This window comes from Accipiter gentilis, chromosome 9 (assembly GCF_929443795.1).
Source record: "Accipiter gentilis chromosome 9, bAccGen1.1, whole genome shotgun sequence".
NCBI lineage: Eukaryota > Metazoa > Chordata > Aves > Accipitriformes > Accipitridae > Astur > Astur gentilis.
In genome coordinates this window covers 8,780,021-8,852,109 of record NC_064888.1, presented here as the reverse complement: position 1 = coordinate 8,852,109, position 72,089 = coordinate 8,780,021, and the positions used below count along the sequence as shown (strand labels likewise).

Genomic DNA, 72,089 nt, shown 5'->3' with positions numbered 1-72,089 from the left:
CTGATACTCCTTTCTGTGGAATGGGATAAGAAAGAGCTGTGCCTCTAGAAAGGACTCACTTGATAACACTCTTCTTTCATTTCCAGCTGTTGTAATGAGCTGAACACTCCTAAGGGGACAGCTCTTGAAATCCTCTTGGAGTACTTGTGAAGCATGCATTAATAAGTTGTATCAAATTACTACACTTGTGGTCTTTTTTACTAAGTGCATTTGTTTCCCATAATCACGAACTCAAATAAGTGGAATAATGGCAGTAACACACTGAAGTAGCAAAGGTAACAGTGGAACAATTACTGTTGGCTGCCAACAGCCTCAACCAAGTCAGTGAGCCTACAGCACAAGCCTCTCCTGCCCAGCCACTGACACCATCAGCACCAGTTCCTACAGAGCATCACTTTACGTAGCAGACAACTCTCCCCTCATCTGCCATTTAAATCTGATCTAAGTGAATCACTTAGAAAGAGTAGCCGCATGTGCCATGACCACTAGTTGTCACTTTGATGAGGTTTTCTGTTGGCAAGATTTGCACTGAATTAGGAGTCTGAATATCCCATCACTACATCTCAATGGACTGTTTCCCAGCAGAGAAGAGGATTATTTCTGCTCCAAAGCAGCAGCCAGAAGGCTGGTGGTATAAAAGAAACAATTGTCCAGATAACACTGTAGTAATTCAAATGGTTAACTAATGCACAGGAGAGTAACTCTCCGAGCAGCTCCACCCTTCCCTGCTTTGTCATCACAAATAATCAAAAACACATCCAGGTATTTTTTGCCATTGGTTTCAAGTTAAAAGAGAAATTAAAGACTTTGCTGATCTGAAACTGTTAGCACTTGGCATTTTAAAAGCTCTTCAGAAGGCACCTGACAAACAAATCACTTCATCTTTGAAGAAAACTTCTTTTTGGGGGGAATCAGGGGAATGTTTTTCAGCAAGGCACAGGGCACTTTCATATGGACAAAGGCAGGGATGGCATTTCCATCCTTTCTTTTAATGCCAGTATGCAAAACCCAGCTACCTGTGAGAAGATTAGACTTTATCCAACAGGCCACTTACTACCTCGACAGCTAAGCTTCCGTTGTATGGCCAGCACATTAAATGAGATTTCAGTGTGGGTAAGCAGGAGGCCAGACACAAGTCTAGAAGTATGGGGGCTTATTTCTTACTGACCAGCTTGATAGCAGAAGTGCCATGGTCATTCTTTCTAATTTCAGGGAGCTTTTAAATAAAGTTCCACTCCAGAAGCCAAGCATGAAAGGAGAGGAATGAAAACTCTTTGATAGATAAGATATTACAAGAGACTGTCAGAAGCTTGGTAGGAGAATGAAATAACACTCTGGATACTGTCATTGAAAACAATAATGAAAGAGTACACCATTTTCTTAACTGAAGTACTATCAAATCTATGTTACTGCCACACAACATATTTTTCCTCCAAAGGTGCCAATTTCAAGCTATGACTATTGATCTCTATCTAACACTCAAAATTAACTGCCCTACTAAGGAAAAGTGGCACCAAATCGTTTGAGAACATCAAACAGTAAAAAGTCAATGGGGTCAAATCAAGGTCAGAATTTGATGAGTAGCGTGTCAGAAATTTAATCCATTTTGTCTAAGATAATGTATAGAGCCAGTATTGGGGTTTTTTTTCCTTTCTTTTCTGTAATTTTTTTAAGCCAGCTTCTCTCAAAAATATCACAAAACCAGACCTCAACTTTTTTTATGAACTTTTTTCCATGACTGGAGAGAGAGAAAAGATTAAACGGACTGAAACACAGATGGCAATTATGCCTCTGTTTATTTCCTAATGAGTCACAAGATTATTTTTTGCCTTCTGCCACATCATTTCAGAATACAAGAAAACCTTATCTTGAAGGAGACTTGCAGAGACAAAATAATACTGTTAAAAGTCCCAGTCCGGCAAGATACTTAAGAGCTTTTAAAAAAAAAAAACAACACCAAACCTTTAACCACGAGTGAAGTCCCATTCACTTAAACTCAAATTCAGAAATGATGGGTAAATCTGTTCCACTAACTCATGAATGTGGTGGCTATCGAATTTATTAATGGTGTCATGACAAATATTCAATAGCTCTCACAGTGACATGTTGCATTTACATCTCAGCATTTGGAGAAAATTAAGTCCAGAACTATGGCTAGAAGAGGCTTCCCCTCTACCACCCCACCAGAGCCTGCAATGCCTGTGCCCTCTAACCACCTCCCATTTGAGTCCCTATTCCCCCACTGCCTGCCCAGGATATCCCCCAGCCTCAGAGACTTGACCGAACTTGCATCCAGACCGAAACCCAGATGCAGAAAGCCTGGCTACCTCCCACACTAGAGGCAGTACAGCTACCAGCACACTGATCCAGCACTGGCTGGGCTCCCAAACTCGGCTGTGGCCACTTTTAAAACCCAAGCTGAGTAACTGATTTGATAGTGGCAACACCGTCTGCTTCTCATATCATAGTCTAGTAATTAGCATGCTCTTGAAAGGAAGCATAAGATATGTATTCATCAGTTCAAACCCATGTCTCTCACCTCCTCAGAAGGTGCCTTAACCACAGGGCTTTGGACAGGGGACTCCCCTCTTATCCTACTGAAATCATGCAACAAAAATACAGGCTTTGATCCTAAACGGGATGAATCTTCAGCCCAGTGATTAGGACACATGGCTGGAAGAGATGAATCCTGTATCTGAGGACTTTTCATATGTTTTAGGCAGTAACTGGGGGTGGATAATATGAATTTGGATCTTGTCAGGAAGAGTCTGAGTGTGACCTCCCACCTCCTACCAGAACACACAATATGCAAAAGAGGATCCATTTTAAAGGGAGAGCAAGAGATAAGCTCCTCTCTGAAACAGCACTACCTCAGTGCTGGAACACACTTGCTTTCTGCAGTAGTAGGTAAAGACATCTCTACTCAGGAGATGGCTGGTGCTTCAGAAACACCCATGTCCTCAGGATATTTCTGTTTCCTGGCTCTAGGGGTTCCCTCTTCAGTACCCGGGGATTCCTGCAGGCATGGGGGAGCCTCAGGCTTATCTATCCCAAGGAACTTCAAAGACACGCACAACTGGTGTGGCAAAGATAGGGCACAGTTAGGTTGAATAATTTGTTACCTAAAAATGCTTCTGACAGATGGCAAGGCTGTTCCGGAACACTGTGAACATAACAGATTTTGGGACAGGGTGCTGAAGAGAACTGATTTTAGTGAAAAGTTGGATTTTTATCAAAATGACCTTTTTCACTCCAAGTGTCTGCTTTGCATAGAAAATTGGAAAGAAATTTCCAAAATTTGATAAGAAATTGAACATCCCAGTGACTTACTGGAGTTATGGCTTGGATGTCATTATCCTTCGTGGACCATTTGCTGCAACTGGACTCCAAGGCCAACATGCATCATTGCCAGATGTTCCCATGATGTAACACAACAGCACAAGATGACAGAAAACCATCAGTCACATTAAAAAAGCCCTGAGCTTAAGGAAGAGAATGGGTCATTTGCCCTGAAGACTTGCAAGTTCCTAAATCTGGCGTGGAAAGCAGCTGCTTCTGCCTTGCTTTTTTCCCCTCAAAAACCCTGCAGTTTCCCGCAAGAAATAAAATATTCCAAATCCATTCTAATTACCAAGGCATTTTCAGGCTACATTCCTAAAGAAACAAGGCTTAGTTGTTGGCACTATGTGTCCATTTATCTGTCCAACGGTCAGTTCTGTGTCCCTTCTTGTCTCCTCAACGCCTTCAGAAGCTACCCAACAGACAGGGAAAGGGGAAAGAGCTGTGAGTGCTGGGTGGGAAGAGTAGATATAAAAATCCTGAGTTCTGTTTTGATACTTTGCAACCACAGTACAGATCTACATGGCAGATCAGCAAGTCTCTGAGGTTTGAGAGGAAACACTGCCAAAAGATGGTGTTTCTTTTCCTTTAAAAAAAAAAGTTGAAACAGTTTATTACTAGGTGTTGTATCGCATCTGAAACTTTCAGTTTCAGTACTTACGTGACGTATATACCAAGTGGAGAAGGATCTTACTAAAACCTTCCAGGATGAAAACCTTCATGCTAGCCAGTCTAGACATTTTCTAGCAAATACAAAAGTGGGATTAGACAGTGCTGCTATTCTGACTCAAATGAACAGAAAAATTAATCAAAAGAGAAACAACCTCTTCAACAAAACCAGGTAAACATCAGATAAAACAAGCTTAGTTTGAGAGGGTGAAATGCTACAATATAGCTTATTGAGGTAAATCCATTAAAATTCCAAACACTTTTAAAGGCATATTTAAAGCATGTATTAAAGTATATATTTGTCTTATGATTATGTAGAAACTTTTTTTAAAGTAAGAACCTAATTTAGCTTTCTAAGTTAGAGTGGAAACCAGTCTTATTGGCTTATATGGCCTATACTTGTTACTTAACTTTCTGCATATCTAGCTATTAAGTTACGAGCTTACTGAATTTTTAGTGTCTCCTTAATCCCTTAGCTTACTTTAGACTCCTTTTCTAAAAAGTTTCACTTAAGTGAGATGAAAATCACTGATTTCTGACACTTTACTGCATAGCTAGGAAAAAGGATCATGGGGCATGTGGCACAGCCCTAGGGAGATACTCGAGTTAAATTATGCACATTTGTCTGCCCAAGAAAAGGTTTTCTATTTGTTTTGGAATGGGCTTTTAATATATAGTTCTTTTTTCCCAATTCCTGGTAACTCTCCTGGCTTAGTTTGTACATACACATTCCACAGAAGAGGTAAAGGTTACCAGTGTATTAATATTACTTCTGTACGATGCTGTATGTTTTCAATTAGGCTCACTCCCACAATGATTTCCATATCTAGCCACTTGCTCTTCTTATTTCTTGATAAGTAATAGCCCCTATCAGGAAGTCGGGGGCGAGTCTGTTACTGCTTTGAGTAAACAGCCTAAAGGTCATTTTAGATGTTGGCTTTGACACTCTTGGTTCAATAGCCACCCACCATAGCTGTCACCGGTAAGCTGAAGTTAACCTCATGGAAAAATAGCCTTTCAGTCGGTCCTGTTGTCTCTGCAACAGAACAACCTACCAGTGGGCATTTAAGGGTGGAATAAGGAGAATCCTATCAAATTCCCCTCACTGATGCCTGACAGAGACATTTGGTATGAGGTCAGGAACCAAGTGCTGTAGGTCTTCCCTGAGGTCTGCTAAGGTTACGGGAAAGTCCTTGAGTTAATGGGGTCTCTGAGTCCCATTGTGTCCACATGGGTGCCACAGTTATCTCAGCCAGCGCTCAAGGACCTTTTTAATGAGATTTTGCATAGCAGAAATGAAAGTGGCAGAAGACATCCCAGCTACATGCACACAACTGACTTTTACAGGCATGACTATGTACACTAGAATGTGAAGGGGTAAAACCCATAGCTAACATTGGACCCCCGCTTTGGGTGTCCACCAGCATAGCTGTTACACACACAACACCACCCCCCAACCTAGACTTCTGCAAGTATTGTTTCTTTCCTTCTGCTCCCACAAGATTAATCAGTAGGAGGCACAGCTTTGTCAAAATAGATGCATGTGCTGCTGGAGCATGTTGCCAGTACACACCACTGGTGTGCTCCTGTCAGTAAAAGGTCATTACACTACTGACATGCCTGACCACCTTCTCCCACACACCTCTTCAGCATGAAGGCACAAAGAACCCAGCAGACAGGTCTAAAGATACTATCATCCTGCAAAAGAAGAGTTGCATGACTAGACCTAAGATCCAGAGCAAAGGCCAAAGTACCCACAGAGGTGATACAGCAAATATGCCTTGCATTGACCCCTCTACAGATTGGGCTATGCATATCCCATGAGGGGCACCACCACCCAAGGTAGAATCCAAAGTTCATTAGAGAATGACCACTAAAGTCCTTTCAGGAAACTTTCCGCAAAGAAAGGCCGTTTTATTCTCAAAATTAGGTACTTCAGGCTCCTAGGCTCTCATTTTAGGCATCTGAAGATAAGTATTTCAAAGACGATGGAACAGACAACACTCACTGAAGTGGCATGTAAAAAGTTACTGTGGACTTAGGCCCCAAGGATGCTATTCTGATACCGCCTGGTGCTTCATCTCTCTCCCTTTGCACCAGTGCGCAACTTAGTGGCAAGGCATCTCAGACACTCTTCATCCTCCCCAGCCTGAACACAGTACCTCCAGTAACTGAGGGACTGTTGGGTCTTGCAGTGTCAAATCATACACCCTGGTAGAAGACATGGTCTGTGTGCACTTTACAAAAGTGGAAAAGGCACAGCACAGCCCAACCCTCCTTGTTCAAATCTCTCCTATACATCAGTGTTGACTGTTAGTAGAAAAGGGATTTACCCAAATGAGAAGACAGGTTGTGCTGATAAACTATCTCCACTTTTCTGTTGAAAGGTACATGCTAGTACACGTGTTCTTAAATTTCTACTCAAAGCGCACCTTGTATCATCTTTGTCTCACCTGTGTAGCTAAAAAAACCCTAGAACCCTGAACAGCTAAGGGAAAACAGCAAAAAAATTTATATTCTTCAAAGATGCTGCTGTATTTTCAGAGACAGACACCCAGGCTACTGCATCCACCAGCCCCTTTGCTTCAAGACACACACATGACAGTAGCTACCAGAACATCCTGTTCTTCTTTTCCACCACACTTTGTGGGATCCAGCTGTAGCCATTGTGACCTCTGGTGCTTCCCTCACATCCAGCATGGGCTGTTCTGCTGCCCCTAGGGATGAAATTTCTGGTTTTAGAAGTCACTCCTAGCACAATTCACTCAGAGTGGCATTATCATGCAGGTGCCAATAGATAAAAAATACCGAGGACACATCCCATTATTCTTTCTCCTTCCCTCCACTCCACAGCACAGAGCTCAAGGCTCCAGAGACCTCCGCAAAAGCAGTCAAGCCCAACTTCCACAGATTCCTATATGGTATTGTATAGGTACAGTCATAGCTGTTTTCTCTAGACACAGAGCTTCATTTTCCACTACATAATTTTCACTTTGCACTAAACAGACAACAGAGTGTGAAAACTCTCTTTTTTGGGTTTGACATTATCGTACATACAAGAAAACCATCTGCAGTTTTCAGCTTCAGCTTTTCCTCCAAGTTGGGATCTTTCAGTTACTTCTCCCAATACGTTTGCCAGCCCAGACACTAATTCAGTATACTCCCCGCTCCACCTGTTCTCCCACTCTGTAAGCATCTGCTTTCCAGCGTGATGCAGGAGTCACTAAACAGCACCTGAGTTTATAGGCTCCAGGTTTATAATCCTGAGCAGAGTGCTTATAATCCCAGGAAGCCATAACACAAAGCAGGCTCCTTGAATCCAGTGCTTACCCAAAAAGGGCACATGCATGACAATTGCACAGCCCCAGCACTGCTCACTCATTAAGGGTAGAATAGCACAGGTGGGACTTCACTGCAGTCCGATACCACAACTTGTCATATCTTTCTAGTTAAAGGAATCTGGGTAAAGAAAACACAAGCTGTTTAAGCAATAATACCTTCTGGGAATGTCTAGCAATAGCAAGTGTTCTGAGGAAGGAGCTGTGCCTCTGGCCCTTACCCTCACCAGTGAACAACTCCCAGGCTGACTGAGTTAAAATAGCTGACTTAAAAGTCATAATTGCTATTCTCAGCAGTAAAATAAAAAAAAAATATTTTTTTTAATGTACGTTTTAACATGCTGCAAAGTTAAACATGGCTTGCATGTTACCATGGATATAATTTCATAAGACTGGTCTTTCCTGGCAGCTAAATGCCTGCATGGCAACAAATAGCAGAGCAGAATTTTGTTTGGCATTTTGCTCCATTTATGATAACAGCTAACTACTTTTTCTGTTAACAAGCTTTTGATTTTACTGAAGTTTCTCTCGGAACAGAGTTCATCTCACTGGCATTAAACACATTACAACTGATCCTCCAGTTTCTGTGAGCAGAGCCCTGAACTCAGTGGCACTGCTCATGAAAATCAGGGCCGTAGGATCAAGTCCTAGTGTGTTTACATATCTGCCACAGCTGATATCAGGCAGTATACAGTACATGAAAACATGCTTCATCTCTGCCTGATGAAGAGTCCACTCCAAACCCAGAGTGCAGGGATCATGCTAGAACTAACCTTTATTCAGAGTAAAAACATAAATTCTGACTAACCTCGGGCAGTGAAGTTAGGGTTTCATTTGAGGAAAGGGGCAGTTTTATTCCACAAGGTCCCAGGAAATATCTCCAAAATGGAATTTCTAAGTTCATTCATATCAACTTGAAATCAGCTGCATTCAAGCAGAAAGTCTAATGGAGTAAGAATAAAATCCAGACTAGCAGGAAGGTGTTACCAGTTTAGAACACCAAGTCTAAATGCCTCATTCACATCCATAGCTAATTACCGGTGCCCACATCTATTTCAAAAACTGTGTGTTTATTCCTAGCCCTACTGAATGACTTCTGTGGCAGAAGTCACCTGGTCTTCAGTGGGACAACATTTCATTCCTCAGTGAATAAGCCCAGGAATAGCTTTTGGCTGCCTGTTGGTAACGTGTAGGATTGTAACAACTCAGCTGCTATTGCTAGAAGATCTGAAAATAAGATGTAATTGCACAGACAATCTGGGGATTACACCACATCATGTCCCTCCAAATCACGCAGCCAGAGTGTTTACCTGTGTCTTTGTGTGGCTGTCATGAAAAGTTCAGTACCTATTTCGGTATCAGATATACATATCTGTCAAACTTGACTTCAGCTTTTGAAGTGGGTGGAGAGCAACACCGCCCCTTTCCTGTACTGAAGTCTGCAACAAAATTGCATTTTACTCACAAACATATCTGTAGTTCTGTTGTGTTCTGACTTTTAAAAAAAATAATCTCATTGGACAGACAGCACCAGCAAGTTTCTCCACTCTGTGGAGTGTCTTCACAGCCCTCCCACATAGTGAAAATGACTCAGACAAAACTACTAAATTTAGGGCATTGGTATTCTACGTGTTACGCTGGTGTTCATACAAGTAATGCCTTAAACAGTAAATTTCTGAATTAAGCATTCAGGCATCTTTTCTGTGCTGCATCTGCCACTGAAACAGAACGGCAATGAAGGTGGGCTGAGGAGGAGGTTATTTGGATCGTGATTCGGGTTGTGTTTTGGCTAGAGCTAAATGTGAATTTGAATGAGGTTTGCGTGTACTTTTAGAAATATCTATTGACCCGATATCATGATGTTTGATCTCAAGTGATGAAATCGTGCAAGATTAGCTGCCCTTGGGAGATTCCCTTCATCTCAGGCAAGAGACTGCAGGCTTTGACTCACAAATGGGCATGATTTCTCTCGGGATGACTAGACCCATTCCCATTTGTCAGCATCCAACTCACCCACCTCTCTGAGGTTCCCCTCCTGCAAGGATGGCTCATGAAGCAGCTGCTGAACTGCTGGTTGCAAATCCATGCATCAATTAAATTGGTACTTCTGCAATTCAGTATAAAAGTACATAGAATTATTGCAATTTTATAATTTGCAAATCACCCCCTGCTTCACAAGCAACAGCCATCCCTGTCGCAAGGGCAAGGTACTCTGGAAGAAAGCAGTGGTGGCCAATTAAAGGCAAGAAGTTTTACAGCTATCACTCACAAGGCAGGGCTTTGCAGAAGGATCGGCCATGTGGTCACCGCCCAGAGAAAGGGACAACAAATCCCTGGCCATAAGGGGAGCCGAAGAAGCAATAAGAGGGATGGGACAAGGAGGGGAAAGGGAGAAAGAGGAGTGCTAAAGCACCTTCTTGGTTAAGGCAGTCTTTCCTCTCTCCTTGCCTAAAATCACTGACAAATCCATGTGAGATCGAAGTCAGGCCAGAGCCAGGCCAAGTGACCATGCTCTCCTTCAGGCTGATCACACCACCTGCTGAAGGCAGCAAGAGTTTTGTGTGGGTATCTCAGGGATGGACATAGAAGCAATGACTCATCTATTAATGAACTTTGGCTCTTTATCTGTTTCAGATGTCTCCAGAAGGGCATGGTTTTCTTAAATATTTTTGTTTTTTGAAACTGCTGATTAATCTTTACAAATATAGTTCATGATCTGTTACCCAATTAAAACCATGTAATTGCTAGGAGCAATCTAAGCTGTTTACACTGCACATTTCTATCACATGCCCTTCCTGTATTCCTCATCATTGGAGCATAACTCTTTAATAAAATTAGATTCATGCAAAAACATTTTCAGATAATCTGCTGTAGCCTCCAGAAATGCTTATGCTGGTCTGATGTGCCGTATTTCAACCTGGGAAGCTGGGCATCCTTGTCTAAAGTTCTGCAGAGCAAATAAAGAGTAATTCTTTTCAGTACAACCCAAAAGCCATACTTCTATGTACACCTGCCCTGAGGAAAAATTCCATAGTACAATGTTTATCCTCATCCTGACTCCACCTGAGAAGCAGGAATCTTAAAAGTCCCCAGAGCACCCATTTAACAGAAGTTTAAAAATCCATGCCTAGAGGTGGTCTGGAGGGATTATTTAATCTCTTCCCTTGCTCTAAAGCAGAATAAATAAATTGGACCATCTCTGAAAAATATTTGTCACTCTTGTTCTTGCAAAAATTCAGTCAAGAAGATTCTACTTTCTCCCTAAGTAATCCGTGCCATGATTTTACTACTCCTGCTATTAGAATATTTTTCTTAATGCTTGAGCCTCGTCTCTTTACCTTATCACCTCATTAGGATATTTGTCCAACCAGGTAACTTTGACTGGGTCAATTTACCCAGTTTTATCAGCCAGATTTTGACTGGTAACCTAGTCAGAGAATATAACGAAGGATGATGTTGAAAGCCAAGATCAAAAGATATATCAAGATCAAGACATAAATCAAGATCAAAAGAATATCCGTATGATATCTACTGCGTACTCTTTTTTCCTCAGCTAGCTGCCCTATAAACTGGGACATTACATTAGTGTAACATTAATTACTCTTGGCAATTGTATTTTTTAATAATTTTACAGTCCAGGTTTGTACAGGCTGTCTGATAGTCTGTTCCACTATCTGTCCAGGAATCTAAACCTCTTTCTTAAGAGGATTCATATTTTCAGCTTCATTAACATTCCCTTCTTTAGAATAGTTAAAAGGGGCTTATAAGAAAGATGGTGACAAAATTTTTAGCAGGCCCTGTTGCGATAGGACAAGGGGTAATGGTTTTAAATTAAAAGAGGGTAGATTTAGACTCGATATAAGGAAGACATTTTTTACAGTGAGGGTGGTGAAACACTGGAACAGGTTGCCCAGAGAGGTGGCAGATGCCCCATCCCTGGAAACATTCAAGGTCGGGTTGGATGGGGCCCTGACCAACCTGATCTAGTTGAAGATGCTCCTGCTCATTTGGGGGGGGAGAGATGGACAATGGACAATGAGACACACTAGATGACCTTTAAAGGTCTGTTCCAATGCAAACTATTGATTCTATGCACAGGCAAGTCCTCCTTAGTAAGACTCAGCTAAAATGACTCCCTAGTAAAGTCTACCTTGTGAAACGGAGTTGCCTCAAGATATCCCACAATGGTGATACATTGAGGTTTTTGCCATATTGCCTTTCCAAGCAATATCCAGATAAAGTGTCCATTGGCACTGAGGCTTTGCTACTAAGTGCTTCCAAGAATCGCTCAAAAACACCTTTCCACTCCTCCCAGGGAGGTGGCTTAAACTACACCCACCTGTCAAAGAGGCTCTTTTCTTTCTCTCTAACTTCACCCAGACAACTCTGTCCCTCATTTATCCCAAAACTTTAGAACAAGCATGGATAATGCTTCTCCATTTCTCCAAGACTGCCCTTCTAGAATGAGCTGTACAAATGTTCCAGTCCTGTCGCTTGTCCTGGCTAATTTCTAACATGCCTATATTAAGTATTTAATTTGATTCTACGCTACAATATCAGGCCTTTTCCATTTTTCCCATGTTTGTATTGACATTGCCCTCTTGACCTTCCAAAGGTGCTACTGTAATATTCGCCCTTTTAAACTTTCCAATGTTTTCCTTCCATGTGTTTCTTAATTTTTATTTACCCAGGTAACTTTTGCACTGGCCTTTTTCAAACTGAGCATAAATACCTCTTCTCACTAGGCTGGTGTATGGTGCAATGTGACGGACTCGATTTCTTCATCGCCTAAGTGCCACCTCTCCCTAACAGGCCTGTGTAAGAACATCCACTCTTATGTGGAAGGGAGGATCTCCTGTCAACAACACCTGAGAAATTCATATGCTTACCTTCAAAATCTGACATTAGCAAGTGCCAAATGTTTACTTACACACTTTTGATGAAAAAATGAAGTGGTTTGGTATTCCTGAATTGAAATATTTCATTTCAATGAGTTGAACCAAAGCAAAATATTTTGGTTTGACCCAGTTTGACATCAGTTTGTCTCATCCACCCAGAGCGAGGCTCTCTGACCAAGCTTTTTCCCATATCCACCACTACAGTAGGTAAGAAGGGAGACTGCAATGCACCCTTGGTTAGGTAATGCAGAGGTGGAGGTGACTAAGAAATAATCACGATACAATGCTACCTGTCCCAAAAAATGCCACAGCAGTTCAGGCAGATGGCTCGGACTTAACATTAAGTAACACTCAGCAATCCAGCTCAACAAACTGTTTTGAAATGGATCAATTTGACTCAAAGCAAAATGTTTCAGTTATACTATCCTGGTGAGTCCTTCTTAAATCTCAACTTCACAGAAACTTTGCATAGAAGTCACTTCAACACCAAGTATTTTTTAACATAATATAATTAGTAACTGTAGAAATAGATCAGTCATCATGACTTGCTGCACAGGAAGACCAGAATACTGATTCATACATACTTCATATACATTGAATTGCTTCAGGAACCCAGTACTTTTACATCTTCTTCATACCATGACAGTTCAAAAGGAGGTCTTTGCTCTCCAATGGCTTGCACATGATGGGAAGTGATGCTAATCATGAGAACAACCAGAAAATTCTTTTGAGCCAATTAGATGGCACCAGTCACAATGACATTAGTCATCTACTCCTCAATCTGAGGAGAAGGAACCAAAATTATAAATCATCTACTCCTGAAGCTGCAAAAGACATGAGGGAAGTGTACTATTTCCCATTCTTATTGCAGTCATCATCACACAAAGTGACACAAGCTGCTATTTTCTGCTCCTGTTCTAGAATGGTGGTTACTCTCTGTGCAGGTTTCAAATGAGAGACTTTGATCTCATTTAACTGCTTCGTTCTGCTCCTGTCCTTGCCTGATCAACACATGACCAAGAAAGGAAACCCGATCAGAAAATGCCACGCAGTAGGAATATATGCATCCCGATGCCATTAGCCTCTGCAGCTTATAAGGGCAAGATGACTGAGATGTGACTACCGCTTAACAACGATGGTGGCAGAGGAGAGAGTTGTCATATATGGTGCCATGACTCTGCACACCAGTAAGACTAACAAGAAAAGCATGAGAAATGGTAACTGACATGTGGAAAAGTGCACACACAAGGAAAATCTCCCCAAAAGTTGATAGTGAAGCACCAGAAGTTAACTGCAGAGAGTTCAAAGTGTAGGACTTTAAGAACAGATCCAAGAATATCACCGGAACAGAGAAACAGAGTGCTCTGGAGGAGCCAGTCCAACAAAGCACACACCAAAGTCTTCTGCTGAGATCAATGAGATCTGTACCACTTACCTCAGTGAGCTGAGAGGTGGGGGAAGTCCAGGCAGGAGAGGCTGACCAGACCCTATGTCTTCACAGCAAGATGGTTTGGGCATCTCAGAGATGCTGGTGTAGCAATCTAGCTCACTTCCACCCACAGCGAGACCAGACTACCTAGCAGCCCTGGTGAGCACAGAGACCTTTGTATATGATGTTGTCCCAACGTGAGAGGCACCCTTGAAACACTCAACAGCTGCATACATCTCCAAGGCACAGGCTGGCCAGCTCTAGATGTATCAGCTCTTGAAGTCACTCCAACACTTTGTTATTGGAAGACAAAGCTAGTGAAAAAGAGGATGAAAAATCAGAAACATCAACCCTTCTGACAGAGGGGTAAACAGACCAAGTTAGCGGTGAAGTAATATTCTAGAGAAGCCAAGGAAAAATCTGTGGCTGGGGAAGCCCAGACACCTCCAACACATCTGGGGAAACTTTGCCAAGGTTTTCATGGCAATTGCTCCTCTGGGGAGACATTTGGGTTCACTGCCTAAGTAGAGTTTGCCCTTGAAAGATTTTATGGGATAGATTCTCAGCTAGAGTAAACAGTGCCACTACTTTGTAGAAGCATGTCGATTTTGAGCAAGAGGCAATTATGGCTCAGATCTCAGCCTGGCGGGAAGGTTTTCTCAGGGGAGCTACATTCCGACAGCTTCACAATGAAGGGAAACATTATCCACAGCATGAAACTCCAATTCAACAAACAAATTTGAAAATTACTTTAGAAGTTGGTACCAAATCCAAGTGGTAAAGATCACAATTCTTTACATTTCACATTTTGTCTTCTGTGTGTGTGTGTGTCTTGTGCTTCAGCCCCAGAGAAACAGATTATGACTCAAGATGTGGAGCTAATTAAACTATAATATACTAAAAGAAGATTTGGCTGTGTTGATAAAACTGGAGTGTGGTACAGCAAGATCATCCTCTGTAAACACTGAGATACCTCCCCAGGATTTCTCATAATTATGAAATAATTCAGATTATCTCCAGAAGTAGTTTTAGATTTGAGTGCCAACACTAGAACTAAAGTATGCCTGAGCTAGATAGATCAGATAATCTAAGACCATATTTATATATGCATAAAAAGATGATGAAGAGAGACAACTGCAATCGTAATTGTGTACTGCAGTTGTTGCTAGACCTTACCTTTCTACAGGCAGCTGTACTGAATCCGGTTTCATGCTCTTCAAAAGATGGTATCTAAAACTTCCTGATTTGTCTTTCACACTATGCACTAGAAATAACTCGACCACAGTGGAATAAGACTCACAGCAGCCCTCTTTCCCAGAGAAAGATCTTCCATAAACTTTAAAGATACATTTTTAGTTATGTTCCAGTGCTCATTTATAACAAACGCCTGTTTGCACTATGCTAGTAACATAAAAGGTTTCTGAGGTGGCCCCTGCTTTGCCTGGTATGAATAAGGCAACACTGATCTAAGAAGTGCTGATGTGTCCCACAGGAAGGGAAACAAACTTTCAGTGCAGAGTATCTTCACACCAGTACACTTTTATCTTCCCAATAGGAAAAGCACCTCAGTAAAGAAAACTCCAGCCTCTAACTGACCTAGGTACGCTGCTGGCGTGAGGAAACCAGGAGTGAGGTTTCTGACAGATTAACTCAGTCCACCTTCCACCAGACTTTAAGATATTTCCACTCTAGCTGCCTATGTACACCCTGCCAGAAGTTACAGCTGCCCTTGCAGAGCCAGCAAAAGGGAAACTCTATCTGTGGTCTCATCATGCAAAAGATGCTCACTGAAGATGTGGCAAAGAGGAGCTCTGGGCACATACAGTACGCTCAAAGTATCTGCAGCACATCCATCTGTCTGTGGGCAATAGCTGCCTTTGCAGACATGCAGCACTCCAGGCCCTTTTTATATTCATTTGCATCTAAATACTGCTAATTGGAAATGAAACTCACACTTCCCCAGCTCTGAGCAAGAAAAGCATGCACCTTTAGCCTAAAGTTAATGCCTAGTCCAGGCTAATCATCCAGGCTCTCTCCATCACCAGCAGAGACAGACAGTATTGCTAGATGATTCACTCACATACCTGATGAATCACTCTGGCTACCTTCAGTGATGAGGGAGAAACAGAGAGCACCCATACACATACCCTTTGCTTAGACTAGATACCTAGCCTTCAGACAGCTCAAGTAGTATAAGATATATCCTACCTGAATGGTCTTTTCCTTTGAATGTGTCCAATGGTCAAGACAAATGAAAAAGTAACTCAGACTGTGGCTTCTTGACACAATAACCATATGAAACTATCATGAAAGCAGTAATCAAACAACACTAATATTAATGACAATAACACAAAAGGTAACTCCCGTATAAGTCAATAACTGTTGTGGCACAGGCTACCTGTGTATAGATGTGTATCACACATATGCCCAATATGACAGCCACTGCCAAATCACATGCTATGTTTTCAAACAGAGAAGAAGAAAAGAAGCCATTGGCCCAAGGGCTAGAACACCAGGTCATGAGATTCCTTTGCATGATCTTGGTATCCTGCATGAAACTTTCTGTCCAGACAAACACCTGTAACCCTGCGCTTTCAACATAGCTTTGATTTATTTCCCTGGCTTGGCTTCTGCAGTACTTTTAACACTTCCATAGAGAATCTGCTTGGGCCCAAGCCGCATAGCTGGGGAAGTGGCAGGTAAGAACAAGGCGCTCTCAGTGTGAGAGCAGCTAGACTTTCTCCTGCTGGTTTCAAAGCTCTTGAAGGGATGCACCAGGCAGGGCAGGCTGCCAGGCTTCTCTCAGCAATAGCAGCATTGCCAGGAAGCAGAAATGACCCAAGGGATCCACAACATCATACAGAGGTACAAGATTTGCATGCAGTGACCTTGTGCTCCAGTGAACTTGGAGCAGCTGCCTGTTTTGCAGTGGGTGTTTCTGCCATGCCCATGAGAGTGCAGTTCAAGCCCCAGTGGAATAGGCCCAGGGACTGGAACAAGTCTGACTGGCTCTGAAACACCCAGCTGTGTGGTGTGACATGGCCCTTTATCTCCGGGGTGGGAATGGGATTTTGTGCATTTTCATTCTAAACACATAAAGCAGGTAGCTAGATGAAATACGGCACAGTCAGACTCTGAAAAGGCTTCTTGTAGGTGTGAAGACTGCAAAAGACATACATCATTCTTCATTTAACACTTCATTAATGATTGACTTGTGGATTGTTCTCCCTCTGAAAAATTCTAACTATTCTTTTTAAATGGGAATTTTGACCAGAGTAACTGAGATGTCTTTAAACATAGATTTGGCATAAAGACTGCAATGGCACTGAGATGCCATCCTGGCTGGGCTTGTACCTACCCTGTGGCTGAAGCAGAACAGCAAACGCCTGTGTCAGCTACAGTTGGAAAGAAAAAGGGTTTCTGTTTGAGTCAGCACACAGTGTGAGGCAGCCAGGCAGTGACTGCTCCACTAGGCTTCCCAAGCTTAGGAAAGCATCCCTCATCAACCAGCTTTTAAAAGATCAGTCACATTCAAGCACATGCCACCAGCTGAAATAGGCTTATTATGCAATATGAATACTTTGAGGGCACTACTTACAGCACTTTGTCCTGTACAACTCCTTATAGGAACCTATTTCCAAGGCTTTTAAATTAGCCAGGCTGTCTAGACCAAGTTCTGTACGTCCCGCAGACAGATACACCACAAATGAACAGCAGGAGGAGGACGCTGTCTCTTCCCTGCAAAGATTTCATAAATAATAAAAATCAGTGTACAAAAGATGGGAGAAGAATATCAAGCACACAAAACATTCATGACGTACACCTAGCACAAATGTGTGCAAACACATCAATTGACTTTCTCTTCACTTGGTCCACATTTGACCTTGCGATGTTCAGTCAAGCAATAGAACAGCTTCAACTACAAAGTCATCTTTCAAATAATGTTTTTCAATTGATGATATGCTCCCACATTTAAATTAACCAAACTTTTAACTACCCTTTAACCTAACTCTTCATATAGGTATAATACCAGAATGGCAGGGAAAAGAAAATATTCTATATTTAATATAAACATGTATTTTAATAATAGACAGCACATGTCAAACTCAACAAATCACAGAGCTCAGGCAATGCAATGTAGTACGTTTTCATTCCATGTTATAGGTTTCTTAATTTAGCAAACAGGAGATTTTTGACTGCATTTAAAAAGGAAATCAGCAAATCAATACTAAATTTTATGTAGAAGGCAGAAGCATAAAAGTACTGAAGTTACCACAGAAACAAATTTAAGCAAACTAGTGCTACAAATCAAGAAATTAGGCAGAAAGAAGAATTAAATGTCTTCAAAATTATTGATTTATGATACTATGTCAAGCTTGGGACATAATTACTTATTATCTTGCAGCTCCTATTCCTTCAACACTTAGATTAATTTTATTCATGTCTTTCTAATAAAGGGCAACTCAACTAAGTCCAAGTAGTGAACAGTAAGACAACACTCTGTTACATTTGCCTCTCCCATGAGAAGTAGGGAGCGTATTTTATGTCAAATTATTCCATGCACAGGGAACACTGCAATACTGGGTACATACAACCTCACCACGGATTACAGGATTAGACTCCTATGTATACCCTGGAGCAGTCTAATAAATTTAAATTAAACAGCCATCAAGCAGACAGGGGCAGTGTTTTTAGTCTTGCCCTAGAGTACAGCAAGAAACATATAGCACTCTGTATTTGCCTTATTACTGAGCTCTTCCTGGCAAGAAGCAAGTTTTCCTAAATACCAAAAGCAGACAGAGAACTTTGAAGGTTTAATCTTTATGCGATTTTAGCTGGACATCAGCAATGACCATTTCTTCAATAGTGCACAGTGCAAAGCGTTGGTGCTTTCACTGCAGGACTCTAATCTGATAAGGAGGCAAGACTTGAGCCAAATCTCAGCAAAAAGGGAAAGAAGAAATAGTACGTCTTCCTCTTTTTTTTCTTTTTCTTCCTCTACACAGAACATTACCAAACTGGCCTTTAGTGTAAGTTCAGCTCACAGAAATAATTCTTGAAAGCCCATTGGTGGAGAGTCTGTTTCCTTCTCCTTTCAGGTTGAAAAGGAAACTTTCTGTGAGTTTACTGTAATGGAGTGTTTGTCTGTATCAGAAACAGCCTGACCTCTCCAGCCACAAGACGAAATACCAGCAGCCCACTCTGTCACTAGTTCACTATTAGGAAATTACATGGGAGGAAAGACACAACACAAAATTCACAGGGAAAAAAAAAAAAAAAATACATCAGCAGTGGTGGGAGTGAATGAACAAGCTTAGTAACAAAGCCAGTAAAAAGGAAAATACCCTCTGGCCAACTGATAATAAAAGGTTACTTGAGGCAAAGGGTCAGATCCTGAGCAGTATAAAGTGGCCCAGCTTCTCCAACCTCAGCAACGTGACAGAGATTTATAGCAGCTGCAAAAAGCCCCAGGAAACCAAAAAACCCACCTATAAAAATGGAATTGGAGGCTCACATTTTGAGATGCTTCCACTCACTTTTAGCACCAGACTGAGGTACAGAGGTGACTCTGAGGGTTTGTTTCTGCGGGGGAGTTCCTGCGAAGTAAGCTGAAGTGTGAATTTACACTGCATTTACTGCTGGGTCTTTAAGTAGGCTGTAAATTCATACCCTAGCCTATTTTGCAGGGATTTCCCCAAGTAGATAAGCCCTAAATTGGCCTCCTAATCATGGAGGCAGACAAAATAAATAGATGTTTTCAAAACTGCAGACCCACACAGGAATATCTCTATTGCTTGCAGGGGCGAGTGGGTACCGGATAGTATATATTGTATTGTAGTCCTGCAAGTGCATGCTGCCCTTCTTTCTTCCACTGACTCCCAAAGCCCCCTCCAATCACCTCTCTCAACAACCCCCCACTTCAAGAAACACCTTCGAAACCCCTGGCCCTGTCCCAGCTTCATCCCAGATTTCTATAACTTGGCCCCTGGCTCTTCCATTCCCCATTCCAGTTCTACTTCTGGAGGTCCATGTTCTCCTTACCTACTTTCCCCTGACCCTCAGGGGGAGGAGTAAAACTGTCCTGGCCCAAAGGTGTCTCCTCCTGCCAGTTCCTTGCCTCTGAACCAACCTAACCACGTCCTGTCCATTCACGCCTCACCCATTCCCTAAAGCTTTGGGTTAACGAATGCCCTTCGAAACCTCCTTCAGAAACGTAAGGTTAACTCTATGCTGACAAATGCCAAGAAGCTGGGCAAGATTACTCACGCTTTCTTGGCTGAGAGATGCTTTTACATGCAGCCGAATGGGGGGCCAGAGGCTTTCAGCAGGAGACGGAGGAAGCAGCTAGTATGGTCACAGCTTCATCAGGGTCCTCAGGCCAGGCGGTTTGGTCTTGAGCAGGCATGGGTGAGTGGCTTGGACTGCACAAGACCTGTGCTGTTTCCCTGGGAGCTGCAGTGAGGCTGTAATAGAGCAAAGCATTTAGGCCTTGGCTAATCTGGGACTGTGCACTGCTTTAACAGCTGCCTGTGCTGTTCTGCTGTGCTGGCTCAGGCACTCACTGGATCAGTGTCAACCGAGTCTCACCTGTGGCCATACCTCTCTAACACAGTGACAGCACCATACCCTGAAGGATCCTTTTCAAGAAGTCAGTTTAGTAATACCCTCTGTCACCTGATGCAAACAAAAGCAGCTTTTTTCTCAAAAGCAGCTTGGAACACTCTCCTTCAATGAAATCCCTGTATTTGCAAAGCATGAAAAAGAAAGTCATTTAACAGTTAGAAGTTGGAGCCCTAAGATCAATGAAGCAAGCAAAAGGGCATAAATCATCTTTTGATATCAGCAGAAGGAACCAGCCACAGTGAACAGTCATCCCATACACTACAGTATTCCATACTGTCCTTATCTGGTGGAGCAGGTAACAGCAGCCTGAAGAACAGGAACCACTTGCTAGCAGGTACAAGACTGAAAAAGCTATCTGAGAGACGCAGGTCACAGAGCAGTGATCCTTCCAGCACTTGCCTAAATATAAGTTTCATCTTTGATGCTTATGAAGATTCTGCACAATAAGCATCTCTGAGCACAGAAAGAGATCAGCACTCTTTAAGAGCTAAAGTCTATGCTGCAGACCGTTTCTTCCATTCCATTCCATTCCCTCATGCTTGCTTTGTGCCCCTTTTCTCTGTACCATCTGCAAACGTTTGTGCAATTGAGTTGTACCAGCAAAAGCACTTAAAGAAAGCCAGTGGCTGAGCTTCACAGAACAGTCTTCAGGGAAACTGAAGTTTATATTAGCTCAGAAGTGTTTATTTTGGAAGTATCTGTGCTTTCATCCAAACAGAAAGCACCAACAATACAACAAGAGCACCCAAACCCCACTAGACCAACACCATGATTAACAATAGCTCACAAAACACTGTTTCACATCAATCCACAGAGTTAAAAAAGTAATAGCAATTTTGAAATGTACATAAATAACAGAGAATAGCAATTGCATCATCATGCAGCAACATGCTGCAAGTAGAAGAGAAGTTTGGATACTCTGGAAAAATTCTTCTGTGTGAATTATTCACTTAGCTGAAATAATTTCTCTATCCTTTTCATCTTACCCTGTTCAGGAAGAAAATCATATATTTGAATATGGGATACCATATAGTATCCTCCACATGCAGTACAGCACTTGCTTCCCACTCCAGAACAAGACATTCAAACTGGGCCAGTCATGTTAGAAAATGGAGTGCAAAAAGGTGGTTGTGTTTTACATTCTGAAATGTGAAAATCTGAGGTTTCAGAGATTATTGTGGATGTTATGCTGATCTTGCATCACTGACTTCAGCAATGCAATCTATCATCAACGATTCCAAAGCCACAGCAGCAAGGACACGTACCTGCTTCCCTATGGGCTCCACATGCAATATGTCCACTATGACCAGACTCAATCTCATGCATGGCCAAGATGACACAGTAGTAGTGCCACGTGGAGGTGGACAGAGAGCCACTTGTCAAGTCACAATGCACATACCAATGGCTGCACCAGCTCCCTCCTGACTGCTCTACTCAAAGGCTGTGCTAGAAAGTAAAAAAGCACCTTACGTGATCATGTTATGAAACCTTGTCTCATTGCACATATGCAAAATAAGACTGAACTTCCACTGCAAAGACAACCTTAGTTCAGACACTTTGCAGTTTCTGAACACTTGGTAACCTGAATATTTGTTAATCAACTGTAATGTTATTAGCATACCCATACCTCTGTGTCCTGCATTTTGGATGCCCTGTACCATTTAAAAAGTACTAGTATTTGAAAAGAAGGACGGCCCCATGCAACCTTACCTCAGCCCACTGCCTCAGGCAACCTCTGCAGATTCTGAGATAGACAACAAATTACTGGAGTACAGGGAGAAAATTAGGGACATATAGAGAGTAGTGTAAAAAAGAAACCAGACAATGGGGGTCACTGCATGATGGGGACTCTGAAATAAACCTGTACATACCAGTATTTCTCTCTGCTGGGTGACAAGAAGACACAGGGTGTGAAGGGAGTAATGCTGTGTTTTCACAGAGGTAAACTGTAATAGGTTTCTATCTTAGGTCTCAAACCTATTAGAGAAATATTTTGTTTACTCATATGATGTAGCATTTGGGATAATGTATCTATATAAATGTATGAAGTTTTGAAAGAACATTTTATGGTTTTAATTTTCAGGGTATAATTTCTTTCATTTGTTGCTTTCCCAGGCTATAGATTTCCTGTCCAGCATCTCTCTCTCAGTGTTTAAAACTCCAGAGCCAAGCTACTCTAAGTCCTTACTGAGCCTACCACTTACACAGTAACAGGGATAACCACCAGCATATTCCCTAAAAAGGGCACCCCAGAGAATTCAGTCATCAACAAGCATCCAGCAAGGCAAAGGAACAAGACCCTTCACATTAATTTAACAACATACTATCCCCTGAAATAATTGTCAATACTAATCTATTTATCTAGAAACTAAACAAATGTATATGGGTTTCCTTCGCAATGGCATAGTGATTAACCCTTAGAACATTGCAGGCAGGCCATATTTCTCAAATAAAAATCAGACCTTATTAAACCTCCATGGAAATTCCACACAAACACACAGCACCATAAAGCCAGTTGCATGTAAGAATTCGGTCTTAGTTTTAGTCAAAATTGAGTGATTCCTTTTCAATTGCTTTGGTTGCAATGTTTTCAGGAGCATAGAGAACTGTCCCTTGAGAGTTAACCAGTAGAAAGAGCTCAGCTCTCCTTACACCGTCATGTAGTAGGGAGGCCTTCGTGCCCTGCTAAATGTACAATATTTTAGAAAAACAAAACCAGGAAGCAAACTGGGATTTGGTCAAGAGTTCATGCTGGCTGAATCACTGTGGTGTGGAAACCACCAGCTCTAAAGATGGAAAGTCCGGAGCCATTCATTCCCTCAAAGAAAGGAAAAAGTAAAAAAATAACAATAAAAAAGGCCTATTTGGCTTTCTGGTAAGCTCCCCCAATATCCGAAACACAGGAGAGGCTACCTATAGACAGGTGCCTTGACCTTTTTCTTCCTCATCTCCCTCTGAGCACAGCCAGCAATTTGATCTGCATCATAGTTTTTCCTATTGGGTGCAGTGAGAATTGTTTAAATGTCACTCCCTGACTCAACATGCAGAAATGCTGTAGGGTCATGGCACTGCTTCTTCCCTCCACATCCTGCACCTATTGCCCTCTTCTGCCTTTCCCCAGGAAAACAAAAAGAATTCTACATACTTTGCAGATTGAACATGGCCAGTTTCTAAGCAGAGATTCGTTCAGACTTCTCTGGATTGCCTTTTGTTATCTGAGAGCTTTGAAGGAAATATTGCTCAGAAGCTATTAAGGCCAACTGTTCTTGGACAAAGACACGCAACAATCAGCGTATTTAGCAAGGCAACACAGTCATTTTGAAATCCTAACTTTGTTAAAATTTATCTTCACAACTGCTGACAAGATCTAGTAAAGACATTTGTGTTCTGCTTGTGCGTTTCATCGTCTTTCATAAGCCAAAAGCTGATTAGCAAATAATTTTAGCAAAGTTCAAAAGCCAAACTGTTGTCTATGCCCATTGCTTGTAGCAAGGATAACAGTTCTTGGCAATAACCTATTGTCCATACATTTTTTGCTGTCCTGGTTTTCAAAGTACTGGCATACATAAACATACTATACTTGGGTACTAAACACATTTGTCTCAGCTAATCATCACATTATTTGACATAATCCTGTCACTAAAGCTAAAAATCCTACCAGCTTTCTGATAACATTCAGGCTCACCTGACGGCTGTATCTGCAGCAGCCTTTTTGGCTGTGCTGGATGGGACGACCAAGAGCCACAGCAAGAAAGGAATAGAACTGTGCTGCACAAGAAAAGGAGAGCTAGTCCAGCAGCTTAACATCATAAGCTGAGGAAACCCAAGATCAGTTCTGCAACATATTTCCTTACACAGACGTATCTACATCATTTATTCTCTCCTGCCTCTGCTCTGTAAAGTGGTACTTTTATATAACAGGCTCTGTGAGAATAAATACAGTATGAAGTGGCACACTGACAGGGAATGTGGAAATACCTCTGAATCTATGATAACTCCCCATTAGCAACCAGTCATTTTTAACACTCAAAAGTGAATGATTCCAGAGAATGTTACAGTGGAAATGACTCACAAAAGACTGAAGAATCAACACTGTTTCCTGAACTGAATTCAGTTTTGTGAGTGTAAGTTTTAAAGGGTTCATTTACCACAGTGATTCCATTTGGAAAGCAGTGTTTGAAAACTATAAGCAGCTTTCTACAGAGCAAACCACCAGCTAGCAGCAATGTTATTTCATAGCACTGGACACAACGACCAAGGACGCCTTTCAACACAGCAAAGCATGTTCCAGGATGTCTTGAGAAAAAGACCTATAAAAACTGCGCATCAAAAACCTGGGAAGCTTGTGCATTATTTTTGCACACTTCTTAATGGAGCTGGTGTTACAAAGTGCTTCTAGCCCTATCAAAATTTCACAGGCAATACGTCAGGAGGTAATCCATCCTGAAATACTAAATTACAGTAACCTTAAGATAGACACCAACTTTCCTGAAGTGTTCTTTATCCCGAGGAGAGGGCAGACAATGCAAAGCTTTAGCTAACTTCACTGTCACCTCGCATATATCTAAAAGGCATTTTTGTCCCTTCTGGATAATATTGTTTCATTGGACAAAACCATGCCACAGTCCTCCTTTTAAGATGTATGTTAAGGGAATCGCATATTTTTCTTTTTTTTTTTTTTAAGCACGCCTACACATCCTTGCATCAATCATTCTCCCTTTCTCTTTCCTGGAGGGCTTACCCTGCACCACAGCACCTGCTGACCTCTTCAGGTGCTGTACTCCCTTGGGCTTTCACTGCTCTCAGCTCCACACGCTGCCAGCATCTGCAACATAAACTAGTGCATTCTGAGTATTCCCTCTGCCCTGTCCCATGTCACCACTCCCACCGTAAAGTTTGGCAGGGCACATCTACATCAGCGTTCGAGTTTGGAGCAGCAGTGCGCTTTTGAAGCCAGCCCCTCAAATGCCCCACTTACTGTGCTTTGCTTTGCATCATGGAGCAGTCCCCGAGTGCGCAGGCCACATTCCTTTCAGACAAAACTAAGCTGGAAGAGGTACCCCGACAGCACAGGCAAAGCACACCAGCTGCACGCAGCATGCAGTCCAGGGGACCTCACCAGAGCTGCAGCTCTTCGGGTCCACTCCTGGTTGCTACTATACTTGCTTGTGGAGAAATCGCCTTGGAGAATCAGACATACATTCTCCTTCAGAGAAACTTAACAAACCCTTTCTACTCTCTATGTACAACCACCCAAAACTCACATTGCTCCCCCTCCATCCTCCCCAAAAAGCAGCTTGCTGCCTGTCTTTTCAGGTATTTACCCAACCAGCACCTCCACACCTCCAGCAGGCCATAACATTTGAATTGTTACTATTTTGGACTAGTTTTTGTTAAAAATGTCTGTCATCATTTAGGTCCTTGCTCACCTGCTAGTATTCTGTCACGCAGCTCTTCCCTTTCACCTATTTCTACTCTTCCTTTCTTTCTTTTGGACAATCTTGTTCTGTTTTACGATTTCAGTTAGAAATAAAGCTCGAACTCATCACTAACACCAAATTCATCTGAAATAACTCCTTCATCTTCTGTGATTTCTTTGATTTTATGTGACTGAATTTCTATGCAAGTTTTACCTGTACAACTTTGAATTTCATGCTATCTATAGCGAAATCACCTCCTCTTATTTCTCAGTTAACCACAGCATGGTCTTTTTCTTTGTGGGCAACCCAGCACCTGCGGAACTGAATGGAAGAACCTCAGCTGACTGCAACAGGCAGTCCCCTAAAGGCACTTAATGAAGTCATTCAAAGAACTGATGCTATTTATGTTAAATTTCATGACTATACAGCATTCAGAGATAACCATGTATGTTCTGTGTTTTGTGAATACATTTTTTCCTATTATACAATCTGAAAAAATAATGGTTTTGTTCTAATGTAATTGTGAGAATCAAATTTATATACAAGACCTTTAGAAAACAGAGACCCACCTCTAAATGCAAAGAACAAACATTTGCATTACCTATTTATATTAAAATATGCAGAAATTTCCAAAGTATTCAGTCAACTTATAAATTTTTATAACTTCTTCAAATTGTTAACATTTTTTTAACACACAGCATTATTTCAGCTTTGTGGAAGGCTCAATAACAATCTTTCTGGTCTGAAAAAAGGAAAGAACATTATAATAAAGAATGCAGAATAAATAAAAACAAAACAGTACAAGCCGTACATCCACACATACAAAGACAACTTTCATGGTGAGCTATAAGCAATTATAACAACACAATGTGCTGCATGTTGATTTCACCAGTGAAAAGAATTTCTCCAGTTATTGAAGACTTTCCTGGCAGAATTTCAGAAAAAAAAAATTCTGACATTCTCCCAATCTGACTTCTGTGCAATGCAAGTCATGCACATTTTAAACACCGATGAATAATACTGCCTTTCTTCTGTGAACTGTTAACAGCTGTAGAAACTATTATAGCCCGCTTAAAATCATGTCTCTGTAGTCAATACTCTCCAGACACTTAGCAATACTAAAGCTATTCCTGGGGCTAAACTAGAATTGCTATGTGAGTACAAAGTTTGATTTATGTTGAAATGAAACAACAAACATCTGATCTTTCCTTTTGTTAAATACCCATTCATATAAACACGAGTATCAGCTGCATAACTAGAAAATGATGTACCAAATTTACAGAAATTAGACAAAGGAAGACCACCCACAGTTACCTTCAAGAAATAAAGACTTGTCAGAGGGTGAAAGACTGCTGGTGAAGATACTTTATACAGTTGTGGCTTCCCTAATGTCCTCACGGTGAGGCTGTGGTTTATGAAAGTGATGTTTCATTAATCTAATTTTTCAAGTCTTCTGAAACACACAAAATTGATCAGCAGTCCAGTACCATATCTTCGCAGTGCTTATCATCAGCTGCTCTCAGACTGATCACACAGTGGACTGCCTAATAACATCGTCCAGATGCATCCAAGAGGAAGTCAAGGTCTCTGTGTGCTAATGTTATTCTTTCGCATCCCAAAGCACAGGTGGGAACAGGAGAAATGCTCAGTTGTGGTTCCTCTGACGTTTTTTAAATGCTGATTCGGAAGAGAGAGGAAAAGATGCAAGTTGAACAAAAGCAAACCTTAAAATACATGTAAAAGTTCAGATACATTCTATGAGTTCACGTACATTACTAACATGTGCTGAAAATAGTTTTGATTCCTCACTCCAACAAACTGCCACCAAAGTTCCTTTGTTTTTTTATACATCTTCACCTTTCAAGAAATGAAAACACATGAGTAAATACAATCAGATTTGTGGAGAGTTTGTGATTCCTGACAAATATAGCAATTAATTTGACCAGTAGCAATAATAAAGTGAGGGTTAAGCTAACTTGTAAGAAACTATTCCTCCAGAAGAGTACCATAAATGGAACAGGAAGATTTTAACAGCCTCAAATTAATGCTCCGACTTCTGCTAGATTAATTTTAAGTCTTTAGCTGTTAAAGTATCTAGAAAGGTGAAGGATAAGCTAATTGTTCAGCTCATTACTAGTTTTTCTTCTGTCAGTAAATTACCTTTTTTAAAGCATCACATTTGCATCTTCTAATCAGAGCTCTTAGGGAAGTTTCAGTATGCACCAGTATTTCCCCATGTTACACCGGTACGCCTCCACCTTCTGCAGCAGACATGCAAGCACTAGAATAGCCTGTCTGCCCTTCAGCTGCCCCAGATTTCATCAAACAGAGCCATCCACACACAGTCCCAGTGCTTGGCTGGGGAAAACGCTACCGGGTCATGCCTATGGCAAATTCAGTGTTGCTTTCCAAAAAGCCGCTGTTGTTAGTTTCACCAGCTAATCTTCACTCTGGGAACAGCCTTTACTGAAAATGCACATGCCTGTGCACATGAAAGCGCAGCTGCCCAAGGATAGGAACTTACTCTAACTAAAACCTGCACTCTCACTAGTTCTCTCTACCACTGCTGTAATGGGACTGTGCAAGACTGAGGACTCCAGAGGCAAAACAAAGTTTGAAATTCCAAACACACAGCAGAACTGCTGTAATTCTCTCTACTTTTGGGTCAAATTCAAGTTCTTATGCTGGTCTTGAGACCACTGTTATTTTTGGGAGAACTCCTTTTGACTTTGCTCAAGACCCCAGTTAGCATTTACACAGTCCTATCCCAGGATGCTCCCAATCCTTCTGCTTTTTCTGCTCCCTACTCACTCACTCACTTCTATCTCCTTTTCTTCCCCCTGCTTTGAGTCTCACTCTATGCTGCCTTCTGGGCTAAGATCTCTCTCCCTGGGAAGGCTTTGGATGTTGTATCTCCACAAATCTGGGATAACACTCAGATTCAATAAGAGTAAAGCTGACCCATATCATTGAGTCTCTCTGGCCAAGTATCCTCTGTCCTTCCTCCTGCCTCTTTGAACAATCTCATCCTGTCTTTATTTAGCATCTGGAACTTCACTCCCTTATTCTCCTTAGCTGTTAGCCTACATTTCATATTTGCTAATTTTGCCATACTTAGACTGAGAGCTCCTACAGGCAGAGTACAAAGTTGTTGGATTTTTCCTTTCTTTGTCTATAAAATGGTGTGCTATTTGAATGTTTTCCATAACAATGGAAAGACATGATCAGTTTCCAACACTAAAGCATATGGAAGGAGAAGGTGTGCACACGAGGGGCAAGGGGACCTGCTATTTTCTTAAATTTTAATAGGTACCTAAGAAATAACTTTTTTTCTCCAAAAACACTGACCATATATAATGCAAAAAGATACTGTTTAGGAAAAAAGCATAAAAAAAGGCACCAACGTTACTAGTAGCCATCATATCCTTTGGTCTGGGAATTTCAGCTGGGCTCCGATTCTTAATTCAGCACAGTCACAAGGCAACGCTGCAATTACAATCCTCCAGGGACTGCAAATGAAAAAAAAGTTACGTTCAAATCAACCGATTTCCAAGATCACACACTTGAGATCAAGGCAGCAGGGAACGAAACAGCCTTACAAAACTTACAAAATAAGGACAAATCATGCAACTAGGAAGTTCTCACAGGTATTGTCCTAACAACAACCTGATTTGCTAAATTCAGTGGTCAGTAGTTCCACTGAACAGAGTAAGAAAAATTAGGCTGTGAGTTACAAGTGCAGATAATTTACAATGGGAGGCTGACAGCAGACCACATGGAAAATTAAGAGGCTTGGACTGCAGACAAGCTTAGAAAGAGAGTGAAGCAATGGCTATTTTGAGAATCCCTATTGGGCACAAAACAGCATTCTGCTACGGAGTGCCGATGACATACATGAAACACACTAATGGCTGCGACATAGGCAGAAAAAGTCAAATAACCTTTCGATATAAAAAACACATTTCAAGTTATTTCATCCATCACAAAAGAGAAATGAAACAGAAAAATCTCCAGCATGTAGGCATGCTGTAAATGTGAAAACAGAGCTTCCCACCAATGGATCAGGAAGATCTGAATCTCGGCACTAATTCTGGAAGGAGAAATCTTTTAGACAGGTGACCTCCTTACCTGCCTATGTGTAGAAAAGTCACTGATAACGGAAAAACTCTTAAGCAATCTTCTGTGCCACTCTTCTGTTACAATAATTACACATCAGTGCTCAGAACTGAATGGTATCTGGTCTCATTATCCTAACACATGTAACCATCCATCCCGACATTTACACTGTGCCTGTCATAGTGGGGAGGGACTACGAATAAGAACACACGGGGCAAACAATACCGTTAACGCTTCCCATTTTGGCTGGTATAGCTGTGTTAGTGCAGTCCACAGGCAGGTGCTGTCATTTCTGACAAGCCTGTTGGGTAACAGCGACAGGAATCTGTCAGATGCTGCCCACACGCGGGATGTGTCCTGCACGGCACGCTGACCTCCTCTAAAGAAGTTTCACTTCAAAATTCTACTGAACATGTTACAAATACCAGTTGGCAGCATGCAATGTATCACAGAGAAAGGTAAAAGTGTAACGGTCAAGACAAAACAATAGGGAAATACCCTCGGAGGGCAGCAGTGGGCTTGCCGGAGCATGTGCTGTGCTTGGTCAGAGAAACGGGTTGCATCTTTGCGATGGAGGGACGCTTAGCCCATCGAACAAGGTGAAATGCAAAGGCACCTCTGCGCTTCTTGTGCAATTCCCTGACCCTGCAGTTGCCAGAAGATTAGTGCTGTCATAAAGATGACTTTAAAGCAGCCTCAGGCTTTGCCAAGAATAAACCACGAGTGCCTTTACCCTCACAAGATCGTATCCACACCGTGCGCAACTCCTTCTTCCCCAGGAAAAAGCCCTGTGCCAATGCATAAGGAGATGCACGTCAAAGACCTTTGACATTGCCTTGATACAACCACACAGCCTGCCATCCGCTCTCCCTTTGGACAAGCAAATTCTGAGGGATCTACTTCCTCCTGCTTCCTGCCTTCTTTATATTCCCTGAGGTGCAAAGCTGATGGAGATGAACAACCTGCACTTCCTAGGCAGGCAATAAAATATGGGAGGCTCTCAACTAGCAGAAGAGCTTTTGCACACCTAGCCATGACAGCTCAGAGTGCTTCTGCTCCCGTGCAAGAAGTTATCAGACCCACAGCAGAACTTTAAACTTTAAGTTATCAGACTACCCACCAGAGCCTGTGAGACAAACGCGTGTGCTCCCTCTCCCCACCCTGCTGCAAGCAAGCTCTCCACTGCTGGGGAGGGATGTGTGGCAATACCTTCAGCTACACAAATAGATTTCGGACAGCTCTTCTGCAGCATCCTGGGAGTTTGGGTTCAGTACGGTATGCAACAAGATAATTCCAGTATTGTCTCTTTAACAAAAAGTAAAATGTCTCTGAAATGGTGATTTTTGCTTTTGGAAATGGTATTAAGACCAGTGCAGAAACTGGTAGCAAAGTAGTGATTCATGAACACTAACAAAATGATTCACCAGCCCCTTGCTAGGAAGTGATATCATCGCACCACACATCTCCATGAGAATGGCAGAAGAGAAGCATTGTCCCACAGGACAGGAAAGTGCTGTATTCTCCAAAAGAAAAGTACTAAATCTGCAGGTGTGTATGATAAACAAGATGGGGCAAATTGTCAGTGCTCTGGGCCGGGAGTCAGGTGCCTAGCACGGTGACTATCAGATGCTTGTAAGCACTACTGAAGAATACCAGAACATTTCCAATCTGGTCTGGGATAAATTGCAAGCTCTGGGTATATTGTACAATTACCCCACAGCCCAACCAAATTCTTCTCCACCTGATCCATCATTCCTCACTCCATCCCTCAAGCCACAGACAGTAAAATCCTTTCTTGCTCCCTGCTTAGCAGCCATATAGCGAGCATGCTCTCACATTCTCTGACCTAACTCAGTCCCACACTCTCTGACCCACAATATTGCCTCCGCATCCCAAAATGGGCTCTTGGTCTTGCCAGGGATCTATACAACTTAGCTGTATGCCTGCTCCACCGCTATGCCCTGCCCAGCACCGTTCCCCAGGGGCTCCAGTGCTTCTCAGGTCAAAAGGCCCAGGACTGCTGCACATCCAGCTGGCCAAGGGAACAGCAAAGCTCTTCTGATCCCTGTGCTACTCTGATTCTCACCTTGTGTCTCACATGAAGCAGAAGCTGAATGCATGTATGAAGCTGCTGGGGAGGCATAAAGCGAGGGAGTTTTAGGTTTCAGCATGTATGCCATATGTTGTCTTCAAGGGTGACACACTGGAAAACAGGTTTTTTCAGGTCTTAAAACTGTACCTCATGTTGGACATGACCATGCTCTCTGCAGTTATTCTGGGCAGTATCAGCCTGTCAGCACCTCAAAGCCCTAAGCATGCTGCACTCTGCCATGCCTTGTAATTAATGATCTGCCCCTTGCAAAGCAGGCAGCAGTAGGCTTGCAGCTACATAACTACCAAACTCACGATGACAAGGTGACATTGCCCAGATTGGGAGGATTTTCTTTCTGTTAATCTTATTCCTTCTCCTCAGCCTGCCCTGTGTGCCAAGACATCAAAGTACCACCCCTCCAGTTCACGTGATGGTGATGCTTCTCCCTCACCTACAACTCTCCTTGCAAAAAAACTACACTTATGGCACCTAACATCAGCAGCCCCAAGCATCTGAAAGACAATAAAACCAGTGCTGCTTTCCTCCCCAGCCTGCTGCCCAGCTGTGCCAGACACAAGGGACACTTCAAATCCAGGGAACTGCCAGAGAAGAGTGGTGAATTTTTGAATCACTCAGTTTCTCCAAAACTCCCTTAACAATCTGCAGGAAGACTCGTGGGCCTGCTGCTATGCAGATCTGCTGGCCCACAGCATGCCAGAGGCTACTGTCAAATCAAGGCTTTAGGAGCAATCACAGAGCAGCAGGCACATCCAAGCAGCACTGGAGAAGTCATCTGCAAGGAAGAACAAGTCCCACGCCATAGAACATGAAAGCAAGCTGTAAGTATTTATTCCGCTATCACTTCTAAACCCCCAGGGACTGGTCTTTTAATGCAACTCATATCCTCCAATCTAGGAACCTCAGTTCCCTGGAGACTGGTGCTGCAGACGCATAGACAGAGCTTAGAGCTGAGCAGCTCTGGGATTTCTGATGTATCCAGCCACAGTTGGTGCCAGCCAGAGTGACGCAGGACTCCTCATGCAATCCATCTGCTTCACTGGGTTCACCTAGAAAAGCAAGCCAGCCACCCACCAGCCTTTCAGCTCAGCCCTCAGTCACACCCAAACAGCAGAGTGGAAGGAAAGCTGCTTGCTCTATTCCAGCAGTGCCCACAGGTTCTGGCGCACTGACCAACAGCTCCTGTCCCAGAGAGCCTGCATCTAAAAGGACAACAGTCAAAGGGAAGGGACACACACAAACGGGGAACTTGATCGCATGATTTTTCAGTGTGGTAGGGCACAAGAGAGACCATATTCTTGATACCATTTCAGTGTTTCTGTATATTGGACAAGCTCATAGGGGAACTCAATCAGCAACAGACAATGGTAGTGACCCTTCCTTTGGCCAAACACACAAAAAAAGCAGTGGGCCTGATTTACCACTGATGACACTTAGTTAACATCCATGTAACCCGAACAATTCTCACAGTTACTCCTCATATACTTAAATAACAAGAAAAGCTAATTTTCTCTCTGGCTGAGGGAAAAAGATACCGCTTTTGGAGTAAAAAAGCATAAGCAACCTGTTAGCAAGCATTTTAGAGAATTCACATTTCACTTTGGTGAACATATTCCCTCGAGTAATACCTATGATCTAGATGAGCAGCGACTGTTGTACTCATCTCTAAAAATTATCAAGTATCATCAGTTAATGAGTCCTGCAGTACAGTGTTTCCATCCAAAGACCCTCCTTGTTGTGCATATGCAGCACTCCATTAAAGTCATGGAGGCATACCTGAGGCAGAGCAGGCTGGAACAGATCACAGATACTCATCTTATATCAATTACCCTGAAAAGTGAATGGTTCAATTCTTCTGTGTAGTATAAAACCTCATGTACCACAAGAACAGAAGCTTAAAGGCCACATAGTACTTTCACTTTGTGTGTGTAACTTCCAGCGATGTCAACTGGATGCAAGCTTCTGATTCTCAGCCAGTACAACTTTTGCCAGGAAGTATTTTCAAACATACCCCATCACCTCTGGGCTCACACTTATGTCCCAACAAAATCTGATGTCTCTCCACACCATCCACACTTGTACTGTCACTTTTACATGCTGGAAGAAAAAAAAAAAAAAAAAAAAAAAAAAAAAAAAAAAAGACCTTGCATAAGTAAAATTCACTTTGTCAAATTCTGAAAGCTCTTTGAATAGTGAAAGCACTTTTAAATCTTGGCCTCAGCAAAAACGTTCTCTGCTCTCAGGAGTCTGAATGGGATAGCCACATTTCTAAGCATAAGGACAGCTGATAACTTGTGGTGAGATCACCACAGTTTAAAAATTTAACAACACAAAAATGGCTTAAGCCAACAGGTATCATTTCACCACAGGGTGTGAGAGCAGAGTTCCTGAAGTTCAGCTGGTTCCTGAAGCGCAGCTGAGGAGTGACAGAGTGTTAAGCTACAGCAGTGTGATTGCTTCTAATCATCGCTTTTATATTCTAAGAGCTAAACTATCCTTGTTCCAAGGCATGTGTCAAAATATTGCAAGAGATGCAGAGGACAGAGCAGAAGAAAGGTTTTTTTCAACTTGTTATGCTTCCCAAAAGTTTTCAGATTCTGCACATAGATTTAACCAATTTTATAATTTTTGTTACATCAGAACATCCTTTATATCAGAATAACAACTTCTTGTTATCAACCCCTTTTTTTTAACTCTAGTTATATGCCACCCCTTGAAGTAAAATAGCTCAGATTCACCCATAAAGATTGAGATGAGATAATGGAAACAAAAGATAATGAATCAACTGGTTTTGTACACAAAATAAGCATCTGTAATTACAAAGCAGCCAATGCGCTGACTCTGCCTTGAGTTACATTACACACTGGCCCCTTGGATCCCAGGACTTAAAATCACCTTTGCTCTCCCTGTCACAGGTCAAGTACAGCTCAGCCAAACCAGGAGATCTGTGCCAAACAGTTTGTATTTCCAACAATTAAATATTGAATTCTCCTTTAATAAGTCACTTAGGAGTCATGCTTGCACAATTATTTGCATACACAGACACTTTATTTCAGCCCCAAATACAAAAAGCTATTAACAGTGGGCCAGATTCTGCTCTCATTTGCCCTAATGCAAACTCACGTCATTTCCACCAAGATCAGTGGAGCTTGAGTTTCGCACCACACATGGGAAGGCAGAACTCCTTTTTCACTGAGGCAATTCACAGTGCCAGTGAGTTGCTGTGCCTGCGGTGCACGTGGCCTGGAGGTTTCCGTTCTGCTGCGCACACCGCCTCCTCTGCTCACTGCAGTCCCACCGTATCCCTCGCGGGCCTTTCTTTTAAATGGACCTTGTTTCACAGGCAGACCAGAGCAGGTTACTTATTCCCCTTAATTCATTGGATTTACAAGAAGCACGCCAGCTGAGTAACACTGAACAAAAGACAAAATTGTTTCTACAGTGTATTTACACACAATAAAATGAGCCAATCAAGCAAACAAACTGTACACAACATGCCTGATTATTAACTGAAACCAGAAGAAACGCTCTTTAGTACTTCCAGTGCTTATAAATGCATGCTTATGTCCTAAGTAACCTTGAGATTCCAGCAATTACTTAGTCCTCAAAACTTTGAGCCAAGTTTTCTCCACAGTATTTACTCCCTGGGGCTCACAAGAGGTAACAGATAACTGGTCTCCAACCCTGTTTCTTCAGAGCTCTCCACACTGGGGACAGATTTTGCTCATTCTCCCTGACAGATCACCTAGTTTAACTTCTGGACTCCCTTCATTTGCTATACGTCACAGCCACTGTCACACTCGCAGGCATGGTACCATTCCCCATGTAACACCTGGCCAGTGAGGGACAGGCAGTTAGGTGCCAGGGGACACCAGGACACCAGGAACTGTGGCACTGGGAAGCAAGCACTCTGCTGCCAGTCAGGAGGCAATTATGAGCACAAGAGCATGCACAGCAACAGTCTGAGAGAACAGAAATCTTAATCCTGCTGTACCTGCATGCCCACAATAGCTGGGGGGTTAGGAGTTATGCTCTTCTACAGATACAGTGTTTAGAAGTTTGTAATCATTGCTTTGTGCTTTTATTTCTTTCTGGTAGTGTAATAACGCAATTCCCAGTTATAAAAAATGTGACTGTTTGCGACTGTGATGATAAGGTATGTCCAGAGGTACAGCCCTTGGTACAAAACACAGAGAGAGCGCTGGCCAAGCAAGCTCTCATTCCTCCCAGCAGGCTGTCTGACCTCAGACGGGATTCACACGCCACCCCATGCAGCAGCATCCCACAGGATTATGTATCCTTCTGCAGACGCAGTTCTCTGCCACCTTGCATGACCACACCAACAGCCACATAGCCTGAGAGGCAAACGCCCCCAAACAATTCCCCTTACATAAAGGGAAAAGTGATTTATTACACAAATACAAGACACAGTGAATCACCCCAGCCTGACTACTTATCCATGTCAAAAAAACAGTGCTACTTTCAAGAGCCCTCTTCTGCCACCCTTCCACTGAATAATTTGAGGGGAAAAACTTGACACACGTCACAGCACAATATTTCTGATGCTAATTCATGTGTCTTCTTTTCCCTACTAGAATTCATGGAAGCAGAAGATTGTCACATTTTTCAAGCGGAAGATGCTAAGAACTGGGTTTCAACTCTCTGGTAAACCTGGAAAACAAGGCAAGGGGCCAGCTCCTCTGTGCGCAAACCCCCAGTGACTCAGCTGAAGCATATGTAGATGAGGCGAGAACCAAGAGAGTCGGATAATCCCATTCCAACTGTGTACAGCCAGATTTGTAAAGAGAGAAACTGGTCACTGTTTTTGAAATGGAGTATTACCATCTCAGTAAAGCAGCAGTATGACTCCAAGGCATTCAACATTTTAATTCTCGGACAAAGCTAGGGTAAAAGCACATCAGATCTACCAAACAGCTCTTAACTGCTTGGAAAGGACAACTGTAAGGCTGCTTGGGCAACCTTGCTTGTACCTTCTTGTATAAGGAATCCGTGGCTGGACGCTACAACATACTATTCCCCTATAATGTAGTCTACTATTAGCTTCATATCCTTCCATTCCGCCTCAAATACCCGTATGCTAACGCAGCATATATATGGTTTACATGTATGTTTTGTTTAGCACAGAACGAGGAACAGCGCTGCATTTAGCATTCAGTTTTAACATTGTATACACACAAACATAAATGCAGATAACCTTGAGAAATCAGGTACACATGTGAAAGAAGTTGTAATACTCTCCCAAATATTTCTCACCATTCCTGGAATCCCTTCCGAAGTCTCCCTAGTAGCATCAGTACAAGTCCAAAAGGCCACACAAATGAGGCCCTCGCTCCCCCTGCACACCAGGAAGAACTCGTCCCAACACTCTGTAATAAGGATAAAGCTTTTAGCTTTAGCTCAAAAGTCACAAGGACTACAGCCTACCACAGGAAGACAGCAGAAGAGATCAAGGGCATCCCCATAGACTTTGTTAAGTGAAAAAAAGTAAAGTGTCCAAAGTCACTCAACTGTTTTATGGACTTACAGTTCCGTTGGCATCCTCATACAGTGTCATAAATTTAAGTGTATACATAAAAATACAAATAAAAATAAAAATACAACCCTGCCACGAGTTCCATGCAAACAGCTCTCTGTAAGCAACGTCAACTCCTTCTGTGTGCACGGCCTTGCCTATACAGGGCTCTCTGCGGACTGTAAACTATGTACATAAATGCTGGTAAAGTGTGTTTACATAATATGTAAATAGATAAAGAAAAGTACATTCACACCAACTACTGAGGAAAGAAAACAAATCGTTTCTCTACTGCTAAAAGTACTGAATCACTTACCATCTGGTTTGGGAGAAAAAAAAAGACTCAGTCCAATTCAGCTACAAAGAAAATCCTGTCTAAAAAAAGTAATCACATGCTAGATCCCCCTAAGTTCAATTGCCAATCATTTTAACATTGAGAGTTTTGTTTTCCTGAAGGAAAAAAAAACACCAACCCCCCAAAAACCAGTAAGAAGGGTATGTGGCTTGTTAGGCCCTGATCCTGCAAGCTCTAAATACTTAGCTATGGGGAACAGTGGAAGATATTTTTCAGGAAAAAGCTGAGTCTCTGCATCAGTTTCTGCTGGAATGCATCCTAATTTTCCAAGACAAATCTGCCACACTTTTGCTACCATGTCGTGAAATGCAAAAGTAAAATCTAGATACTAAATATCTGAACTAATTTCCCTTTATACTTTGTTAAGGTTTGGGGGTTTTCCTCAATCATCTGAAGACACACCTATGCACACTGTAGCATAGTGCAGAAGTGGTATGTTACCGACAAGTATGTTATTCTAACTGAAAAAGAACATGTCGTCATGTAAATACTCCGAGTACTAGAGCACAACCAGCAAAGGTCAATGTTTATAGCTCTGGCAAGCATTTGTCATTTCCAAATTTGTGACTCTTCACTTTGTCCTCAAACATATAATTACTTTCTTAATTTTTTAAAGAAACTAAAATTTTTGTATCATCATTTCAACCCACACTTCAAAACCTAGCCTACACATAGCACTGATTTTCCAAATGCCTTTGTATGTTCCCTTTAACAGTTGTGCATCCCACAACTGTAGCTCACAGAACCAAACTGCCCTGTTCCCTCCCTGCCTCATTCCCTCCACATTCAAATATCAACTCACCTCTGCATGCTGCTTCTCTGGAACACCCTCATGACCTCATTCACTGACATTTTATCCACACTGGCATCTCTTCCTTCCTCCTCTTTTTCCTCGCCATTTTCCTCTACTAACTAATTGCCAACATTTTCTAACTGACGTTCTTGTATTTTAATACTTTTGTTCCTGGAAGTCGTCAAAACCTGTTTGATAACCACAACTCAGAGATCAATACTGCTGCGTGGGCAGCTGTAACAGTCCTGTGGGTCCTGGCCTTCTTCTTCTGCTTCCCTCAGTCCACCTCCCTTGCTCAAACACTTGCATAAAATTTCATTCCTCTTCCCAGAGGCCTCGAGTTTAATATGGATCCTTTACCTATGGGACAAAGAAGGATTCCCTGGATTTACCGATTAACCTAAACATACAAACACCTAAAAACACTGAAAGAAATTTCCCTGTCCCACTAAATACCTTATCCACTAAATTTTTCTGTTCACCTCTTCTGCTGAACACTAAGTCCTTCCATGAAAAAATGTATCTAATATTTATTTAAAATAGAAAAATGTCCCTTGGCTATTCCTTAAAAAATACTTATTCTTTCATTCTTAAATTTAGCACTATTGATTAACCTGTATAGATCCCCACTAGGATAAATTTGATCCCAAATCATTAAGAAGTGAAATAGTTCTCTTTCTCGCTGAAAAGAGATTCTTAAAATAATGTGTTACATGTATAACCAAAGGCAATCAAGTTACTATGGCTTCATGCGTTACTGCTTATCACCTGTGTGACGACCATACCCAGTCCTCGCTCGTGATTGTGAAAAAGGCTTAGCTTAAAGATAGTCTGTGCTAAAGCATTTTTGGCAGCAAGGGAAGGCTGTGAGTGAGCACCAAGCAGGTTATAGTGACTCAACTGCACTCTGGCTTAACTCTTTAAGCCAGAGAAATAGGATTACTTTAGACCTTGCTAGCCTTAGGGTAGCACAAGCAGTGATAGACCCACACCTCAGACCCTCTGGGACCCCAGAGTTAGTAAACTATCTACTGCCAACCCTCAGACTCCAACAGAGCAGCATCACACCCTACCGTAGCACAAAAGTGCTCATAAACCGCACCCATCTCAAAGCAGGCAAAAGTAAATACAGCACTGAAGTCAGTGATAATGGGAGAACAGACACGCACAGAGAGAGAAACATAAGGCTGCAAGGGGGCAGCTTTCCTCATCCCTGCCCGACAACGGGGACTCTGTAGAGCCTTTGTACGCTACGCGGGCCTTTCCCCTGGGTCGTATCAACAAAACCTTCCCTTGCCATTTGAAAGACAGCTGCTGAGGGGAGGGCTGCAGGCCAAGGGAGCCGCTTCCAAACAGAGGTGACCTTCCAAGCTTTCTCCCACCCTCCGCTCTCCCACTGAGTGACCAAATGGGACCCTCGGGATTCTCTGAAAAAGTAACAGAGAGAAGAAAAAACACAAGTGGAGTTTGGCACTGATGTAACAGAGGCTGGAGGGGCCTTATGGGTCTGGCAGCCAGCGACAGGGACACAATTCAAAGGACCTACAGGGAACTGGTTTCAAAAATGGTGGAGAGGGCCACGCTCTCAGCCCAAGAAACCACCCAGTGCCAGTGGCACCGGATGGCTCCTCTCCGGGTGGCTCCTCTCCGGCATGCCTGGAGCAAGCAGGGGGATAGGACACGGCACCCCGCACTCGCTGCCTGCAACAGCACGACGGTCTCCGGGTGCTCCACTTCACTGCTAGCTGGGACCTGCCAGGGAGGAAACAGACCCCTCATGCTAGTAAAGCATCAAGACGAGAGCCAAGTGTGACTTTCATTCTGTACCAGCTATTCCCAGGAAACAGATTTCAACTTTCCCAACAGGTAGTGTCAGCATTTAAATGAACAGTAATTTATATCAGTAAAATGATAAATGACTTCTATGCCTTTTGCTGCTTTTGAATGCACTTATGTAAAATATCAAATATCAAAATTATTTTAGTACAGCCAGAGATAAAGATATGAAGGGAAGAAATCACGAGTAAACATACCACATCTTTAACTGTGTCTTTTCTGCTGTCAGTTAAAAAAACCTAAAAGTCATGGTCCAAATTACAGTGTTCCGTACCTCGTAAGATTAACCGGTTTAATCAATGATTCCCATTTATTTCTAATTACATTCCTCATAACATAGTATCCATATGCATTCCTGTTGATATTTTGAAAGTTATGCCAGTATTAAGAAAGAGTGATAATACAGCTTTTTGTGGGCTCAGAACTACACTTGCAAATTGAGCTGTGGGTTTCTTTCATCTCAGTAATTAACAAAAAAAATCTTTTGTTACCTTCCTGCCTGTATCTGAGCACTCAGGATTATGGGCGGGCTGTTCAACAATACTCTTGAATATATTTTTAGCTCATATTTTTCCCAGACTATATAATCAGATTATCTTTAGAAAACATTAAACGTACATGAAAAACTTAGAAAAGTCAAGTAACAACTCTTTCCACAACCATTAGGGGATTTCTCCCTCTCTCCCTCTCTATCTCTTTTTTGTCACCACTGCATACAACTGAAGAAAGTATCGTGCAGCTCCACAGCTGCAGTGACTAAGAGCGACACCACACAAGCAGCTCTGTCCAGAGATGCCTTCCTGCCAACTACATGCCGAGAAGGGAGCGCATGAAGGGAGGGCAGCTTCTAACCACACCGGTAAACGTCTTCTGCCTCACATCCAGGATTGGTCCTAGACAGTCAAGAGTGTTCACAAGGAATAAGGCCATGACAAACTCACAGCACCCATCACCAGCAGCATCAGAGACATCAGCAGAGATCTGATTTGCACCAGTGGAAAACATGAAATTAGTGGAGCTAAACTCAGAAGATCAGAATGAGACTCATTATGTCTGCAAATTCATGCACAGGGAGTTGCAGGCTGCACCGCCTTTCCTACTCTGAGTCACTCCAACTCCCGCTCTAGACTGTTCAGTGGCAAACTGTGAATAAAACTCATTAATGATGCGCTTTATATAGAAATAGTGCATTTAACTGAGAGGCTACAACAAATGAAGAGTGCAGCGAGGGGTGAATTACGTGGTTAATGGAATACAGGATGTGTGTCAGTAAAGAAGTGGTAAAGGTGGGTGGGATTCTTAATGTTACATAGATCTGCTTGAAGTTTGGTGTATATATATATGAACCTAATTCCCCTTTTGATTTTGGTACCGTTATATCTAGCACTCCTATGTGTTTCTACTGATATATACATTCTCTTATGAATAACTGATAATCAACTTTTACATAAGCCATTATTGGAGAGCCAGCAAATATTAGAGACATGTTGTTTGTCTTATCTCTTTTTAGTCTTGTTCTAATCTGAATCATGTTTGGCTAGCATTCATATCTATCTCCTTGACTGGTGGTAGCTATAAAAAAATATATATACATGCCCTTGCAGAACCAGTGGCAGGAACAGTGCAAAAAATACATTCTTTGACACAGATTCCTACTTTTTGCCCTATGTAAACACACATCTGCAGCCGTTGGCAATGTTATAATGGAGGACGGTTTCTGTACTGCCTGTCCAAGTTCCACACCTTGTAAAATATTCTAGCATCATGACACAACATTTAGCTACAGCTAACAACTGCCCTTCTAAGCAGGTGGCTGTTATTTTCATCCATTAAAGACTAGTGTTTTACCTGATGGTTACAGGTAATTCTAACTTCTCAAACCAAATTAAGTGTATCTGGGAAGGAACCCCTATAAGAAAGTGAAAATAAACATGGGATATTTCACAAACTTGGGGTGAATTGTAATATATAACAGCAACAAAGAAGCGAGAAGCTGAAAAACTGTCAATCCCACAGGAGAGTTCAGGTAGAAAAGAGAGGACCCTAGAAGTAGGGCAGATTGGGCAGGAGAAAATAACCTGTAACACTTCTCAACACATTCTCTTTCGGGGTGGGGGACACGACACGACACAACAGGGACCAAACACAGCAGACCAAAAGTGTAACCTGAACCTGACCTCCCTCACACTGGTTGTATCAAAACTACTGAGCTGAACTTTGGTCATTGCATCACCGACACAAAGCAGTCTCAAAGCCCAGCCAAGCAACTACACCGTGATTTACTTTTTTTTTTTTCTTCACATGCGCTCAAGATGGTAGAGGCCAGCTAAGAATATGGCCTTTCAGCAGAAAAAATGTGTCAATTTAATTGTCAGTTGGCTGGACAGCTTCTTTGCTTTTGAGGTTTTTGGGGTTGGGGTTTTTTTTTAATATTACTGCACTGAAAAAGGTGGGTGTGATATAGCATTTAACTGGAACACTAAGTGCCAAGGACATATTTTTATCTGTTAGAAATGGAAAACAATACAATAGTTAAAAACATTGAGGATCATAAGGTGATCAGTTATGCAAAATATAAACCTTAATCACCGACGTAACATGGCACTGGGAATATTCACACAAAGATGTTCTTAAAATCTGAATAAACATCCTCGTACACAGGACGTGCAAGTCATGGTTTATAGAGCGATAAGCACTAAAAGGGTCAAGTAACTCACCTAATATCACCCAGCGAGTCAAGATCAGGCTGAGATCAGAACTCAGGATCCTGGTTTTCCATGCTCATCTTCCTTACAACGGCACGTTACTCCAAGCGCACAATGTCCTACCGATACCAAGCATTTTTGTGTCCACAAAATGGCTTATTTTTGTGCTGCATATAAAAAGAACCGGTGTGTTCAAAAGTGAGCATTCTAGCAATCACTTGCAAGCTTAAAATGTAATTGCTGAAGCAGGACACAAATGGATAGCTTAAGCCAATAGAGAGATAATTTATCATTATCACTAATAATGATAACTGCCAAAAATTCCAGTCCATACCTCCATAATTAAACTGACTGTCCCTGCAGAAGGGGACCAAATAGAAGAGCACACTGAACGTGGAGCCTTCCAAATCCCTTAGTTTCTGACAAAATGCCAGTTGCCAATCAATGCAGCAGCCATGAGACTGTCGGTATCTTTAGCAGTTCACTCAGATACAGAAAGGCTCACAGGCCATTAAAGACGCTACCTCTCAACTCAAGACATCTGCCCCCTCATCCTAAGCACCCTGCCAGGCGGACCTCTTCCTGCCAGGTATAGAAACGCTCACCTGGTCTTCACCCCATGCTCCCAACACTGGCACTGGAGAGAGAAATGACTTAAAACGTCGGTGTGTGAACATGAAACAGCTGAATATTGCAATGCTTTGTAGCTTCAGGTGGAACTCGAAAGCAGCAACTCGAATGAACATCCTCCTCTACGAAGAGGAAGCAATAAAGCCATGACGTAAATTTGCATTCTGTGCACCAAACTTATTTATAGAGGGAGAGAAATAGGTTTGGGAAGAGAGAGTCAAGTCACTGATCTTTGTTTTCAGTATCCGTATTTCATACTCTACTGGGCCATCACATGCTCACAACATCTATACTCCTGATTCACATACAGTATTTCCGATTCATGTATAGTATGTAAGAATACTACAAGGCCATGTGTACCTTACTGAAGTTTAATGCGTATCTTAAGACTTGAGTTTGCCTTTAATAAGAAAACACATTGGTTTACCATGGTTTTAAATTTTATTTTTTTTTTAACTTGGTGGGCTGCAGCCACTGGAGTCCTATTTGATTATCATTCAGCTGTTTTTCAGAATCCTAGCCAGCTGGGCCCAGACCTACCATGGTACTTAGGTCCTGAAGACCCACTTAAATAATTGAATTCAAGGTGGTACGAGCCTGTAAATTCTTGTGATCAGAGCCCAACTTTAACAAGTCCCAGCACTAACGGGTTAATTTCTGACTTCAAAACCACAATATTGTCCAGGCATGATCTGCTATGCAGCAGTCAGGCATATTAGAAACAAGGTAATAGGATCGTTGCCACAGATACATAAGTGAAATAAAACGTTGCATGCAATGCCCTGGCAGAATAAATCCTGCACCCTTTTTGTACATCAGCCTGAAACAACCACGTGCAGGCTCCACCAGTCTGGAACTGAGCCAAAAGATTATCCATCCTTTCTGTCACACATGGATTCTGGGAGGATCAGCGTCTGGAACTCCATGTGCTCGTTCGATGTTCATCTGTGGTTAAAGATAATGAATTCAGATACAATCACACTCAACAGGGACGATAAGGAGACACATCAAGGACAGCGCATGCCGTACAGCGAGACCTCGACCCAACCCTCCAACGGGAAAGGCAGCGTCAGAAAGTTGAAATCTGACAAATTTGCCAAAATGGCTTAGCTGTAACAAGCCATTAGTGATCAAAAATAAACTGTTTACGTGGTCCCCGTTAGATGTCCGTGGCACCGCACTGGCGCTCCCGTGCTCGGCTTTTTTACTTGGCTAAACTACACGCCAAGCAAGAATAAGTTCCTCCTGCGCCTTCTCCTCACCCTCCCACAGCCACACGGCAGAAAACACGCCGCACGGCAACTTTGTTGATTGACTCTGGCTTCCCCGTCCGCGGCAGTGCAAGGCACTGCGCAGACCCCCGTGGCGGGCCAGACACACACACACACACACACACCCCCCCCCCCCCCCCGCCGCCACGCCGGGAGCGGGGCCGTGCCTGTCCCCGGGCCCCCGCAACCGGCGGGCAACGCCCCCCACCCCCACCGTCCCTCAGCGCCCGACTACGGGGGGCTGGGGCTACGGAGGACGCTTCCCGCCTCGCCTCACACACACACACACACACCCCCGGCGCCAAGACGACGGCGGCCGCGGGCGGTGCGGTGCCCCCGCCGCCCCTCACACGCCGCCCCCGCCGAGCCACTCACCTCCGCCGGCCCCGCTGGGAGCCGTAGTTCCCCTCCCTCCGCCGCCCCCCCCCCCCCCCCGGCTCCGCGCCCCTGCGGGACCCCGGGGACCCGGGACGGGGGCGTCGCGGAGCCGCGGCGGGGCCGGCACCGCGCAGGACTACGAGCCCCGTGGTGCACGGCGGCGCGGGCGCGCCTGCGCGGCGGGGGCAGAGGGGGAGGAGGCGGAAGCGGCGGCGGGACCGCCTCGGCGCGGTCCGGGCGCGGCGGGGCCGGGTCGGGCGCCGCCATGCCCCGGGACAACATGGCCTCCCTGATCCAGCGGGTGGCGCGGCAGGCGCGCATCACCTTCCGCAGCCCGGCGGGGCCGGCCTTCGGGGAGAACCTGCACCGGCTGCAGCAGCTGCTGGACGAGGTGCGCGCCGAAGACTTGCACTTGGCGCCGCGGGGGCCGTCGGCGGCGGCGGCGGCGGCGGGCGGGGGGCTCCCGTGGGCCGGAGTGGTGCCGCCCGTCAGCTACATGCACATCTGCGAGACGGAGAGCTTCAGCATGGGCGTGTTCCTGCTGCGGAGCGGCGCCTGCATCCCGCTGCACGACCACCCGGGCATGAACGGCATGCTGAAGGTGCTCTACGGCACGCTGCGCATCGCCTGCATGGACACGCTGCCCCCCGCCGCCGCCGCCGCCCCGCCGCCCGCCGCCGGGCCCTGCCACCGCGCCCTGTTCCGCTCCCGCCAGCACTACACGCCGGCCTCCCCGCCCTGCCTGCTCTCGCCGCACACCGACAACCTCCACCAGATCGACGCCGTGGACGGGCCCGCCGCCTTCCTCGACATCCTGGCGCCGCCCTACGACCCCCAGCACGGACGGGACTGCCACTACTACCGCCTGCTGGAGGGGCCGCCGCCGGGGGCGGGCGCCGAGCAGCCCGGGCTGCCGCGGGAGGTGTGGCTGATGGAGACCCCGCAGGCCTCCGACTTCTGGTGCGGGGGCGAGCCCTACCCCGGGCCCCGCGTCTGCCTCTGAGGCGGCGGCAGCGGCGGCGGCCCGGGGCCGGCCGTTGGGAACGTTGGGACGGTTGGCGCTCGCCCCACCCCCTCGCGCGCCGGCCTGAGGGGAGCTCGCCGCCGCCGCCGCCGCCGGCCCCGCGCCCGCCTCACACGGACCGGCTGCCCGAGCCGCCCCGGCCCCGGCCCCGGCGGGCAGCAGCGGCGGACCCACGGCTGCGCTCGGCCCGGTGTCCCGTGCCCGGCCAGTGGGACCGCGGGGAGCTGGCTGGGGCTCCTCGGGAGCGCTACCGGCCAAAGACTTCTTCTTCTTTCCACAGGCCTGCCTGGCTTTGTGAGTCGAGGGGAATAAAGCGTCAGAGTGCGTTTATTTCCTTTGGGCTGATGTGGAGGAGTAGCACGGCCCAACTTCTGCTCAGCTGAACGGTTGGGGGAAAATAATCCAGCATCCTCTGTAAATAGTTGGGGCCGCGTGTCGGTGAGGGGGGATCGGGCTCCAGCAGGAAGAGTACACGCAATAAGAACTGTGGCGGGGCGCCCCGGCGACTCGCCCTGGAGGGGCTCCCGCTGCCGGAGCCGGCCGGTGCCAGCGGGCTGGCGGAGTGTGCCCACCCAGCCTGGGCAGGGGGCCGCTCGGGCTGCAGCGTTCGGGGACTCGTCTCCCGAGTGAGTCTGACCGAGAGCTGTACCCTGCTCGCGACAAACACACACAGAACGACTCCCGAGCCGGGACGTGCTCCTCCAGTAAACGCCTGTGATCCCCAGGGCTGGAGTTAAGGGAATTCCTGCTCCAAAAGGACGCTGTGTCAGGTTCAGAATTACCTTTTAACAGTTCTTTAAAGCGTTGTGTGTTAAGATCTCACTATTGCAACTGAGAATTACAGAGTACATCTATGCATATTTCTTTCAGCTAGGAGAAGGTGACTAGTCAGCTGCTAATTAACCTCGCTTGGAACCTCTCGTGCAGCAGTGGCGGAGGGTAGCGGAAGCCGTGGGTATCTTAAGAGAAGAGCCAACTATCCGCTGTTGCGTCGTGGAAGCTGTTCTAGAAACATGACGTATTTGCAAACCCTAATGTATACAGCAGCGCACATACCCTAGGTACAGACAAGATTTGACCTGATGTCTTCTCTTTAAAGTGTGGTCCGTGTTTTTATATGGACAAGTGAACGCTTTGGGCTTTTGAAGCCGTGCAGTTTCCCTCTTTATACTATTTATAAAGTCTACTTTTTCATAAGGCTTTTAAATAAACATAGCGTAGAAGAGACACCGTGAATTTCGCCTTGCTACGACGGAAGCAGTCTGGAGATGCAGTTTGTCCACGGCAGGGGATTTGACCTTTCTAACAAGGAAGAAACTTTTTCTGTAGGTGAAATACTCCATCTGTACCACAGGGACTGGTCTGCCCATCCATCCTAACGCATACTTCGTACCACAAACCCAGGCCAGGGCAGCCTTGACCCTCTTGGTCACCATATGGGAATTTGAATAAGAAAACGCCACTTACCAGCCTCCTAAGTGATGTACCAACCTGCTCCAGAAATCGTTCCACAACTGGCTTTAATTTTTCTTTATGAAAATTTATGAAATTTATGAAAAGCAGACTTGTTTTTCCTGTACAGTGGCTTGTATGTGTGAATTTTTAAATTATTCTGATATGGCATTGGTTGGTTTGGGGTTTGGTTTTTTGGCCTGTGAAAGAATGAATGTAAAACACAGTCAGCATTATGCATGATTAATGATTAATTACGATTAATTATTAATTATGATTAATTCTTTTGCAAGGAAAAATTGGTGGAAATTATTTCAAGCGATTTCCATTTATTCTTGCAGCACTTTAAAGTGTCTGATATTTCTGCAGCTGGCTTACCTGTTTTTCCTGGAATTCCCCGGCAGCTTAGCATTAGTTAATGTGCAACAATTCTCTATCGAATGTAGTCATTAACTATAATGCAATGCCTCCCTGTGCTACAGCCTGTTTCTGAATTTCTCCGATGCTAATGAAGACCATCATCCTTTTTCAGAAGTCCACAAAGAAGATAGCCTGGTGCATGCAAACAGCTGTACTGGAAAAACAAACTGCGACAGAGAGCATTTTGTATCTCATCTGCTCTATCCTCCCCTTAGGTCTTTCTGCTTGGTTTTTAATTTTTTTTTTTTTTTTTGTCCATGTGTAAAACCTTGTTGAGATGTTTAATGGGATAGGACTTTAATACCTCTTTCTGTGCATGGTCCTTTACACTGCAGAGTACCGTTAACGACCGTGGCAAAACCGTTTGTTTGTTGGTTTTGGTTTGTGGGGTTTTTTTTAATAAATAGAGGTGTTAGCACCAAAGTATTAAAGCCAGGAAAAATAGCAAAGAAAACCTGAGATGCATTAAAGAAAAGCCTCTTTGTCTAACTTCTTGCTTACTCAGTAATTGAAACTTACTTCATACATTCTTGATATCTGTAAGCAGAAGGTTTAAGTCTGTAATGCCGTTCCTTCTCTCTGCAGTCTGGTTATTGTGTTTTCACAACAGCAACATAACTGTTATTGCTGAATTATAGAATAAATACAGGTTATCTCACCACTGACCAGTCATTACTTTCCTTCACAAGTCTGACAGTTTCGAACCAAATATTGTAGAGAGCGCAAGCTTCTTTTGCCTAACAGTCCGAATGGTGCGAGTGGCCTCTCTTGAAAACGCGATGCTTAACACCGAGTTCTCAGCCCAAATCTTCCACTGGCGCCCTGCGGACAAATCCAGGCACAAGCAGTATTACCACTTTTGAAGCTGGCTGTTACTGTAAGGCAAAAGCACGGCTTTAAGATTGCCGATACTGTTACACAATGTAAGGTTCTCTTGTAGCTGTATGCGAGTCAGCGGCAGTTTCCTTAATTCAGCTCATCTACAATTTCTGTGTTTATCTCATTTTGCTTTTGACTGGGGTTCTAATCTTGTAGCATGGCTGCAGACAGTTGTTTGGAAAGTGTGAGCGGAGCCTCAGATTGTGTGCCTGGGTAGCTGAGATCCCAGTTCTGCTCACGGCACTCTGGCTGTGACCGAGCTGTGGTTATCCCAGGCCGTGGCAGTACCTCCGGGAGCCCAGCAAGCTAAGAGCACTGGATCCCTATCCACCTCCCCGTACCGCAGACCACCGATGCCAGCCGAGGAGGCTCTGCCCACCACGGGGTTTCGCTCCTGTCTGACATCCCTCCGGCAGCAGGCCATGGTCTCTTTTGGGGGCCAGGAGCACATGGGATCAGGTGGCAAAGCTGCAGCCCGCCAAGAGATTGCGGCAGGGGAGGCGAAGTCTTACTTGTGCTGCTATGGTGGACGGTGAGGTGGTGAGCGTGGCCGCTCTGGAGCTGGCGTTGTTCTGTGGCTTCTCCATCCCACGCAGACAGGTCCGTGCCCAGCTTTGGAAGCCTGCTTCACGTCCGATTGAAAATCGGGCACGTCACTTCAGCTACCGCTAACGGCCTTGCCTGAGCAAAGAGCAGCTGCCCCAAAAAATGGTGCCAGATCCAGGAGACGGGAAGCAGGGTGCTTCGGACGGAAAAGGCAGGTGCCGCTGGGGCTTTGCGCAGCGGGACCCAGCACTGCGGCATGCGGAGGCTAGGAGCGGCCGGGCAAGGTCTTCACCCTGGCTCCCTGCAGCGAGGTCCAACCCGCACAGCTCGCCGGTGCCGTGCGGGCCGTACCGGGGATCTCTGTGGCAGCGGGGTGAGCCCGCGGGGCTGGTACGGCCCTGCACCGACGGCAGGACCCGAGGGTGGGCCCTGGCAGGGCCAGGCCGGGGTAACATCTTAAAAAACAATCAGAATAGTTTTTTTTTTTTTTAAAAAAAAAAAAAAAAAAAAAAAAAGCAGCACGATGTTGCGGCCAGATGGGTTCAGCAGAAAAAGCCCGGCTGTGCCGCGGGGGGAGCGCCGCCGCCCCCGGGCCCCCGCGGAGCCCCCCGAGAGCGGTGGCGGTGCCGCCCGCGCAGCCCCGCGCCGCCGGGAGCCGCTTCCCCCGAGCGGCGGCCGTCGGGGCGGCGGTACTCACTTTTCCGGAGCCCGCTCGCGGAGGTTGTCCGGGGCGGATCGTAACCGCGGAACAAAACAGAAAGTGAGTCAAAAAAACCCACCCCGCTCCCCGGTTCATATCGTCCCGTCTCTGGTCTCCGAGGGAAATCCCCGCGCCCGAGAGCGAGTGTTTGTACGCCGGGGCCGGGGCCGCTGGTTTTCCGCGCCGAGGCGGTGCGGTGCGGTGCGGAGCGCCCAGCGGCGCCCGGGCCGGGCTGCCCCGCAGCCCCCCCGCCGCCGGGGTCCGGCGCGGCCCGGGGACCGGCGGGAGGCACCCCCTCCCCCGGGCCGGGCCAGGGAACCTACGGAAATAAAGCTGTCAATTTAGCATAATTAAGAGATTTATTTGTCGTCTTTTATAAACGTTGTAAGCACCTACCCTATCGTCGAAAAGTTTATTTACAGAGTAGCCAGAAAGAAACCCTCTCTCCTTCCAGCTCCCGTTAGTGGTTGCGCATTACTCGTGTTATCTGCTGCGCGCCGGGCCCCGGCGGACAACGGGCGTCGGTTCCAGCCAGAGTATTTACATCCCGTCCCAAAGTCCTACTACAAACGCAACACTTTTAAGTCACCAAAAAGAAAAAAAAACAAAACCGAAACCCCAAACCAGTGCGTACAAAAATATAGTCTCTAAAAAAAAAAAAAAAAAAAAAACTCCCAATATTAATAGGCAGAAATGTACAGCCATACTAAAACCAGGGAGGGAAAACTTTCCGGTCTCGGTGTCGCCGCCGTCGTCGGAGCGGATCGGTAAGGCACCCCCCACATGCAGACAGGGGACCGGGCTCTACACCACACAAGGCACCAAGGACACCTCACCACGACGGCACTGCATGCATCCATCCTCCCGCCGCAGCCCCTATGTACACCCGCCGGCCCGGCCCGGCCCGGCCCGGCCCGGCCCGGCCCGGCCCGCTCCGGCCCGGGGGAGCCCCGTGGCGCCGCCAGGTGCTCTTCGCGCCCCGCCGGGCCCCGCTCCGCGCCCCGCCGCGCTCGGCGGCGGCTCAGCGCTGGCTCCTGCGCGCCCCGCGCCTTCAGGGCGTCCGCGTCCGCGCCGCGCAGGGGACCAGGGCGGCGGCGGCGGCGCCGCTCCCGCCGCCGGGCTGCGGGCACCCGCCGGCGGCGGCGGCGGCGGCGGCGGCGGCTCCTTTCCGCTCCTTCTGGCGCAGGTGGATCTTGGTGTGCCGCTTCCTCTCGTCGGAGCGGGCGAACTTCCTGCCGCAGAAATCGCAGGCGAAGGGCTTCTCGCCGGTGTGCGTGCGGATGTGGGTGGTGAGGTGGTCGCTGCGGCTGAAGTTCCGCATGCAGATGCGGCACTGGAAGGGCTTGTGGCCCGTGTGGATGCGGATGTGCCGGGTGAGCTCGTCGGAGCGGGAGAAGCGGCGGTCGCAGCCCTCGGCGGGGCAGGGGTAGGGCCGCTCGTGGACCGGCGTCTTGCTGGGCCGGTTGGGGTACTTGCGGGGCCGCAGGATGGGCCGCAGCGGCAGGTGATGCGGGCTGTAGGCGCCGGCGGGGCGCGGGGCGCCCGCGCCCTCGCCCCCGCCGCCGCCGCCGCCGCCGCCGCCGGGAGCGGTGCCGGGGGCGGCGCCCGCCGGGGGCGCCCCCATGGTGAAGTTGCGGATGGTGGAGAGCGGCGTGAGGGGCGGCGGGACGCGGAGCGAGTCGAGGGGGCAGGGGAAGGGCTTGCGGTCGGGGCCGGCGTGCAGCTCCCGCTGGCACTGGGGCGGCGGGAAGAAGCCGCCGTACTCGGGGATCATGGTGAAGAGCCCACCGTCGGCCGCCGCCGCCTTCGGGGAGGGGTAGGAGGGCGGCGGGGGGAAAGGCAGCGCCCCGCCGCCGGCGGCGGGCAGGAAGGCCGAGGAGGGGTCTTGCGGGTACAGGTCGCCGCAGCCCGAATAGGGCGGCGGCGGCGGCGAGTAGAGGTGCTCCAGGTCGGCCGGCTGGCCCTGCGCCATGGTGCAGCCGAGGGCCCCGGCCAGCGGGTTGGGGGAGGCGGCGGAGGCGGCGGTGGCCGAGGAGGAGGCGGAGGAGGCGGCGGAGGAGGCGGAGGAGGCGGCGGAGGAGGGCGTGCTGACCCCCTGCAGGATCCCCGCGCTCACGATGTTGATGATGCCCTCGGGGTAGCAGCCGGCGCCGGGGTACTGCGGGTCGATGGAGAATTTGCCCATGTAGGTGAAGGTCTGGTTGCGGGAGGCCGGGGCGCTGGGCGCGAAGCCGCCGCCGTAGGGCAGGTCCAGGGCCCGCTTGTCGCCCATGTCCACATTGATCATGCCGTCTGGGGGGGGGGGGGGGAGGGCAAGGAGCCGGTCAGCCCTCCGCGCCGCCACCCGCCGGGCGGCCCGCCACCGGGCCCGGCCGCCGCCCGGCCCGGCCCGGCCCGGCCCGGGGCTGCGGCGCGCACATGTTGCGCTCCGGCCGCGGGGGGGTCCGCGCCGGCCGCAACTTTTCCCCCGAGCCGGGCGCGGAGGCAGGGCTGGCTGCCGCGAGGGGCGCCGGGGACCCCGGCCGGGCGGCGGGCGAGCCCCGGGGGGCCGCGGCCGCCGTCCCAGTCCGTCCGTCCGCCCCCCCCCCCCACCCCCGCCCGCCCCGCCGCCCTCTGCGGGCGGTCCGGCCCGCACCTGCGCGGCCGCGCGGGCTCCGCTTACCTCCTGCCACACCGCTCATCTGGTCAAACGGCCCCGCCAGGTCGGCATTGGGGAAGATCGCGACCGAAGTTGGCAGCGCGGCGGAGATGTCGTCCGCGGGGTAAATGCCCTCGGGGAGCTGGTGCACAAACCCGCCGAGGGTCACCGGGATCTTGTCCACCGCCTTGGCGGTCATCATGGGGGCAGCGGGGCGGCCGGGGGAGCGGCGCTCCCGGCCGGCGGTGCGCGCTCGGTGCGGGGAGGGCAGCGGGAGGAGGGGGGCGCTTCCCCCTGCCTCCCACTACCGGCGCGGGGGGACGGCGGGGAGCCGGCGCGGCGCGCGGGGAGGCATGTGCGGGCGGGCGGCCGCCCCGTCGCGGCGGTGCGGTGCGGTGCGGTGCCCCGGGAGAGCCGCGCTCCCGCCGCAGCTCGCGCTGGAGGACAAGTCTGGCGGTAAGTATTTATGGGGGCCCCCTGAATGCCCGGGACGTCACTGCCCATATAAGGACTGAGGAACGGGGCCCGGCGGTCACGTGGGTCCCCGCGTGCGGGACCCGCCGCCCCGCGCCCGCCCCGCTCCTCCTCCCTCCCCCGCCCTCCGCGCCCCTGCGGGGGCGGCCCCGACCCGCCCCGGCCCCGCTCAGCCCCCGCCGCGCCGGCAGCGCCCCGCCGCCGCCCGCCGCGCCGCCCAGGGGGGTATTCCGGTGGCGGGGCCCTTGTCCTAAAAAGGCGAGGATCCGGCCCCGCCCCGCCTGTCCTTTTTAGGGCTCGTTCCGGAAAATTTTGAAAAGCTCGGAAAAGCAGAGGAGGTCCCGGGGCCGCCCCGCCGGACCCCGCTCACTTTCTCATCAGCCCGTAACCGCAAAGCGGCGGCGGGTCAGAAAACAGCCGCAGTCATGGAATCCGACTTCTCTTTTCTTACCAAAAAAAAAAAAAAAAAAAAAATATTTTTTTTTTTTCTGAGTTACGGGTGGAAAGAGGCGCCGAGCAGAGCGAGCGCGTCGCTGCTTTTTTTGGAAAGTGTCTGATCTATATATACCGTCGCGAAAACGGAACCGCCTGCTCCGCCGTCGGTGGGTTGTTACCGTACCGACGGGCGCAAGCGGGGACTCCGTGCCCCCCCCGCCGATCCCCCCGTCCCGGGCCCGCCGCTCCCACCCTGCTCGGACCAGCCTCCTGGTCCCACTGCCGCGTCCCCAGGCCCCATCCTCAGTACCATTTCCACTCCCCTTTTTGCTTTTCTTTCCCCACCATCTCCTCCATAATAAGGGTATCAAGCCATAGAGTGCTTAAATTCTAGCTTTTTTTTTTTTTTTTTTACACAAAGTACTAAAAATAACCTCCCTTGTGCCTCCCTTCCCAGGAGAAGCCAATCTTTCATATGCTGTTCCCAAGCTCAGAGCTTGCAGCCCCTACATCTTCTTGCGGATGAGGGTGTCAGATGTAATTATTTTTGAAAGCTGTATCCCATGCTATGTTCATGTCACTAATCTCATTACTTACGAATATTTCATCTTATGGCTGTTTATTCCTGCGTTTCGCAAAGCAACTCTCACATATGGCCTGTAGCGTGCAAGGCCCCTTTACAGCGGTCTGCAAAAAAACCACCCTATTGACAACCCAAGCAGCAGCAAGACACGGCAACATACGAGAGATGCTACAAAAGCGCACTTCTGCTCCAAAGCAACAAGCCAGAGAATACACAGGAAGGCTAAAATCTCTTCGCTTCCATTTTTAACTGCAGATACCAATATTTACAGGTTTTAGTACATCACAGCATGTGCCACAGAAGTGTGGCATGCTCGGGCGTTCCTATGGCGTGTGCACTTACCTCTGCCTTATGTCCCAAACGCTGTCATGGGGTGTCTGTCTCCCAGGCCTCCTCTTTATCCATGCAACACCTCACACCCCAGCTGAGAAAGGCTCTCGCGGTTCCTCTGTTTTTGTTTCCCTGCCTTTGGTGATGCTCCAGGTTCACTACTTGTCTGGTCACTGCACAGCCCAGGCTAGACAGGAGTGTGCCTGAAAAAGTAAAAGTTTGAGGGGCATTTGTCATACTTGCGAAGGAATAGTAGGCATAAACCTAGATACTTTCCTTTATGGGTGATTGGGGAAGTGTACACGGTAATTAGCAAGTACATAATACTTAGTGGTTTTTAACATAGATTTTGTTACCAGTCCTTTCTAGCACTTAATGTACAGCCAATACAGTTTGGCATATGAGATTTAGTTGAAAGCAAGTTAGTGTTCAATTGCAGTAGGTTTCTAGATATTTTCATTTAAAAAACCCATCTCAATTTAAAAGTTAAATTGTGACAGAGAGACAGGTTCTAGGAAATTTGACTGAGAAGTAGGAGCAATTGTATTGTACCTTTCCATTACAGCCGAGCTATAATTGGTCTAATCGCTACTATGAAAGTACAAAATATTGGAATCTGTTGTGCAGTGGGGCATGTTACTCTACATGAATTTGAGAAACAGGTAGCTCTAAGTACTGTATCCTCCTTACTGCAAAACATCGCAGATGTATCAGATACAGGGTTTAGGGATAGTCTACAACACCTTCCTGTATTATTTGAAAATACCCCATGCTCACTGATGACACTAAATCATAAGGCATACAGGAGAAATAAGAACCAAGGTTTCACATCCCACCTTCACCTCCCTACGTCTCAATTCCACCTTTGCACTAACTTGGCGAATTTAATGTTCTTCCACTACAGAGCAGGATTCAATGAAATACTGACATGAATAAAATTTAATGTACCTCCTGGCTAACTTTACCTAAGGAATACTACTGTTAGTTGACTTTGTTGGTTAATTTTAAAAGCCTTCTCAAGAATGGGGTAAATTGTGTCTGATTTCCAGCCTTTACAGGGACTTCTCTCAATGGGAGCTTTGTCTGAATGGCAGCAGGATCTGGTGCAGGGCAAGATGGAAACATAGTTAGTACTTGGTCTTTGGGAATATGTTGACAGATGAAACTCAAATGTTTCTGGTCCCTTTTCAGATACTCTTGCTGTAGTGCTTTGCGTGTGCTTTGTGCCTTTGATCCCCGTTTGGCTGATTATACCAGACTCCAAGGGTTAGACTGTCCAACTCACACTGACGTCAATGAGCCTTACATGCAAAAAATCTTACCAATTCCTGTGGTTCCTATAAACCACGTGGTTTCATATGACGGACAGATTGCTGGTGTAAATTGCCAAAGCCCCGCTTGCACCAAGAGAGGAGCTGTGCCTTGTACGCGCATGACGTGTCTGACTGGATATAGCACTAAGTAAGGAGGGTTCAGAGCTGAAGGACAGAACCTCTCTTATTCCCGGTTTCTTTGAAACCAGCCCCCTTTGGATTTATTGTATTTACTTTTTTAACAAGGTGCTAGCTGACGTTGCACTGGGTGTATTTTCCTGCACTCATTCTCTACCACAAGGACCTGAGACAGGAGTTGTAGAAATGAAATTGTCCTTGCCTCCATACCTGAGCTTGAGAGTGGCTGAGGAAGAAAAAGCAGCTCATCATCTGCAGAGCTGGCAGCACCGTTTAACCAGCTTAACATCACACATTTGAGTCATGTCTCCAGGGGGTTACCATGCTTTTGTAGCAAAACTCGACCAACCTCATGTGCTAACAGCAGCAATGCTAGTAGGCCTGCTTGGGAAACGCACTCTGCCACTTCCACTGTGCACCCTGCTGCTTTTGGGAACATTAAGGTGGCCCCAGCTCAGCAGGTGCCCTCGGGAGTGGGGACTCAGCTGGGAGCAGGGGCTTGTTCCTGGACAGGAGGTGAGTGATCCTGTCCTCTGACAACAGCAAGGGATGTCTGTCCTAAGTCTGAGCTAGATTCAGGTTGGGGTTGGTGGGTTTTTTTAATGTTTCACATAAAAGAGAAGTTCTTCTCTCCAAAGCCTGATTTCAGAGCTTCCTAAATTTGCCCCTTTTCACTGGGGGTAGAGAGATTTCTCATGTCCTCACAGGAAGAAATGCTGGTTTGCTAATAACTTTTGTTTTGCCAGAGGTGTCTACTACATTCCCAGGCTGTAGGCAAAAGCCACTTCCCTTAAATTTACCCTGCCTTCCCCTCACAGGCCTTATACAGGCTCTCAGCCTGTACTGGCCAGTCCCCGAAACCTGGTACCCAGCCAGGGAAACCTGCTGTAAACATGAACCTACAGAAAACAGCCAGTTGCCTGACTGCTGGTGTGCTAGGGGAAGGGGATGGTTAAAGAGTAGAGGAAAAGGCATCCCAGTCTGCCCTTAATTACAGTACCTTGAAACCACACTCTGCGGTTTTCAGCCAAGGCTGCTTGTTGTCTCAGGATTAATGCCTGTAAATTTGAAACAAGTAAATGACTTTATTGTGAGGATTTGGCTCGGGAGAGCCTTAGCAGCATCCCGAAGGGTTATTTAAATGTCAATAACATTTTCTAATTCAGGCTATAAGAATTAAACAAACCCGTGTGGAATCAGCAAGTTACTAGTTTAACTTTGTGCGGCTGTCAACAAGTATGTGTGACAGAGAAAACTTCCAGGCAAATAACAGCAACAACAACCTCGTTTGCCCAAAAACCTATTCTCGTTATTAAATGCGCAGAACATTTCCTGGATGTTCCCGTACGCGGTTTCTAGCCTATGTATAAATCCCTAGTCCTACCTTTGCTCACCCCTTTCATTCCTGACGTAACGCCCGAGGGAATGGATGTTCCCCGCAACCGGCGGGAGGGGAGCGGGGAGCGGGGAGCCTGTGCGGGCTCCACTGCCCTCTCCTGGGGGAAGACGCTCCTGGGAGCCGGCGAGGACACAGCAGCTGAGCAAAAAGCGGTGCGCTGGGCTGAATGCTGCTGGTGTTTCACCATATAACAGCAGCCCTAAAGCTTTACATCATAGGCGTGCTATCTATAGAGAGACCAAGGTATAGCCTCGTTGAGTCAGAGATCCCGGCCAGGGCAGCAGGGCTGCCTGGTGGCCGTCCCCACAGGCTGTGACCCCCGTAGCCCCAAAGGTGTCAGCACATGTCCCAGGGAGGTGCTGGGAGCAAGTCACAGAGGGAGCAGCCCTGCTGAAAGGCTAAAATACCGCAGCTCTGCATGACGCTTGCTGGAGGGACAAAAAAACCCCAAAGCTTCTCATAAACAGGGAACATAATTTGGATATACGTATCATTCATGAGACAAGACTGAAAATAATGATGACTTTGGTTTTGAGTAGCGATAGACTGACTGCTAAGCTCTACTTTCCAGTGCTCTCTTCTGAAACTAGTTTCACTTACCCTTGTATTTCCTGCTCTAACATGTCTCCCGTGCTTTGTGTAAATACCATCTTGTCCCATGGCTGCACCGTGCCTTTAGTCCAGAGAGAGACTAATTGAGCATATCCCATAATGATGCATGTGGCCTTCTTCCTTGAAGGACTGAAATAAAAGTATAGCAAGTGTCACATTTTCAGTTCTCCTGTTGGTCTCATTACCTAGCATCTGAGTATTTTAAAAGCTTGTCAGAAGGCTTTCCAGACATACTCAGTTTATAGGAAACAGCACCTTCAGAACTGGGTATGGCTTTTGATGCTCAGCTGAGGGGTAAGGTCATGTATGGTGTCTCTTTTCAGCAGATCAGGAGGGAAGGCAAAACTCTGGCACCATTTTCCAAGCAGTCTTCTAAGAGAAGCAGAATTGCTCTGTAGGGTGTTTCTCAGAAGCTTCCCACCCCTCCAGGGAAGCTGGAGCCATTCATAGGATTTCTAGATTGCCAAGGACTCGTTTGCGTTTGCCCTGTCTATGCACCACTTCTCACAACCTGTTTCCATTTGTGTCTCATTTCTCTGTCCTTTGGTCTTAAACCAGTCTGCCTTGAGCCTTGAAAACCCTCAGCTCTTTGCTCTGGGTAAGTCAGTCTGAGCATGGTTCTGGCTTTTCCTTAGTTTTTATGATCATTTACTTTCTGCTCCCAAGGGCATGTCTGCAGGCTCCAGTCTCACCAGAAGACCATCCTGACTGTAAACTCCTGAGGAAAAGGGTGTTCAGGTTAATTTTCAGGCTGAAATTTCAGATGGCTTTCTGTCAGGAACTGCCAGCAAAGTTTATTGGAGCAGAGAATTTTTTTAAAAAAATCCCACAAGAGATTAAAATAAGCAACATGTTTTGCTTTAAAATTTCTAGGGCCAGATCTTCAAGTGGTGTAAATTAGCATAAATTTTCTGATGGCATAACCCCTACAATCTGAGTGAAAGTCAAAATTGGACATTATTTTATTTAAGGTTTGGTTAATTTTCATGGCTAAAACTCAAATTTCTCCTGAGGGTGGGCATGGTTCTTTTCGTTCTGTATTTGGGCTGCTTCCACCTGTTTTGCAGGAGTTTGTTTCCATCTTTGATTTGTTTTCTTTGCTGCAACATATTGTCCTTGTTCTTTCACCTCCCCTCTCATTCATGTCTCTCTCTACTCTCTATTGTCCAACCTTTCCAGCTCTCTTTTCTCTCTTCCCCCTCCTGCCTTTCCTCTTCCTTGATAGTTCCTTTTCCTTCCCCCTTATCTCAGCAATTGCTGCCAACAGCTATATTTGGAATAGAGTGGGAACAAGCTATTCTTGTGACTTTACTTTGAAATAACTGAGAAAAGCAGATGATTTTCTTTGAACAAATAGAGGATACATCGAGGAGAAGGCAGACTAGTAAAGCCAAAATGACAGTGTTAGGGAATACCTGCCCAGCAGGTTCATCTTTCCCAATTCACAGGATAACTTAACCAGCTATTAGTTCTTGTTTGCTCTGTTTTAGTGTTAAATCCTCCTTTTGTGCAAAATTCTTCTCTCCAGGTTAGTAACCTGAGGTCCTAACAAGGCCTAGCTCATCACCACAATGTCTGGGCACTCACACATCAAGGGGAATGACTGCCACCTAAAATCTCAGATGCCAGAATTAGCTGAAACAAGATATATACCTGTTTAACACTTGAACTCAATGCCATTGTATCTTCTGGTGTAGTCACAGGGTACTGTTACAGAGTCCCACTTGTATGGGCTAGCACAGAAATATGCTGGGAGAAACAATTTCCTATCAAGCAACATGATTTCTCCATGTCCTCTCACATTAACTCCTTCTCATCACCACCTGTTCCTCATCACCCCTGCCATTTAAACTACTGTGAGCAATACATTAACAAAGCCAGCAAGAAACAGAGCTACACGAACAGGACAGCACAGAATGTATTTCTCCCTATCCCCCATATTTCTGTGTTTACATGATTAACTCCCACACTGGCAAACCAAACAAGAAATGAGGCCAAATGAGGAATTCAGCATCATGGCTTAGTGTTTTGTGCCTGTGCCAGAAGAAGACCCAAGTCTATTTGTCTGCTCCTAAGTGAAGCCAGTTCTATTAAAACCATACTGCTGTACATGTGTTTGTGTGTGGAACTGCTTCATACAGGGAAAGATACATGAAATTAAAAATGCAGAAAGATACAGAGACAAGATCTTTCCTTGCAAGTTAAACATTCAAAGGAGGGATGGCTGCTAAATGTTAGACAAGAAGCTAGAAGGAAATGATTCTTCCATCCATCGATGACTTCCTGGGATTTTATAAACCAGCTAACACAAATGGTCACACTGATGTTGGGCTTCCACAGTTGTCTCTGCAATAATTGTTAATACATTCAGTTTGCCAACAGAATATACATCAATACCAATATCTTAGGAGGGCAAGGCTGACAAAGCTCTAATGTTTTTCCATCAGACCATCTAACAGAAAAACAGATCGGTCTTCAAGCAAACAGATTCTTTTCCATGTCCACACTACTACTACTGCCACCACGCTGCATATCTTGAATGTGTCATATCAAACAGAAGCTAAGCAAAGGGAAAAAGGAATGATCTGGGCTAAGAACTGACATCTTTCTTTCAGCGCTACCACTAATCCCCAACAGAGACTGCCAAGTGTCTCTTTGGGCTTCTGCCCCTGAAAAGTAAGCACAAAGGAATTTGATGTATACTGCAGATGTAACAATATAACAACATTTCATACTGAATTAAACACAAGTGCAATGGCTAAGTGTACTTCATCAGCATCAGATGAGTTTCTGCAATTTTGTGCTGCCATGGAAAGCGAATATATTTTATTTACATGTTCCCAACCTCAGGTCAACAGACAAATGAACTTTGGCATATTTGGAGAACACTGCTAAATCCATGGTGAATTCAGAGAGGATTTAGCCCTCCCTGTTACTTCTCATCCCCTGTCCCATCCTCACCATGCTGGCAACTTGCAGCTTTCATCCCAGCCTCCTTGACTCCACGTGCTCAGTACAGCTGAATAACAAAACTGCAAAGAGCATCTGAAAAATAATCTTTAGGTTTAAGGTTCCCAGGGCACTACACAGGGCACAGACCTGGGCCTGTTTGCTGAAGAGGGAGCTAGCCCACAGCTGTATGGCTACAAAGAAGTCCGCACTCACTGGCCCAGGGACCAGAAACTGCTTCCCAGGCTCTCAGGAGAGCCAACATGCCTTTGCTTTTTATTATTGAGCAGATGCAGACGTGATGAAGGCTTGGCTGCATCTAAGCCACAACTAAACCCCACTGAGATTTGCAGAGTAGGCTTTCCCCAACCTCCTTGGTCTGGATCAGCTGAGAACATGAGCATTTTCTGAGCCTTTCTACCACCACTCGAAATAGAGGGAATCTTTATACCCAGAGTTAGAGTCTTTGCCCACGGTATGTGGTGTGCTGGATTCAGCCCTCTTTCCTGCCTAAATGCAGCTGAGTCCGTTTCTTCCACCATGTAGGATGACACCCAAAACCATGTTTCAGAATCACTCTGGGGCCCACCTGTGTCTTTCTGATGCAGACTTTGAGCTTTACATGAAGCGGAGGTCAGGGTACCTGCCTGGAGAAGAGCTGAGATCAAGTAGGAAGACACAGCTGGTGTCCCAATTTCTGCACTCTAGCTTCGAGCAGGTCACTAGGAGCTGACAGGCTGTGCATCTGGAGGAGGGTTAATGAGAAAACTTTAAGTGCTGCATTACAAGTACCAATTTGCAGTTACAACCACAACCTGCAAGTACTTTCTAGGCATCCAAGGAGGGGCAATCACTGTTGCCATAACCCACAAAAGACATGGGAAGACAAGGCATGAAGAAAGAGCAGCACCAAAAAGATGATGTTTTTCACTTTTTATCCATAAGAAATTTCAAAGAACAAGTAGTATGCACCTGTGATATACGATGGACTTTCCTTAAATCTAGGCTGAATAATCATCATATCATAAACCCTGTCCTGTGATTCAGGACAGCGTTTGTGCTGAAGCACACTAAAAACACCAGGTCTGCAGCATGCCAGGAGGGGCTGACCAGGGCTGCCATGGACTTTGCAGGCTTTCTGATAAGCACACTTATCGTAACACGATTTAAAGTTGACAGCATGCCTAAAAACACACACAATGTCAGCGAAGGAATCAAATGTTGCTTCCCTCTCTCCCCCCCAACCTCATTACAGGCTAAGGAAAAATAATGTATGGAGAATAATACTTCACCATCTAAAGAGTTTTTCTGGTTTCTAAATCTAGTGAAGAGTCATTGTATATTTTGACAGAAAAATGAATCAAAATAATAAAGTGAATACAAAATTATATTGCTGTCAATAATTTAATTTACACAAAATAGCACTGTGACATGGTAATTGTTATATATGATGCAGCATTCAGTATAATATTTGGAGAATGCATTATAGAAAGTCAACATTTAACTACTAAAATCAACTTACATAATCAAAGCTGTCAGGGAATCTTTACAGTTTTATATTAATTTGAAGGTAATTTACTATAGAGGTGTCATTCTTAGAGGTGCTTACAATAGTTAATGATCTCTGCATTTCCATTATAAAATCCTATTTTCAAAGGTTTATAACTTGGTCTTAAGAACTCTCAGCCCTCAGGCACATTTTCCTTTTCCTTACAAAAAAATATGTTAGACATTTTAAACTTTTCTCTCAGAGCAGAAAGTGTGGTTACTTTCAAAATTCATTTTGAGGATTTGCTACTTTGCTGTTTGCTACCCAGGGATCTCGGGAAAAGAAAGGTCCTTCACAGTAGAAGACATTACAGTTACATTCTTCCACTTCCCTGAGTATTTTACCCCTTAGACGATTTTTGTTGCTGAAGTGTCTAAGCATCTTCCAATATTGCATCCAAACCTTCTCTGTATCATTCCTTCTCTCCTTCCTATGTTGCTGCCATTAAGCTTTCTTCCAGGTCCTTCTCCTCACCTCAGACTTTGACTCCTGGCTTTTTTGTGTCTTCTCACAGATGTCCACACATACCTTGGCAATTGTAACTTCCACCACATCCATCGGTTAATGGGCTCTCCTGGCTACACATTTCCTCAGCATCACTCATTTATTTCAAGCTGCAGCCCTAATTCACTTTTCCAACTCATCAGAAGTCCAACAATTAGTTTTGCTCTGGCAGGTACATTTCTCCCCCGATCTTACAGGCTTGCTTCATACCAGACATTACCTGTCAACGCACCTAGACCTGCTATGTCGGTTGGTTGGTGATTTTCAGTTTACCAGCCACAGGAACTACACAGTCCTGAGGCAGTGAAGCTGTTTCCCAGCTACCCCCACCACCCCACCGCACTGGCCCCCTGCCCCAGGCTTTCTGTCCAGGAGGGAGGACACTGCAAAGCAATTGTCCACAAACACATTGTTACAGGTCATTTCCAAAGCCAGAATTTGAAAGGCAAATTGTCAACACAAAGCTATTATCCACAATAAAAGCAAAGCCAATAATTACCTTCTCTGCTTTGGTAGACCTGCTCCAGTTCATGAGTCTAGCTTTCCCAAATGATGCTCAGATTCACTTTTTTTTCATCCATGTCAGTTAGCTGTCATTTTGGATCCCCTAGCTTTTTGTAACCTCAGTGTTATTAGACCAGACACATTTGAGCCAACATGCATGCACAGCTGTATCCAAAATCTAAATCATCACTACCATGTAAACATCTAGATTTACACAGAAGTAGTTTTGTCACTCATCCAGGATCTCTTTTATTTTCCACACGAGGAGAAGAGCTTTTTAAAGTATTTGTGATGCTCTATTCTAGCCATTCTGTCTTTACATGGCCACTTTTGTTCAGTGCCAACACTTAGCCAAAGCACTTCCTTTCATTTTTCCATCATTGCCACTTTCCTTGTTTGAAAAAAATGAATGTATTACTTTCTAATAATTCAGTGATGTCACAAATAAGATGGGAATCTCCTTTCCCTTATGCATACTGAGAATAGATCTGTAGTTTTGGACAAAAAAAATCTGTTGCTTACATATCACATTACTGGAGCTGGAAAGAAAAACCATTTCATAGGCATGATGTTTTGATGATGGACTTGATTCAAGAAAAATTTGGTCATATTTAGACTGGATAGAACTGGTGACTGACTCAGTGAGATGGCTTAACTCTGTAACTAGGGCAGATAACAATGAGAAAGACAACACTGGGAATATTCCGTTTGATCCTTCAGATTCATAATTTAGTGGTACAAAGGAACTCTAGAATTTTTATTTTTTTTTCCCAGTGGATATTCAGCTGGACACAAACAGGATGAGTATCTGGATAAATTATATTCTATAGAAACATTTGACACACTTCAGATCTTTGTTCTGGTTTTGGAAAAAAATACTGAAAGACTGGCTGAAAGTTGCTGGATGTTATTTTACCATTCTTTGTGTTGAGTAAACAGAACTAGAAGATGAAACTTTAAAATTATCAGAGAAGTCAGGGACTGTATGGATCTCTTCTCCCGCAGAACAAATGGGACCTGACAGGCACAGGACCTTAGAGGACATTCTTCCAGACTGGATGATGATTCTTGCATTTTCACTGTCCCTCACAGAAAAATCTACCAGACTAGTTTATCTCCATTCAGTATTTTTACTCCTTGAATCTCAATGAAGAGGTTTTCCTCTGCTGTAGGTAGTGCTGCCCGCTCTCCCGAGGTTGACGCCCACTTCATTCAAGTATTCCTAGTGCAGCAGGGACGTTAGTGGCTACTGGCTTGCAGCCAACATCCCACACATTTCCTCCACAGCAAAAATGCCTTAATTCTGACCCACTGCCTTTCAAGTAGATACTGAAAAAAAATCAGTCACAAAGAGCTTTGCTTTTATCTGCATTTCTCCTTCAGAAAGATCTGAAAAAAACATCAGACATTGTCCTTTTCTTCTATTTTTCAAGGTCCACGGTCAGCAAGGGTGAGGTTTGGTGCCGCTGTTAGAGCTTGAGCCCAAAAAAGGAGCTGAAGGCATTCAGGAGGTGGTGCTTACAGATTTGGGTAAAGGTAGTTTGTAAGCAGGGTAACTGCCAAGGGGGTGGGCCACATTGCCTGCCGTTGTGACAAGCGGCTGCATCCAGTGCCTCTCCTACACAGCAGCCCTTCTGCACACCATTCCTTCTGAATCTGTTTAACTGTCACCTGCTGTAGGAGCTTGTGTTTTTCAGGCAGGGCACTGAAGAAAGATCAGAAGGGACAGTAACTTTTGGCTCCCAGCTGAAGTTTTCCATCCCCAACACAGGTATGAAGAACACTGCAGATGTTACCTGATAACTTCAGGGCAGTATGTTCCAAGCCCAGCATCTGAACAGGCAAGAAGAAAATGTACATGGTTACAAACCAGACATGTTACAGGCCTGGCACAGCCACCACTAATGAATTTGAGTTGTGACAAATTATGCAACACACATGCATTCTTAGACCCACAAAAGCCAAATGCATACATGGTTTTAAGACCAGCGCATGGAAAAAAGGATGTGGTGGAGCAAAGCAGTCCATTTCATAATTCCATTGCACATAACCCTAAGGGAAAATAGCACAGACAAACAGGTCTTAAATTTGTTAACCTAGCCAAGCAGAGGTGAGGACAGGTACAATGATGTTCACAGGGAAATGTGGAGCCCAGAATTACAAGCTGGTATACTAGCAGGGCTGGAATCAGAAGCCAGGGAAAAGGTTTGGCAAACCATTTAGTTGATTTCCAATGGTGCTGTCAGGATGAAAGAAAGATCAGCTACCCTCTAAGTTAACAAGTTATGTAGTCAGAAATATTTGAGGGAAGAGGTTAAGAAATAAATATAAATCAAAAAGGTACAGGAAGAGAAAACCCCAAAGACAACAACAATCTGGGAAAAATCACTAACAAGTGCAAGGCAGATGGCCAAATCTTGTGATAGATAGAAAGATAGTCTACTTCATTCAGTAGAACAAGAGAGTCTGGATGACTAGAAATAAGAAAGACAATGAAAATGGAAAGAAAAGAATGAAAGAAACCATTACACTGGCCTTGCATAAATAAAGTTTCAAAGATTGCACACATGCTAACCTGAGGATCAGGATGCTAGAAGTTTGGAGACAATTAAAAAATTTCACTCCTTGATACCAGGGATAAAGGTAGAATCTGAATGGAGATTAGATGTATTTGGTAGTGTTGAGCTGATTATGATCTTGGAAAAATTACATGGAAACCGATGTTGCAATATACTGAATGTAAGGAGAATTGCAAAATGTACAGGTGAACTCGAGGAACAAAACTAAAATAGTAGAAGGAACATAGGTTAAAATACAAGTTGCAGAAAACTGACAGCAGGAATGATTTCAGAAAAAAAGAGGATAGGTAAATTGGATAAAACAGAGGAAAAGGCTGGCACCCATCATTGCAATGACATTGCATTACATCTCACTTCCAAGTGCAGAGCTCAGTTTGGGAGAAGGCAAGAAGCAGAATATTCTCTTTACAGGGAAAAAAAGGCTTCTTTCTTTTGCAAGTTCCTGTGTCAGTAGCCATTTTATGGGGCTGCCAATCATGGCAAATCAACTGAAAAGCCAGATAATTTTCTAAAGCATCTACCTTCCTAGAGAAAGATTTTAAAGTTGACTGTGTACAATCCAGCTGCTGCTTTTAATCTTTGCCTGACAACAGTAGTTGTTTTATTACTTTGACAGTCATTTTTAGCCCATGAATAGTACCACAGTCCTTGTAAGATAGGAAAATTCTTTTGATCTACAATTTCATAAGGTTTAGCAATGGACAAAGGATTTTTCCGGTATACTTGATCACACACTTGCTGAAGTTTAGGCTTAGAGCCAATAAAAAGGCACTGAGCTACCCATTTGGAGAAACACAAAATCCTTTTTGATGAATAATGACTGCCAGAAAAAAATTAATTTATTATAAAAATACTACCTATTAATAGAAAATTAAGAACAAGGTTACTCCTGAAATGACTTTGATACATTGCCAAAATCACTTTTAATTTCACACTGTTTTAATATAATATGATCTAGAGGGTAGCAAATATGGATGCAAGATAGACATTGTATATAAGCACAAAAAAGGAAGGCATTTCAAACTGTCTGTAGTAACTAAGAGAAACTGGTAGAAGACTCAGGCAGACACAGAACAGTTTTCCAGCGTAATGGCTTGTTCTATTTGCTCTAGAAGTAAGAACTGTATGTTTTGTGCAGTCTGAAATACTGTATAAACCCTAAAATAAATTTCCAAACAAGAATAAAAAGCTGTTCATCAACCATTTTGAGTGAAAAAGTAATTGAAAATTCTAAATCTGTAATTTTTATTAGTACAGGCTGCAGTACTTTGAGCACTTACATATACGTTTAACTTCACACACATATGCATCCCATTTTCTTGTCCTATTCACACTGGAAACCATTGTATTTCTCCTTATGTATAAGGAATTAAAACAGAAGGCCTTTGTGATATTAAAGTTGTAAGGACAATGTTTGTAGGACAGCTATCAATTTAGCAGCTAGTCAGCTGAGTACTTATCTACCTATGGGGAATATTTAGATAAGGTGCTGAACTGAAGTCTAACTTTGAGTCCTTTCTAAAATAAAAGTCCAGCAGAGGGTGTGTATACACACACACATATATATATATTAGTAACTGAACTGATGAAGTCTGGATTGAGTTTCCTTTGAAAACTGTAAGTCCATTAGCATTGCTGATTTCCATAAAGACATTCCTTTCTAAAAATCCACAGCAAGCTTAAAATTTAAACAGAGTAAAAAGAAACAATTCTCTCTTTTGCTGGGTGCAGTTATAAATCAGTCATCTTGGTACTTAAATGAGATTGGTCAGAAGGAAATTAAAGGAGGATTAAAGCAAGAACAGGAGTTCCTTCCCCACTCCCTGCACTGTTCAATTGTTCACCTAGCTGTAGTATTTCTTAAATAAGTCTATTTCAGAAGACAAAAATATTGGATTTCATACCTTTTGCCAGACAGTTCTTGAAATTTCCACAGAATTCCCCCAAATCACATTTTCTGGCAAAATACCAGCCTGACTCCTACAGTCTAACATTCACAACACAAATATTTCGCCTCAGTATTTTCAGATAAATCACTGCCCTTTGGTTTCATTATCACCACCATTTTCTTGACAAAATATTAAGATGTCTCTCTGCAATTATTAAAAAAATACAGAAGTACTCCACAACCAGCCAAAACTGACCCCAGTATCACTGACCTCGAGAAATCAGCTCTCAGTGCAGGCAGAGCTCTTCACTTCTGTTTCTCCAGTTTTCCTGATCTGTAAGTGAACGTCTTTTTAAAGGCACATCTTTGCCCTAAACACTTAAAGTTATATTTACAGCCCCACTGTTTTGGGATAAAGTACATCTCTGAGCTCTGCATATGGAATATTTTTCTTTCCATTGTTTCCTCCAGATTAGGAAGACTCAGAGGAAAGAATTTGGCCTCTGTTTGCTAATTATGTTCAGAAGTTCCTACAGAACACCAACTTCCTGCATCAGACCATGCCTGAACTTACGACCTGCCCAGCATTTGCCCACTCAGCCCTGTTAACTGAGTTTTTCCCTGTCCTTATCAACTCTTGGACTTTCCCTTTGAGACCTCAGTCCACTAAAGAGGGAAAGATGGACTTACTGCAGAAAACGGCCCCATGTTTCTGCATCCTTCCTGCCTCATCTTGCAAAGCGCCTAAGATAATACATTGTGCAATAAAAATGAAAATTGGCAAGTACAAGAAGAGTTGTGCTCTGGTAATCCTTGCAAACTGCAGTTCATGTAGGTGTCCTCTTCTCCAAGTACTGTAAATAACTAAAAAGAAGTCTGGCTCCAAACCCTAGTAAAGCCAGGAGCAATTGCCCCCCACAAAATAAGATGCAGCCATTGACTGTTTCCCAGCACAGCAATGCCTGGGGAGTTCTCGCTAACCCAGTGTGCCACTGTGCAGCTGACAAGCAGATCATTGCCTGTACGAGGCAGCAGCTCCACAAGGCCTGCAGGAACTTTGTGCAAATGGGACTGGTTAAGCTTCAGGGGGCAAAGACCATTCTGTTGTCTATAGTCATGTTTATTTAATTGATGATTTACATCTGCAAAAGCATCAACTTCTCAACAAATTATTCATCAAAAGACTAGCTCCATGCTTTCTGATTTCCAACACTGACTTTCAGGATATTCCATCTAATAAATCTGAAGTAAGTATGAATAAACAAACATGGAATTATAATAAGCTTGTTAATTATGCATCAAGCTACACAGTGTTAGAAGTACACACAATACTGGTAGCTCACGGAAGATGAGTCTGCAGAAGGGAAAGATTATTATCGACATGATCAGAAACCTCATTTCACTTTTAGCTTCACCTGGATTGGATGTTTTGGCTAAAAATATATTAATAATTTCCAAGTTGTGACTGACTGATTTAGCATATGATATCTCTATATGATATTTCAACATTCTACACACTGCACCTAAGAACAATCAGACTGAAGTCTTTCTAGTGCAGTGTTCTGTCTCTGTTCATTTGTAAAATATAGCTATTCCTCCATCATTCTGTGTGGGACCAAAGAAACAATGCAGAGCTTTTCACCTTGGAAGGGGAAGAAAGAGAGAAAGAAAAAAGGAAAGTTCTCTTCTCAACAGGGAATAAAGGGCCCAATCTCTTGACATCAACACACTGACTCAGATCATCTCTTGTAGAAGGAGACAAACGTTGCCTTCTGAGTTACAGTCCCAGCTGAAGCTTTTTTGCATAGTGGAGTAAATTGTAAACATATGGCCCTCATTAGCAGATAAAGTTTTCCCAGGGACAGAATAATCACTGGGAAATACTTTGATTCCTGGACACCCAGCATTTCAGCCATCAGGCCCAAGACAAAACGAAGGGAGAGGCCAAGAGATCTGGCACTACACTGTGCTCGTAAGGGCCCTCCTGCAAAACCTCTTCCAGGTACTTGCAGGACAGTATCTGCTTTCATACAGGCTCAGCACCCTTACAGCTCCTCAACTTCCTCCTTGATGTGACAGTGACTTCTGCAGCAATCACATTTCCACACCTCCTTCTGGGGAGGAATGATGTTTGTTTTCTCCTGGCTTCATTTACCTTGTCTGAAGTATCAGCCAATATTCAGCACTGCTGTACCAAGGGGTCTGCTGCAAAATGCAGGTCAGTGCTCTTTCAGTTTTATGGTAATCTAAGAATGAAATTATGCTGATGTAAAAAAAGAGTTTAAACAACCAAATAAGGACTCCCATAGCCAATAACACCCTTGCACCTCATTTCTCTGTCATTTTCACAGCAATCAGTCCTGGTGCGGGTGTTGCACCATCATTCCAACAGTTGGTATGAGCACTGTCAATTCCCCTTTCTCCCAGTTCCTATCTTCTCCCTCAAATCAGAAACTGCTTTATGTTCTTGGAGATAAGGAAGCATCCTCCCCTTTAAGAGATGCTGTATATATAAGGAAAAGGATGAAAAATCAAAAATAAGTCTGTAGCATTTTATCCAAAATTTCTTACATGTAACTAAGAGAGCATTTGGTTTGTGGTTTGGGGTAGGTGGTTTCTCATACAAACATATGAGGCTGCATTACAGTGACAAATGTTTCTTTTGAACACATAACACTGTAACAGTATGAAAATACCTGTGCAAACCTTTTATGGGTGATGTTCTTAAGCCTTGTGTTAGTGTAGTAGTGTTGCTAAACCCAACAGACTAAAGTAGTATCACCTCTGTTAAAACTCATCAATTTTCTGTGAAGAGTTCTATAAACGGAGAATACGTCTGTATCCCTGCTAAACTGAATATTGCTATGAAACAAAACCAAGTGTTCAGAAAATTTTCAACAAATGAGGTAATATTGTGACGTATTAAGATCTCTCAGAAAGGAGAACATTTATTTCTAACGAGCTTCCAAAGCAAGCTGGATATATAGGGCTGCTGGATTTGTTGTTGTTGTTGTTGTCAATAAATTGGGGAGGAAATTGCAGAATTGATATTAATCTTGACCCTTAACACTTCTTGCTGTGAGATTTCCTCACAGCCTATTTATATTTAATTTCATAAATATCCTTTGAAAGTAGACATTTTAAAAAACCGAGATGACCTGGGTCCCCTGTACTGAAAGTTGAAGCGGGCTATATTTAGGATCACCTTTGCAGAAAGGGAACACCTCAGTAAATGCCCTGTGTGGCCATTTGTGACAGAGGGTTATGTGTCTGCCAATGCAGCCTACGTTTTTTAAGCTAATAGTACAAGTCGGAATAAATATTATCTCCACTCATGTGACAGACCTTTGATAAAGCAGAATTGGCTTGGTTGATTAGGAGTACGTGTCAAACACAGATAACAGGGGAATCCCTTTCAGCAGCAGCACACAACCTCAGCAACCATAATGAGACCAATTTAACGAGCCTTCTGTTTTACAAGAGATATTAATTGCAGTCCTGTCACATAAGGTACAATTCAAGATAAAATACGTAAAAAGGAGGGAAATGGGATTTCATTCCATTTTTGTCATGATTATAAGTTTTCTTGCAGGATCACGAATCTCCCCACTGCTGATCTAAATACTCTGCGTGGCTGACACGCTGCCACAGAACAACGTGCATTGTTAGGAAGGCTGTGGAACACTAGAAGAATGTCAGGCTTTTCGCTGCAACTTTGTCATTATAATT

The 72,089-nt window shown here is 44.9% G+C and overlaps 2 protein-coding genes and 1 long non-coding RNA gene across 4 annotated transcripts; 1 reads left to right on the top strand and 2 right to left on the bottom strand.

Moving 5' to 3' along the window:
• Positions 1-20,254: 20,254 nt before the first annotated feature.
• LOC126042504 (uncharacterized) lies at positions 20,255-45,507 on the bottom strand. 2 transcript variants are annotated; one of them, XR_007507178.1, is made up of 10 exons: positions 45,442-45,507; positions 43,500-44,740; positions 43,178-43,332; positions 35,067-42,369; positions 31,920-34,040; positions 30,059-30,134; positions 29,122-29,226; positions 27,489-27,574; positions 27,032-27,394; positions 20,255-26,459 (listed from the first exon to the last, which is right to left on the bottom strand). It is a non-coding gene; the product is annotated as an uncharacterized LOC126042504 (long non-coding RNA). The 2 variants fall into 2 exon arrangements; XR_007507179.1 differs by having other exon boundaries at positions 20,255-27,394; positions 44,547-44,740.
• Positions 45,508-45,649: 142 nt separating this feature from the next.
• ADO (2-aminoethanethiol dioxygenase) lies at positions 45,650-48,998 on the top strand. Its single transcript, XM_049809649.1, has one exon. It carries the CDS (start codon positions 45,710-45,712, stop codon positions 46,445-46,447), a length of 738 nt encoding a protein of 245 aa, XP_049665606.1. The 5' UTR covers positions 45,650-45,709; the 3' UTR covers positions 46,448-48,998.
• A 2,518-nt stretch (positions 48,999-51,516) lies between these two features.
• Positions 51,517-53,509, bottom strand: EGR2 (early growth response 2). Its single transcript, XM_049809645.1, has 2 exons — positions 53,128-53,509; positions 51,517-52,757 (listed from the first exon to the last, which is right to left on the bottom strand). Exons 1-2 carry the CDS (start codon positions 53,303-53,305, stop codon positions 51,517-51,519), a joined length of 1,419 nt encoding a protein of 472 aa, XP_049665602.1. The 5' UTR covers positions 53,306-53,509.
• Between the last annotated feature and the right edge of the window lie 18,580 nt (positions 53,510-72,089).

Coding starts and splice junctions, on each gene's coding strand:
- EGR2 (XM_049809645.1), bottom strand. CDS start 53,305: ATGATGACCGCCAAGGCGGTGGACAAGATCCCGGTGACCCTCGGCGGG. Junction 52,758..53,127: donor GATGAGCGGTGTGGCAGGAG/GTAAGCGGAGCC, acceptor CCCCCCCCCCAG/ACGGCATGATCAATGTGGAC.
- ADO (XM_049809649.1), top strand. CDS start 45,710: ATGCCCCGGGACAACATGGCCTCCCTGATCCAGCGGGTGGCGCGGCAG.